At 44.2% G+C, this 71,237-nt stretch overlaps 5 protein-coding genes and 2 pseudogenes across 5 annotated transcripts; all 7 read left to right on the top strand.

Moving 5' to 3' along the window:
• Positions 1 to 396: 396 nt before the first annotated feature.
• LOC120645917 (probable LRR receptor-like serine/threonine-protein kinase At3g47570) lies at positions 397 to 4,270 on the top strand. The gene is made up of 3 exons (XM_039922630.1): positions 397 to 2,114; positions 2,484 to 3,539; positions 3,837 to 4,270. Exons 1-3 carry the CDS (start codon positions 455 to 457, stop codon positions 4,268 to 4,270), a joined length of 3,150 nt encoding a protein of 1,049 aa, XP_039778564.1. The 5' UTR covers positions 397 to 454.
• A 3,429-nt stretch (positions 4,271 to 7,699) lies between these two features.
• LOC120645916 (probable serine/threonine-protein kinase PBL7) lies at positions 7,700 to 11,447 on the top strand. The gene is made up of 6 exons (XM_039922628.1): positions 7,700 to 7,801; positions 7,968 to 8,229; positions 8,345 to 8,573; positions 8,666 to 8,816; positions 9,471 to 9,590; positions 11,007 to 11,447. Exons 1-6 carry the CDS (start codon positions 7,700 to 7,702, stop codon positions 11,445 to 11,447), a joined length of 1,305 nt encoding a protein of 434 aa, XP_039778562.1.
• Positions 11,448 to 12,315: 868 nt separating this feature from the next.
• LOC120645915 (aspartyl protease family protein At5g10770-like) lies at positions 12,316 to 20,043 on the top strand. The gene is made up of 2 exons (XM_039922627.1): positions 12,316 to 12,564; positions 19,351 to 20,043. Exons 1-2 carry the CDS (start codon positions 12,316 to 12,318, stop codon positions 20,041 to 20,043), a joined length of 942 nt encoding a protein of 313 aa, XP_039778561.1.
• Positions 20,044 to 23,838: 3,795 nt separating this feature from the next.
• Positions 23,839 to 36,573, top strand: LOC120645914 (annotated as a pseudogene).
• A 4,284-nt stretch (positions 36,574 to 40,857) lies between these two features.
• Positions 40,858 to 44,596, top strand: LOC120645912 (cysteine-rich receptor-like protein kinase 29). The gene is made up of 7 exons (XM_039922626.1): positions 40,858 to 40,959; positions 41,125 to 41,210; positions 41,284 to 41,289; positions 41,504 to 41,722; positions 41,815 to 41,965; positions 42,620 to 42,739; positions 44,156 to 44,596. Exons 1-7 carry the CDS (start codon positions 40,858 to 40,860, stop codon positions 44,594 to 44,596), a joined length of 1,125 nt encoding a protein of 374 aa, XP_039778560.1.
• An 868-nt stretch (positions 44,597 to 45,464) lies between these two features.
• LOC120645911 (aspartyl protease family protein At5g10770-like) lies at positions 45,465 to 53,106 on the top strand. The gene is made up of 3 exons (XM_039922625.1): positions 45,465 to 45,713; positions 49,633 to 49,662; positions 52,414 to 53,106. The coding sequence occupies exons 1-3, from the start codon at positions 45,465 to 45,467 to the stop codon at positions 53,104 to 53,106; spliced, it is 972 nt and encodes a 323-aa protein (XP_039778559.1).
• Positions 53,107 to 68,200: 15,094 nt separating this feature from the next.
• LOC120645910 overlaps positions 68,201 to 71,237 on the top strand; it is a 12,805-nt pseudogene continuing 9,768 nt past the window's right edge.

The following is a 71,237-nucleotide window of genomic DNA, read 5'->3' as shown; positions in this document are numbered from 1 at the left end:
CTTGTTTCTGTTATGCACAGTAACAAGAGACATGCATGATTACAGAACAGCCGTCCTCATGCCATATCATTTTACCTAAGTAGGTTTCAATCTTATCTTTTGCTTGGATAAAAAATAGTGTTAGATTTAGTCTCACATCGAAAATTGATGGTGGCGAGCACAACATATAAGGTGGGACCGCAGTTCTCACCCATCAGGCTAGTCTTTTGGGTTGAGTTTTAAGCATGAGGTCTTGGTTGGTTGGGCGCCGACTCGTGAGTATAGCGGGCTGAGCCGGTTTCTGTTGCGCACTCTAACAAAAAGGAATTTAAGCACTGTGAATATATTTCCTTCCTTGACTGTCTTATTTCGTTATGTGCGCATACTTGTCAGGCAAGCTCTATATAAAGTGCAAGTAGGTGCAGCAGAAGAATCACCACACACTCAGATCCTTGAAGCATCCACTAGTAGCAAAATGGCTATCTTAGGGGCCCAGAAGAGGTCCTTCTTCCTTCGGCTTGTGGCAACGCTCATCAGTATTCTGATTGCATGGCCCTGCCCACCATATTCCTTAGCCACAGCATCCACACTCCATAATTCATCTGAAACAGATCGACAAGCCCTTTTGTGCCTGAAATCCCAGCTGTCTAGCCCTGCTGGAGCCTTAGACTCATGGAGAGACGACTCACTTTCATTCTGCAATTGGCGAGGGGTCTCATGCAATGGCAGCAAGGCAGCTCGTGTTGTCGCTCTTGACCTTGCAGAGCTAAACATAAAAGGAAAAATTCCTCCTTGCATTGCTGACCTTCATTTCATTGATACGATCGACATGGCTTACAATCAAATAAATGGCCCCATACCCCCAGAGATAGGCAAATTGACCCGGCTGAAGTACCTCAACCTCAGCATGAACTCCATCACTGGGAGGATTCCAGATTCCATATCATTTTGTTCCAAGCTTGAGGTTATCAGACTAATCAACAACTCCATCGAAGGTGAGATCCCTCCAAGTCTTGCCAAGTTACAGTTCCTTCAGCAAATTGTTCTTAGTAATAACAACCTTGGCGGAAGAATCCCTTTGGGGATTGGATTGCTTCCAAAGTTGCAGTATCTGTTTCTCCCAAGTAACAACCTTGTGGGTAGTATTCCTGAATCCTTGGGCAACAGTCCATCGCTCGCCATTGTTGTTCTTCGGAACAATAGCTTAACGGGTGGCCTTCCACTTATGTTGGCAAATTGCTCAACACTGTACTACCTTGACCTCATGCAAAACAAGCTCAGTGGAAACATCCCCTCTACTCTCTTCAATAGCACATCACTTGTTACATTAGATCTCTCAGATAATGAATTCTCTGGGGTCATCCCATCATCCTCCATGATGTCCCCACCAATACAATATATTAGCTTAGCAAAAAACAACTTCTCCGGAGTTATACCTGCCACATTTGGAAACTTCTCTTTTCTTTCCACCTTGCTCCTTTCTGAAAATAACTTGCAAGGAAGCATCCCTGAAAGTTTAGCTAGAATTCAGGTATGGGAAGCATTAGACATGGCTTATAACAATTTATCAGGCACAGTACCACAGAAACTTTACAACAAAACATCACTCAGCTACCTTGGCCTTGGTGTAAACCAACTTGTGGGAAGAATTCCTAGTGACATTGGCAACACTCTTCCGAACATCGAAACACTGGTCATGGAAGGAAACAAATTTGAGGGCCCGCTGCCTGTGACCTTAGTCAATGCCTCCAAACTCCAAGCATTAGAATTCCGTGATAATGCATTCACTGGGGTAGTTCCATCCTACTGGTCACTGCCCAACTTGATTCAGTTGGACCTTGGTGCAAACCAGCTTGAAACAATAGACTGGACTTTCTTGTCTTCGGCATCAAACTCTACTGAACTTCAATTAATATATTTGGACAATAACAAGTTAGAAGGAACATTACCAAATTCCATTGGCAATCTCTCAAGGAGCCTTCAACAGTTATTCCTGACAGAAAATAACTTCACTGGAACTATACCATCTGAGATAGGAAACCTCAAAAACCTCACAATTCTCCAATTAGGGGGGAATAAATTCCTTGGAACCATTCCTGATACACTTGGAAACCTTGACAACTTGTTTATCTTAAGCTTGGCACACAATAATCTTTTTGGTGAGATCCCACAGTCAATTGGGAAATTGGAAAGGTTAGGTCAACTTTATGTCCAGGAGAACAATTTAAGCGGTTCAATACCTCCGAGCATAGGAGGCTGTAAGAGTTTGGTGATACTGAACCTATCGCATAATGTCTTCCAAGGAAGCATCCCGCCTGAGCTCCTCACCATTTCTTCTCTTTCTGGAGGCCTAGACTTGTCCTACAATAAACTCACCGGATCCATATCATCTACCATTGGCGACCTGATTAATCTTGAATCCCTTGATATATCCAACAATCAGTTATCCGGAGATATTCCTCACACACTTGGTGAGTGCCTTCACCTGGAATCCATCCATCTAGAGGTGAACTTTTTTTCTGGAAGCATCCCATCATCAATTACGAGCTTAAGAGGCATGACTGAGATGGACCTTTCCCAAAACAATTTGTCTGGTGAGATCCCAGTTTTTCTGGAGACCTTTACCACCTTGCATCTCCTCAATTTATCATTCAATAACCTTGAGGGAGCAGTCCCTACCGGTGGTGTGTTCGGCAATTCAAGCAAGGTACTCCTGCAAGGAAACAAGAAGCTATGTGCAACTGATCCAGTGCTGCAGTTACCAGTTTGCATGTCGACAGCAACAAGAAGAAACAAGACTTCCTACATCATATCAGTAGCAGTTCCTCTTGCCAGTGCTGTGATGGTTTTGACTGCATGTTCTGCACTCATCATCATCTGCAAGAAGAGAATTCACTTCAAGAACCGGCGTCTTGACCCACCATGCAAGGAACTGACGAAGATCTCGTACTCTGACATTGCCGATGCGACGAATGAATTCTCATCGGACAACCTAGTTGGATCCGGACAGTTTGGAACTGTATACAAAGCTACATTCAAGTTCGAGGCGCACCCAGACCCAGTTGCGGTGAAGGTGTTCAAGCTCGACCAACTTGGAGCACCAAAGACCTTCTTTGCTGAATGTGAGGCGTTAAGAAACACTCGCCACCGGAACCTGATACGCGTGATCAGCCTGTGCTCAAGCCTGGACCAAATGGGAAACGAGTTCAAGGCCCTGATCCTTGAGTACATGGGCAATGGCACCCTGGAAAGCTGGCTCCATTCTTCGAAGGTGGACACACAAGAGAACAAAAGGACAGGCAGGATGTTGAACCTAGGTTCAAGAATCCTGGTAGCCGTGGACATTGTTGCTGCCTTGGACTACCTCCACAACTGGTGCAGACCACCTTTGGTCCACTGCGATCTGAAGCCGAGCAATGTGCTTCTGGACGATGACATGGTTGCTCACGTTAGCGACTTCGGATTGGCCAAGTTTCTGCACGGTTGCGATTCTTCAGTGAGGGTTATGAGTTCAGCAAACATCGCCGGGCCAAGAGGATCCATTGGATACATCGCGCCGGGTGAGAACTTATTCATGCATACTCCCTCCGTTTCGAATTGTAGGTTGTTTTAGCAAATCTAGATGTATAAATTTTATCATGCATCTATATATAGCATTTATCTAGACACACAGCAAAATCTATGTATTAGATTTACCAAAACGACCTACAATTTTAAACAGATGCAGTACGCATGTAATTTAAATACAATATGTTTTGAGGAAATTGATCTTCACTGAGCTACCAATAATGCAAAATCAAATAACTTTTTTCTAAATAATGGGAATGACCACTAAATGTTTGCCTGTATTTCCACAGAGTACGGGATGGGTCTGGAGGTCTCGACAGCGGGCGACGTCTACAGCTACGGCGTCATCCTGCTGGAGATGATCACGGGGAGGCGCCCCACCGACGGCCCGTTCGAGGGCGGGCTGAGCCTCCGCGGGCTCGTCGAGGCCACGCTCCCACGGAACGTCGGCGAGGTCCTGGACAGCAGCCTGCTGCTACTCGCCCCGCACCACGACGGCGCCGGCGAAGTCGAAGCAGCAGGACGACGCGGCTCCGACGGGTGCTACGAGGATTGGGCGGCCCTCGGAGTCCGGAGCTGCGTCGAGCGGCTCGCCGAGCTCGGGCTGAAGTGCGCCGCGGACTCGCCGGGAGACCGGCCGGCGATCGGCCGCGTCTACGCTGAGGTCGTGGCGATCAGAGAAGCGTTTTCCTTGGCGATGGAGGTTTCAGCGGCCCACGGGTAGCAGGCCAGGCCCATCCGGCGGTACGGTACATCGCGGTTGTGGGTGCTGTGGGCTGGTGTGCTGGCCTCGCTGCCCCTGGGCTGCGTGACCCGTTGTTGCAACACGGCCTGAGCTCACACGGGCATGGGCGCTGTGTCTAATCGGGCTGGATTGTACGGCACCACCTTAATCGGGCCACCTGCATGGAAATACGAGCCCAGCCCAAAAGCTATAATCACATTCTTTGTGAGATAATCTCTTAATCATGTGCTTGTATAGTTTTCTTTAAGGGTTAATTAAATGCGTGCCATTGCAAATATGTAAATTAGGCGATATACAATACTATTCACCTATTTAGAGCATGCCATTACAATTCATTACAAGTTCAAACCATGGCATTTTCTATGTTTTTTATTGTCTTAGGCCCACCCATAGCCTGCAGGTCATCGTATTTTCATAAAGCTCAAAATGCCCTTGTTACGTCTGTTTCTCTCCACTCGCTGACACACAGACCCCATATGTCATCCCCTTTCTCTAGTCGTTCTTCCTAATAAATCTTACTCGGGGTGCGGGCGGGGCACCTGAACCACTCGGTGATCTGCTAGCTGCTTCGGTACGTGTTCTTACTCATGGTGTGGGCGGGGCACCTGAACCACTATGTTGATTTTGCTAGCCATTAGAGCAATGGCTCTATGGAGGCGGTCTATATATACGCCTCACCCCAGGTTCTTTGAGGTTGCTGGAGTCCTGAGAAACCACACACACATTGAAGAAACATCTCCAAGTCATCCAAGAGCAAATTGATCACATCCTTATGTTAAGCACATACTTTGTTAGTGAGAGTGCTAGGTTAGCTCAAGACTAAGCGTAAGAGCAAGGTATTGTGCCTTTGTGAGCTAGTTCTTGAGTGAACCAAATTGTCTCTCGGTGTGCCGGAGCCTTGGAGTCATGAAGACTCACCGGCAACGTCCAGCTTGGTGTGGAGAGGCATCGATGATCTTTGTACAAGAGATATGGAGACCTCCATCATTTGTGGAAAAGATCCTTGGTAGAAAACGGGATTAAGGTGGTCGGGAACTTGGCGTGAGCCTTTGTGGCCTACAATCTTCATGGCAAGCCAAACTATCCCCGGAAGAGATTTGGTGGTCGAGAGCGATACTCTTGATGGAGTGTTTCAATAACGTGGAGGTGGTTTAGTGCCTACTGATATCACGAGATACATTCTTGTGTTGGCGAGATAGACAAAAAGAGATGTGGTGGGGGTATTTTTGGTGGGTCCAAGAACATCAAAAATGTAGAAAATGTCATGATTCAAACAAGATAAGAATTATAGTAACATATTTACGAATAGACGAATTGTAGTAGTATATCTCGAAACTTGCATATTTGTAATGGCACCTAATTAACCCTTTTTTAAATATCGTACTATATGAAAAGAGAGGGAGTGAAAGGATTTTTTTTTAAAGTTCCAATGCCCAGGGATCCATTACGAAAAATTTCAAAAATTGGGTCTCAATTCGCAAGTCGCAAGTCTTTTAGAATTTGACATCCTAACCCACCAGACCACAATAATCGAAGTGCCTCAGTTCAACAGCTGCAATGTTGACACGTCGTGGGACCTAGGTAGAATTAGAAAAACAATCTCAATCACCCACGTTAATTGTCCTTTCTCTAGTTGCACTGACACAGAAACGCCCCGCGCCCATCCGTGCCTCGTTCCTCACTGCAGTATTTTATTGCCCTCGAGTCGAATCAAGTTGATTTTTGACCTGAAAACAAAACGTCGGTAGTCACTATGTGCTTTCGTATTTGGGTAGCCCGCAGATTCGGGCTAAGTTTAGTCCCACCCTGTAAACACAAAAACACAAAATTTTGTGAAGGAATCTTGCTAATTTAAAGTACTAAATAAAGCCTATTTATAAAATTTTTTGCATGGATGGGCTGTAAATCACGAGACGAATCTAATGAGCTTACTTAATACATGATTTGCAACAGTGATGCTACAGTAACCATCCACTAATTATTGCTTAATCATGGATTAATTAGCATCATTAGATTCGTCTCGCGATTTACAACCCATCTGTACAAAAAAGTTTTGTAAATAGACTTCATTTAGTACTTCAAATTGGCAAGATTCCGTTGCAAAAAAATTTTATGTTTACATGTAAAAGGAACTAAATAGGGCCTCGATTTTACCGCATCTTGGAGCTGTCCTAAGAGCAAGGGCAATGGTATTCGCCTGGGCTGCAAGGCCGGCTGAGAGTGGTGGCCCCGTTGCCATTCAATGCGTCGCAGGCAGCAACCACCAATGAGAGGAGCCGCGCAGTCTCTCCGCCCGCTTAAGCGGGCGTTTTGCCAGACGCCGACTCCCTTCTCTCTCCTTCCACATAGGATCCAGCCGGTTCTCAGCTCTTTATAATACTTGCTCTAAGTGGTTTTATGAGTAGGAGGGGATCCCAAAGTCAATTTAAATCATGGACCCACGGCCGCATTCACTTCCCGTCCGCTGCTCGCGCCCACCGGTCCACGGACGCGCCGGTGCCACCAGCCTCCAGGGGTGGTAATTAATGAGTCGTGGTTTTAGTGATTTCTTCACCATTTAATAAAATTTTTAAATTTTTTAGTTAAAATTGAATAAAATTAGAGTCTAATTTTTTTATGGTCCGATATTTAAATTTTCTAATTCAAAATATTGAGTCTTTTACCACCCTACCCGCCTCTGTCTCTCCCTCTCTGTGTTTAATTTCTTATACACTAGCAATCTTGTAACAATCTTTGTATTTCGGCTGTTTGGATATTGTTCTGGAAGAGAGAATAATTCGGAACAAGCCGGAATAAGACAAGCCCAAGGGAGAGAGAACATGTTGGATGTTGTATTGTTCCGGCCCACGTTTATTTATTTATTTGGCTTGGGGTTGGTGCGCGGCGGGATCGATGCATGGATGCTGCCGCGCCGCCTGCTCTGCCCTACTCTCTCTAGGATCTCCGCCTGGCCCCTGCCCAATCGATCCTCTGCTTCCCAATCGTGCCCCGCTGCCTGTACTCGCTTGTACACACACGAGCGCCGCCGCGAGCTTGCTCCTGCTACCCGGCTGCTCCGCTCTGCTGCTCACTTGCCGCCGCTAACCAGCTCGGGGGAGCGAGTCGGGAAGAGAGAGGGAGAGGGATAGACAGAGAGGACACCATCATCGCCCTCGCCCCCGGCCGGAGAGGCCAAGGCAGCGGAGGAGATCATCATCATCCCTCGGCTCCATCGCCCACGTACGTACGCGCTGCTCTGATCCGAGCTCGCTGGATCTCCGCCGGCAGTTTAAATGGCAGCTGCTTGTTGGTACATGTTTACAGGAACTTTTTTTTTAACCTGTTTACAGGAACTTTGAATGGTCCCGTCGTAAGCCGACTAGTGGCAGAGGACAACAAGTGCGAAGCAACAAGCAACTGACAGTTGCTATGGTGCCACGTCGTCTAACCTATCAGTTCCTAACAGAAATTACTGATAATTTCTCAAAGGAGAGAGAACTTGGTGAAGGCGCCTTCGGACAGGTCTTCAGGGTAAGATAATCATAGGCATACCTGGTTTTGTAGAAAATATAGTGAAGTATGACAAAGACAAACAAAAAATCGACTCTGCCACTGCATTTTTCTGATTGCCAAATCTGATAGGTGGTAACAACAAAAATGTCAAGTTATTGAGTGCTGATGCATTTTTTTTGGATAGGGAGTGAGGAAAAATGGAGAAGACGATATTGCAGTGAAGTTGTTACATAATAGACTGGGACTTGACAATCGGCAGTTCCAGAATGAGCTCAATAATCATATGATGCTCAACCATCCAAACACAGTACGCTTTGTTGGTTATTGCAATGAAACACATCAGGTGCCTGTAGAGTTTAAAGGAAGAGTAGTTTTGGCTGATAAGACCTATAGAGCACTCTGTTTCGAGTATTTGCGCAATGGGAACCTTAAACAGCATCTTTCTGGTATGACGATGCTTCAATTCAATATATACGTGTATATGATGTTAATGAAGCTTGAGGAAAAATACTAGTGTATATGTGCAGTTGAATGATGCTTTGTTTGTTCATATTTTTGCAGATGAATCAAGTGGACTTGACTGGAACACACGTTACAAAATCATAAAAGGGATTTGCGAGGGTTTAAAATATATTCACAAGGGAATGGGAAAACCTATTTACCACTTGGATCTGAAACCTGAAAACATTTTACTAGATGAGGATATGGTACCTAAACTTGCAGATTTCGGTTTGTCTAAGATCCCCAAAGAAGACAAAACCCGAATCACAGCGAATTCCTATGGCACATGGTTGATTACATGCCTACATATAGTTACATAAGAATAAATTTCTAATGATTAAAATGTGCTTACAAGAAAACGCCGGCTTTGATTCCATGCAGGGGTTACATTCCACCAGAGTACATCGAGAGAAACATAATCTCTAATAAGTTTGACATATTCAGCTTGGGTGTTATCATAATAAAGATAGTAACTGGACCTATGGGCTACACTGAAAGCGCTGGCATGTCAGATGAGAATTTCATTGAACTGGTAATAAATGTTATATCTTTTAGCGGTATCTAGTCAGTTAATTTCTAATAAAGATGTGTGATACAGTTTATATTTATATAATAATATAATCCAAGCATACATAACTACTTACTTATTTCACAGGCTCAAGGAAAATGGAGGAACAGGTTGCAAGCAAAATGGAATGGTTGCTTACTCGAAGCATATTGCCAACAATTAAAGAGGTGTGTTGAGTTAGCACTGAACTGCGTGGAGAGAGAAAGAAACAGCAGACCCGATATAGTGTCTATCATCAACAAATTAAGTGCGACGGAAAATTTGATTAATGCGGTAAAAGTTGACCAACAGGACAAGGTAATTAAGATATTCATTAGCATATTTTATTCTGATCAGCTTCTTGTAAATGCATACAATAGAAAAAAAATGCCAATCCAGAAACCGATCGATAACAAAGGACAAGTCCCATTTGAATAGCGATGATCCCCCTTATGAAAAATTGCCCTGCTTCCTTGCTTTATCCCTTTCGTTGCCCTTTACCCTTCAACCATAAGAAATGCTATAACTTTTGATGGTCGCTAGTCAGTTAGTTTTCAATAGAGATATATGATAGATACGATACAGTTTACATTTATATAATATAATCCCAGCTTACATAACTACTTACTTATTTGACAGGCTCGAGGAAAATGGATGAACTGGCTGCAGTCGAAATGGAATGGTTGCTTGCTAGAACCATATTGCCAACAAGCAAAGAGGTGCATTGAGTTTGCATTGGACTGCGTGGAGAAAGATAAGGTAAGTGAGACGGACATTATGATTAACGAGTTAAAAGTTGGCCAAGAGAACAAGGTAATTATATAATATCTCCACTACAATATGCTTTTAGGATAAAAAATGTTAAAAGAAAACTTTTCGAATGAAAAAATTCGAGCATATAACAAAATATTAACTTTTGTGGAAAAATTTTGAACTTTTCGATGAAAGATTTCGAACGAAATTCTCCCTCACCGCAGGACACATCAGGGACCTCAAACAAGATAAGTATGTCTGAATGTTTAATATGCTTATACGCCTACAAAAGTTTCCTCCTTTTAAAATGGATTTATCAATAACACACACAAAAAACTCTTTGTATTGTTTTTAGGAAAAAGTCCCTTTTGCCTTTCTCAACTTTAGACGAAATCCGTTTTCTCGCCTAAACAATGAAACTGTCCGACCGGACTTCTTGAACTCCTGAAACCGGTCACGTGACCTCCCAGAGCGGTTTGAGGCTAATGTGGCAGCGCTTTTCTCTTTTTCTTTTATGTTTATTTTGATTGAATCTTTGAAAAATCGTGATAAATCACAAAAAATTCATAAAATGGGAAACCTAATTTTGTTGGACTCCACATAGGTGAACATATTATATGATATACTTTAGTACAATTTTTTTGGCTATAGCTTTAGATATTTTTTTATGTAATTAATTTATAGCTACGGTTTCTGTCGTCCAATAATGGTGAAAATTTTATGGTGGGCTAATCATTATATAATTGGGTTGTAGTAAAAAATTATGATTATTGCATCATGTATAACTGAGATATTAATTTATCTATATAAACCTAGATAAATCTAGACGAATCTACAGATAAACATAGATAATTCTATAACTTAGTCATACATGGTCAAATAATCATAAATTTTTACTATTGTTCAATCATATAATGATTAACCCAACATAAAAATTTCACTGTAATTGGACGACGAAAACTGTAGCTATAAATTAATTATAAAAAATTATATATCTAAAGCTACTGTAAAAAATTGTATTAAATTATGCCATATAATATGTTCACTAGATATATCTACTCATGTATAGTCCAACAAAATTGAATTTCCTATTTTATGATTCTTTTATGATTTTTCAAAATTCAATCAAAATAAATATAAAAGAAAAAGAGAAAAACCGCCGCCGCGTCAGCCTGAAACTTCTCAGGGAGGTCATGTGACTGGTTTCATTTGTTCAAGGAGTCTGGTCGGACGAACTTCTCAGGGAGGTCATGTGACTGGTTTCATTTGTTCAAGGAGTCTGGTCGGACGGTTTTGTTGTTCAGGGAAAAAACAAATTTCATCCCAAGTTGAGGGAGGCAGAAGAGACTTTTTTCTTGTTTTTTACCTTTATGCAAAAGCACAGAAAATAAAATCATAATATGGTAATCTCAACCTTAACAGGAGGAGGGTGCTGCTTCGAAAAGAAAAAGAAAGGAGGAGGATGCTGCGCTGAGCAGGGAGGAGGTTGTGGCGATCATGGGAGCGATAGGCTTGGAAGTGAGAGGGCGGCGTGGGGACGGGCTTGCCGCATCGATGGGCTACGGCGAGTTGTCCCGTCTGTTCGAATCGGATGAGCCAAGCTTCGACGAGGTGAAGAGTGCCTTCGCAGTGTTCGACAACGACCATGATGGGTTCATTAGCGCTGTAGACCTGCAGTTCGTGCTAGCGAGGCTCGGTGTCGTCGAGGACGCCGTCACATGCCACGCCATGATCGTTGCAGCAGGCGGCAATTGCTGCGACGGCAGGATGAACCTGGCCCAGTTCCTCCAGCTCCTCGAGAATGGCTTCAGGAGTGACACTGGCGGAGGGCGAGCGAAGCGTTCCTGTCTACACAGGGACTAAATGTGATATAAATATCAGTTCTAAAAAAATAACACTTACATTAATTACATTAGATGATTTGGCCTCGAAGACTAAACGAACTTTATATTCAGGAGAACGATTTAAGCGGTTCTGTTCAATACCTCCGAGCTTAGGAGGATGTAAGAGTTTGGTGATACTGAACCTATCACATAATGTCTTCCTAGGGAGCATCCCACCTGAGCTTCTTACCATTTCTTCTCTTTCTGGAGCTCTGGGCTTTTGAGGAAATTAATTTTCACTGAGCTACCAATGCAAACTCAAATATCTTTTTCTTTCGGAAGAACTAGGCGTATAGCCGCGCATTTGCACGGCTAGTAATGAAAATTCAAAATTTGCATGTCGTTGTATCCTTACTTAAGGGTTATACTATTTTTTAACCATACATCATCCTGTTCATTATCATAAATTATGTCTTATTGTTGATTAAAACAATTCAACTATGATTTACCTATAATAACATTTTGATTTGTTGAGATTTAATAATATTATGCAGATAATTATTCTTATTTTCATTTTATTTTGATTGATTGTTGTTAGCTTTAGTTTTTATTAATAGTATATATTTGTAACTGATACATAGCTAAATTGTATTTTATATTTAATTTTTCATAATGACATTGGTAGGTGATTTTTAATTAGGCACAGGGGTATTTTAGGCTAATTTTTATCGTAATGGAAGTGGTGGGTAATTTTTTATTTTTCTATTTTTCTCCGATTAACATGGAAATTTCTAAACCTTGAGAGCGAATGTGGAGGCTCCGTTTATTGGTCAAATAATAAGATAATAATAGATGAGAATGACCAGCTATACACATATGTTTGCCTGCATTTCGTTGCAGAAAACGGGATGGGTCTAGAGATCTCGACGGCAGGAGACGTCTACAGCTACGGCATCATCCTGCTGGAGATGGTCATGGGGAGGTGCCCGACCGACGGCCCGTTCGTGGGCCGGCTGAACCTCTGCGGGCTCGTCGGAGGCCCTCGGATCGGAGCTTGGAGTTGCGTCGAGCGGCTCACTGAGCTCGGGCTGAGATGCGCCGCGGACTCGCCGGGGGACAGGCGGGCGATCGGACGCGTCAGCATGGTGGTAGGGGTGGTAAAGGGCCCAAGATTTTGAATTAGAGACTGGGCTCTAATCTTATACTCCCTCCGTCCCGAATTAATCGCACGTTTACGATTCAAAATTTTTCCCACAATAAAAGGTCGACTTGCACAAAGTTACATGCACAACAGCAGACGGCAGTACACGGTGCACTACCGAGGCTTCTGGACGAGCATTAAACAAAGAAAAAAATCGACTTAAATAAATTGACGAAAGCCTGGGATGCTCTCGTCCACTCATTCCCTTCTTCCCTTTCACGGCACAGCAACAACGACGCTACTATCCACACGCTCATACTAGTCCGTACTAATGCTTCTCCCATGCGTATGTACAGCGTTTGAACTTTATAGGGGCATTTTCGTAATTTTATCTACATCGTTGGTTTTCGTGCCCCATCCTAAAAATGCAAATATTATAAGACTGCATGGTGCTGGTTCGCTGGGCAAAAACGAGATGGAAATAAAACATGAGCACGTCACAGTTAAAAAGTGAAAATAACAAATATTTGCACAAATGATGGCATAGCTCGGTGGTAAGGTGGTTGATTGTCTTCCCTATGATGTTGGTTCGAGTCTTCCTTTTGGTCATTATTTTTGCTGAATTTATATTGGAGCTGACAGACATGGTGCTAAGTTAGTTTAGTGCATGTATTGAAAAGGTAAATACTAAAGGTAGCCTTAAACAAAGACTTTGTTTAGTGGTAAGGCATCTGAATATAACCCTCGCTGTCTGGGTTCAAATCCCCTATTTTTTTAATAAACCTGGAAGCATAATGCTATTTTTATTTTGAGAAGCCGAATGTGCGCTCATTTTTATCCATATCCAATGTAAAGGAGAAAATTCAAGCTAGCAAGTCACACCTCTGAATAGTGTATTGTATGGAGCCACGTGTTTTACCTTTGCCTTCGCCTTGGCCGCCGCCCTACGATTCAACGATTTCCTAATATGGAGGCTGACGACACTGCCGCAACTCCTACATAGGCAGCTGCTGAACATGCAGATCCTGGGCCCCTTTCCGGACCTAGGTCACATAGAGCCGGGCCTACCGGTGGCAACACCGGCCGGCACACATGCGCTCGCTTGCAGCCTACGCCCGCCCTGGAACCCAGCTATTCCAGGCATCTAGGCACGATCTGTGCCGATTCTAGGCTTGTGGACGCCTATCGGCCTATGCAGGTTTGTTATTCGCCAATTTGAGACGGCGATGTACGAGATATCAGCATTGCTGCAATCCTAGTCCGTCACTCCGTCTGATCCGAATAGAGTTTTGGGATATTAAATGATTTCAAATGGAAATATCATCAATAGCAAAGTTGTACAACTCAACGAGTTCTCCCACTTTTATTTTATTCATTTTTCCATCTAACTTTATCTAAATAATTTAAAATTTATGTTGACATAGTAAAGTCGTGGTTCCTATAAAAAATAAAATACTAAATTTTTTCACAAACATATAGGAGGTCTAGTAGTAGTAGTGATGTTGCTGCCACCGTTGCAGTTTTGTGAGGTATCATAATATGAAATTTTAAAATGGCATTTTGGGATACCAAATGATTTTGAAAGAATTTGTCTTATCAATTTTTCCACACATGCTAAATTTGAATTTCAAATTATGAAAATTTCAAATAGAATTTTGGTATGTTAAAAGACCCACCAAATACAAGTGCCACCAACCACTTTGTACTGCAACGAACAAATTGGTCTATTGCAACATAAAAAATTCATGGCAATAGTAACATGATATTGCATCCAGTAAGGATGGTAGTTGCAACAAGTAACTAAAAATTGCAACGCCACAAAATTTATTACAACCCTAAAAAACCGTGGCAACAAGAACATGCAACTGCAACAATTTCAGAATTCTTGTTGCAATTATCACCTAGCAATTGCAACACTATTTAAGATTATTGCAACCCAGAATAACCATGACAACGGTTAGAAGTAAAAGCTACCAAATCCAATATAGTTGCAATTGCACCAAGTAATTGCAACAAAAATCAATACTAATGCAACTCTAAAGCGTCATGGCAATAACGCCAACTAATTGCAACACAATTCTAAAATGGTTGCAGTAGCGCACTCCTATTGCAACGACAAACCACACATATTGCAACACATTTAGTCCGTTGCCTTATAAACACATGTTGCAACCATTTTACGGAAAGGTTGCAATACGACCCCCCCTATGGCTAACAAATCAGTGGTGTTGCAATCATCTGGCGTGGCATTAGAGGCGAATCCTTATAGTGCCTTAACTGGATGGATGGGGTAGGGCTGGAGGCTGGAGTGACAGCGGAGTCCCGCACACGCTTCTCTGGCGGGGGGCTAGAAATAGCAAAGCAATATCATCAAAGTCCAAGAACCCGATTCTTTAATAACAACGATATAACGGGTACAAAAAAATATACCTGTTATCGTTGTCAGCTGATGGCGCCTTGCGCTTACGCAACTCTGGCGATTCCGCACGAACTTCGCTCGTCGCAATGCTTCCTTGGACCATCGCTGTTTGACTCCTGTCATCCCCATCTCCTCCGGGAAGGTCTATCAACCATACATGATTCTTCTTGGTTAGTTTCAATTATGGATACCCAAATAATTGAAACACAAAATAAAGAAATCGATGCAGATTTGGGTTAGCTTGTGCAGCAGGCACAACTTCAGGAAGTGGAGGCCTACTCCAATAATTTTCTGGATTAATCTGTACAACAAGTCCTGAATTAATGAGACTACGGGAAACAAAGTACTCGCTATTCATCGAGAATCGACTACTTTACAGTACCTCTCAAGGCCGCTTGTTTAATCGGAAGTCTCCCCCGATTTTTGGCACCTCGGTTACTCCCTCGAGTACTCGATTTACCCGACGCATGACATCCGCTTGGGTAATTTTGTCGAGAGTAAAGCGTTATGGATCTTCCTCACCTATATACATGTATCCAAAATTTGCTCATTGTTGGAGTGGCTGGATTCGTCGGCACATCCAGTTTGCGACTATCGACGCTCCAGTCAATTTCTTTTTCCTCTTCAAATGATCTATCTTGCCAAGAAGATCATTGATCTGGGCAAATTATCTCCTTTCGAATTCCAACTGAGTTTGAAATTGGTGGACCAGGTGTTCTGAGGGGGAGAGTTGGTGCTTGGTTTTTCATATAAAACCAAAAATTCTTCCAGTCGATAACTTTGGAAGTCAATTTATATCGGATATATTTCAATCCTACACCCTAACGCAACTACAAACCCGCTCCCCCAACTACATCTATGGTGGTTGCGTTCAGTTGGGGTTTCAGATGGAAAAGATGTTGAAATAGATCGAAATGCGGTTCAATCCCAAGATAAGCTTCGCAAAGATGAACAAAAATTGAAATGTAGAGGATAGAGTTTGGGGTCAAGTGATGCGCTTGAATCTCCCAATGATGCAAAAGGCCTCAGAAGAATAGAAGTGAGGATTCCGAGACCATGCAAGATATAAGATTGAAATATTATGATTTCTTGTGGTCCTTCGCGAGGGGACGCATCTCCTAAAGCTTTACACCAATAAACTACCTCGCGAGGTTGAAGCAATTTCTCTTCAACAAGACCAAGGAGGTGGAAGTCAGAGCACTTACTTGCTCTTCATCCTTCTTTCTCCGCCAGACTTGATGCTCCATGGGTTTTCTCGTTCCCCTTCCCAAGTGCCTTTTCTTGCTCACTCGCTCGGGGGCTAATGGTGACTAGTTTCTCGTTGCAAAGGAGGCGAGAGTAGAGGAGAGTTGGCGATGGTAATGGCGGCGAATTCAACTACGCAAATGGAGAAAACGTACTAAACCTAGTTTTTACCGAATGGTTAAATAACCTAGTCAGTGGCAATTTCGAGAATATCATATAGATGAAGAGTCACGCACCAATTACGATTTATTTTGAGCAATAAATTCTAGGATTTTTTTTCTTATTTGGAATATTTCGAATTAATCAGGGCATTCTGTATGCCATGACTTTAGATCCTTAATTCCAAATTTGCAGGAATTGGCTCTAAGGCTCGGGGGCTGCAGGGTACGTGTCATAAATGGTATGTTTTTTGAAGCGATTTGAGAGGCAAAAGAGGATTTGGAAGATTTTTTGAAGACTAATTTGACCCTCAGCCTGATTATGCGATTCAACCTAAGGCTCGGGGGCTACTCCATATGAAGTGTGAGTTCATCACGCACCATATAAAAGAAGATTCGGGGCTTGAGCACCTCATAGCCTCGATACACTCAAAGAAGTACTCGGAAGACTACTCAAAGCACTCGACGAAGCATTGAAGGATTCCAGAAGTACTCGAAGCACTCAGCAACGTCTTTAGAAGTACTCGACGCATGCAGGATTTGACTACGAAGAGCTCGGGGGCTTGTCAGATCTGGGGCAGCAGAACTGCTCACGGGCGTGGAATATTCTAGAGTAAAGGATAGTGCATGGAATGTACTTTTCCTCGCATGTAGCTACTCGTATAGAAGTCGGACTAGTCAATGTAAAGGAAACTACCCGATCCCATTGGAGTAGGACTCTGCTAGTATTCTTTTAGAACTTTCCATATAACCCTGTCCCCCAGACTATATAAGGACGGGCAGGGACCCTTCCAATATAATACAATCATGTAAGACAATACAAACTACCACACAGGATGTAGAGTATTATGTTCCGGTGGCCCAAACCTGTCTAAATCTTTATGTTTCTTACACCATCGCGTTCTGATCTTGGCGAGTCCCTGCCTACAATCAATCTCCCTCCCTCAGCTTCAGCACTTCCCTCAGCTTCCAACCTCCCTCCCTCTCTCGCCTTCTTCTTGTCAGCACTCAGTAGAAGCATGGTGTAACCTTTCTAGTTCCCTCACCTGTCTGGTTGTTGGTAGCCCTGCCAGGTGTCGCAGGTGGTCAACTCTATGTTGTTAATTATCTATGACATATTATAATATTGTACTGGTATGAAAGTATTTGTGGACGGTTCAATTGTCCATTCCGAAATTATCGAACCAGCGGTTCAATCGGTTCTTTACAGTTGGACCAGTAAACCAGCGAACCGACAGCCTCACTTATTCGATCTTCAGTCCAATTCTAATAACTATAACTAGCAGGCCTCGGCATTTTTTTTAGAGTTGGTTTTGGGTGCCTTGTGGTGAAAGCCTTGCCCGGCATCCGCCGGTGCCAACAACGGCTGCGCTCTTTCGTGTAGTTCACCTCGTTGGGGGTGTTGTTGTTGCCACCAAACCCATTTAGTCTTTGCCAGGTGAAAACTTGATCTACTCCTCCGCAGGTGACGGACGATGGTGCACCACCATCTGGGTCGTTTCTTCCTTGCAGGCATCGTCTCGCAGGACCTTCACGCGCGCTCTCGTTGGATTCACGTTGTTAGGCAGCCCGATGCGGGCGATCATGGTGTTTTCTCTCGCAGGTCCTAGTCTTCCTAGGTCGGGGTGGTGTCGTGATTTCTTTAGTGTGTTTGTGGTTGAGTTCTTGTTTTTCTTTAAGTGGCATGGCGTTCTTGTATCTTTGCGCTTTGGGGTCTTTCCCGAGGTTGCGTTGATGTACTTCTCTTCCTGAATAAAAAACATGCTACGCACGTTCTTATTTTTTTAAAAAAATTAGATATATATTAGCCTACAAATTCGTGCTCCGCACAACCTGATTAGAATTAATATAAGAATGAGTTTTATAGCTAAAAATTAGAAGAGAAAAGTTCAATTTACACCATCAAACAATCATAAAAGTCCGATTTCAACCTTCAACTACAAAACCGGATAACATAGACCATCCAATTGTTGAAACCGGGCAAATTTGGCCCTTATGGTGGTTTCGAAGGCGGTTTCATATTTTTGAAAAAAGTAAAAAATTCTAATTAGATCTAAAAAATCAACTAATTCATTTTAAATCAAAATAATATGAAACTAGTATCAAAATATTTCTAAAAATATAACCTATCTATTATTGCTCTATTTGAATCATAGTTGTTCTAATTAGTTGTGTAAATAACCTTGCATGTCATCAACCTGGAAAAGTTATTTGCATAGAAAGAGACCAGGAGAAAGGATATTGAATGAGAATTTAATGTCCTGCATTGTCAGTTTTGTGTTCGGAAGCAACCAGCTTGCTCGTCTATATGACCGAGGAGACAACTCAAGAAAGTCGTGCTAGCTTAACTTGCATCATACTTCACAATATGATAATTGAAGACAAAAAATTAGAGGATGTTGAAGAAATCTTCATTTGAATGAGCTCCCATGTACATAGATTGATAATGAACAAGAATTCTCTCCTGAAAAATATGGTACATTTGAAAGAGTGATAGAGAAAATTCAAAATTCCTGATATCAAGGAGCGTTCAAAACAGATTTATGAAGGACTTGGTTGATCATACTCCATCCGTTTCAAATTGTAGCTCGTTTGACTTTTTTGACCTTAAATTGTAGAGCGTCGTATATATCCAACGTGATTCCACTGTAGTACCAGCAGAGGGACTCCCCTCACTGATGTATGGGTCCCACCACCTTCAAACCCACATGTCAGTGGGTGAGTCGCCTATATAGTTACCGCAGGGCATTCATGGCTTGAGGTGCCCCTTAGGGTTTCCGTTGCCCCTTTTTAGTTAAATTTTTTACTAGTTTCTCAAAATGAGCTTCCACTTTAAAAAACTAGTACAAACTTTTGAATTAAAGAGGAGAGGTGGATACCCTTAGGGGCACCCATTTGCATCCCTATTCATGGCCGCATGGGTATGTCATGCCTTTTGCTCATGCAGGATTTCCGGTTCGGGTGCAGTCACAATATCTAGGGGTTGTTCGGGCAGTCGGCAGGGGTGTTGGGTCTCGGTCGCGGCAGGACGTCGCTAATGGTGCAAGCGGGGAACAAGTACAGCGGCATGTTCGCGTACTGCCTCCCGGCAGATCCATCCGGGACAGGGTTCCTGGATTTCGGGCCAGGCGCCGCCACCATGGCGGCGGTGGCTGTGAAGGAAGCACGCCAGACGCCGATGCTCACCTACAAGGGGCCGAGGTACTACTACGTGGGCATGACAGGCATCAAGGTGGGCGGCCACTTGCTGCCCATCAGCCGCTCCGTCTTCTCCGCCGCCGGCATGATCGTCGACTCCGGCACGGTGATCACGCGGCTCCCTCCCTTGGCTTACAGGCAGCTGCGGTTGGCGTTCGCCAAGGACATGGCGGCTCTAGGGTATCAAAAGGCTCCCGGCTGGTTCGAGATGTTAGACACATGCTTCAACCTGACCGGGCTCCAGGGGATCGTGCTGCTGCCCACGGTGTCGCTGGTGTTCCAAGGCGGCGCGAGCCTAGACATGGATGCTACGGGAATCCTGTACGTGGCCAATGTCTCGCATGCGTGCCTGGCGTTCGCGGCCAACAACAGGAACAGTGACATGGCTGTCATCGGAAGCACACAGCAGAAGACGTACAGCTTTATGTACGACATTGGTAAGAAGGTCGTCGGCTTCACACCCGGAGCTTGCTGATGATGATCTGACTCGCTGGCCAGTGATCATACCATTCATAAGTCTGTAATTCCCGGTTAACCGGCCAGATCACAAAGGTTGTTAGTGATGAGTGTTAGTGCTAAAATAAAGGTTGAAGATTATAGTGTTATCCCAACTTTGAGATAGAATTTGGTTCCCAAAATAAAGTACTGTATGCATGCACAAGTCGTCCCTATGAATACCTCCGAGCTATATATTGTGTCATCGTGTGAGCATATCTTATGAATAATCATAATCAGCTGAAAATTCAATCAATCGTATCGGATTGAGAACTTAAAGCAAAGGATTGCAACAGATGGTACCAACTTTTGAAAGCATTCTCAAGTTTACTACAATATAATAAAATAGCAGACTGATTTTGTAACAAAACGAAAAAACAAATTCAAAATCTTGCAAGTTCAAAACCTTTCCAAAATTTAAGCATCAATTTGAGCTCCTAAACTCAATCTCGCGCACATGATCTCTTTTAGTCCAGTCCACACTTCATCTTTCCAAAACCAACCCACACCTTTCTTAGATTTTCTTGTTCTTAGCTTGTCCAAATGTGACAATTTTCTTCTTTTCTGGCCCGGTTTGGCTTTCGCTTACATTAGCCCAACTTCATAGTGATGTTTTCCTCCCTCCCTCTTTCTCCCCTGTTCTCCCCGCGTCGTGAAGCAGCAGTGTGCGGACATGCTATACATTCTACGCCGTGGCTTTTAGTTCTCTTGCTCCGTTTGTTTCAGTTTCTGGTCAATTTTGAAGGCTCAATTTTGAGAAATTTAAAAGTAAGATTATTTCCAGAATCGAGAGTCCAGATGATTATGGATTCTTGATTCTGGATTCTATGAGTCTCTGACTTTTGGATTTCTCAAAGTCGACCGTAAGCTGAAACAAACAGGGCCTTTGTTGCCTGAGCAGAAGCTAATTAGCAAGCAGAAAGAAGAATATGTTACTCGTAAGGCCAGGATCAGTCTCGGATAATATGGCATTTTATTTGGCATGCTAAACTACTAGTTAATCATGGTGCTTGTCCTTGCGATCTTGTTAACTCTAGTCATGGAGAGTGAGTAAAGGTCGATCATGGATGACGGCGCAGATGTCGCTGGCCAATCACTGCCGCATATTGCCCCTTTACCATTATATTGGTTCGAAAGGGTTTGTACCGGCTTTTTTTTGAAATGATGTTACACAAGTGAATGAAGAAATATGTCTTGAGTACTGCATGTTCCACAAACGATTGTGCAATTGCATTTGTACCACCATTGGTTGTTGTAACCAACTAACAGCAGGAACAATGGCATTTACATATATAGTTGGTTCTAAGAATTACCGGACGATACATATATTTTTGCACAAGAGGCCTTGGGCATCAGCCTTAGGCCCAAAGGTCATTTGCATCACTGATTCGAAACAAGAACCGATGGGCCAAATTAAATTTGTATCGTCTGCTTTAAATTCATTAAACTCATTCAATTCTCATGAATGTCAAAAATTTTCACCCAAATTCACTGAAATGACATGTTTTGAAAGATCAACCTTAGAATTTCCCAATATCTATCTCCATATACTTGGTTTTGTTTCTTAGTCTTCCTCTTCATTCAACCCTGTTTGTGTGTTGCGCTCGGTAAAACCCAACAACGACAGGTCCGGTAAAACCCAATAACGGCAGAGGCAACGACCCCTCCATGTTGTTCACGGTCCGATCAACATTCTTTTCCTCTGCCTCTTTTGTTTTGATTCGTTGCACGGTGCATGCCCTGTAAGAGGGGATGCCTAACACGGTAGCGAGATTTGTTAATTATATATGTTATCGAAGTGGAGAACTTTATATCACTATGTGTCACGAACTAGATTAACAAAAGGGAAACACATTGAAGTGGAAGATTTAAAATAATGCTCCACATGGACAAGATAATAAAGGTCAGAGCATGCGACTACTTTATGCTAGTCAAGGTCGCTCCAGACCCTGGTCATGCCGAGCTTTTTGGCGCGTGGATCATGGGTTGGTCATTAGTCTTAGCCTATACTATATATAGTAGTTTCATTGTCAATAAATGAGGTTCCATGTAGGCGCATATGATGATACCACTGCAGATCTAGATGTCATGTTTACATGCACTCAACTCTCAGATGACCCCAAGAGACCACAAGCATTAATCAACCCAAAATCTAATGACTCCGTACAGTACGCGGTGTTCTAGTTGGAGAACTCCAAAAGAGTTCAAAAAGAAACTCCAAAAGAGTTCAAAAAGAAAAAAGGTTCTAGTGGGAGAAATGCTCCATTTGGACTAGATACATCACAGCACTTGAATTGTTTTTTTTTTTGAGGGCCACAGCACCTGAATTGTTAGGCATCCCCCATTATTACTGCTGGCATGAACCATTGAAAAGCAGGCCAGAAAATAAGGCAGAAGAATAACATTGATAAGAAGACGAGTCTGCTGTGGAGTCATGGATCGATCATTGCCTTTTTGAGCTTCCATCTGACAATGCACGTTGCACGCCCAAATCGGTCGGTCCCTTTCTGCTAGGCCAACCATGAATACAACTACTACAACACAATGAAGGTTGGAGACTTTATAACAAATTGGACTACCCAAGCATGATGATATCCTGTGGAAGGTAATCACATGAACATCCACAAACTAATGAAGCAGATTATATTCCATCTTGACATTGAACATCAAATTGGACCATTCAAAAAACGTACACTAATGCCTCACCTTGTCTGTCATCATACTCTCGAGCTCGTTCGTTCGTGTATGCTTCAAAGACATTCCAACTTTCTTACATCATTGCGTGGGTGCTCGTTAGTAGGTTTATTGAGTTGAAAGAATGTCTACTGAGCCTTGAAAGTTTGTATGTATTTGTCGCAAATAAACCCTTTACAATAGAATGGTAGTGCCTATTTGAGTCAGAAAAACCATTATGGCATGCATGCCGTCAATAATATGTTTATTTTGACTGTGTTTAGTTCGCGAAAAAGTTTGGGTTTTGGTACTGTAGCATATTTTGTTATTATTTGACAATTAATGTCCAATCATGGACTAATTATGCTTAAAAGATTCATCTCGTATGAATCAGTTATACTGTGTAATTAGTTCTTTTTTCAACTACATTTAATACTCCTTACATGTGTCCAAAGATTCGATGTGACGGATACTGTAGAACTTTTTTGCCAACTAAACAGGGCTTCGATCACTACCTTTTAACATAAGTAAATTTATGAGATGAGATTTCTGCAGCAAGATTTATTTTGAAAATTAATCTCCTTATCTTTCATGTTTTTATACCTACAATTACTATTCAAAATACTTAGTTCAGCAGATGGTCCTACAAAAAATATATTAACTAGCACAGGAATCTCTTATTTCTGTTATGCACAGTAACAAGAGACATGCATGATTACAGAACAGCCGTCCTCATGCCATATCATTTTACCTAAGTAGGTTTCAATCTTATCTTTTGCTTGGATAAAAAATAGTGTTAGATTTAGTCTCACATCGAAAATTGATGGTGGTGAGCACAACATATAAGGTGGGACCGCAGTTCTCACCCATCAGGCTAGTCTTTTGGGTTGAGTTTTAAGCCTGAGGTCTTGATTGGTTGGGCGCCGGCTCGTGAGTATAGCGGGCTGAGCCGGTTTCCATTGCGCACTCTAACAAAAAGGAATTTAAGCACTGTGAATATCTTTCCTTCCTTGACTGTCTTATTTCGTTATGTGCGCATACTTGTCAGGCAAGCTCTATATAAAGTGCAAGTAGGTGCAGCAGAAGAATCACCACACTCAGATCCTTGAAGCATCCACTAGTAGCAAAATGGCTATCTTAGGGGCCCAGAAGAGGTCCTTCTTCCTTCGGCTTGTGGCAACGCTCATCAGTATTCTGATTGCATGGCCCTGCCCACCATATTCCTTAGCCACAGCATCCACACTCCATAATTCATCTGAAACAGATCGACAAGCCCTTTTGTGCCTGAAATCCCTGCTGTCTAGCCCTGCTGGAGCCTTAGACTCATGGAGAGACGACTCACTTTCATTCTGCGATTGGCGAGGGGTCTCATGCAGTGGCAGCAAGGCAGCTCGTGTTGTCGCTCTTGACCTTGCAGAGCTAAACATAACAGGAAAAATTCCTCCTTGCATTGCTGACCTTCATTTCATTGATACGATCGACATGGCTTACAATCAAATAAATGGCCCCATACCCCCAGAGATAGGCAAATTAACCCGGCTGAAGTACCTCAACCTCAGCATGAACTCCATCACTGGGAGGATTCCATATTCCATATCATTTTGTTCCAAGCTTGAGGTTATCAGACTAATCAACAACTCCATCGAAGGTGAGATCCCTCCAAGTCTTGCCAAGTTACAGTTCCTTCAGCAAATTGTTCTTAGTAATAACAACCTTGGCGGAAGAATCCCTTTGGGGATTGGATTGCTTCCAAAGTTGCAGTATCTGTTTCTCCCAAGTAACAACCTTGTGAGTAGTATTCCTGAATCCTTGGGCAACAGTCCATCGCTCGCCATTGTTTTTCTTCGGAACAATAGCTTAACGGGTGGCCTTCCACTTATGTTGGCAAATTGCTCAACACTGTATTACCTTGACCTCATACAAAACAAGCTCAGTGGAAACATCCCCTCTACTCTCTTCAATAGCACATCACTTGTTACATTAGATCTCTCAGATAATGAATTCTCTGGGATCATCCCATCATCCTCCATGATGTCCCCACCAATACAATATATTAGCTTAGCAAAAAACAACTTCTCCGGAGTTATACCTGCCACATTTGGAAACTTCTCTTTTCTTTCCACCTTGCTCCTTTCTGAAAATAACTTGCAAGGAAGCATCCCTGAAAGTTTAGCTAGAATTCAGGTATGGGAAGCATTAGACATGGCTTATAACAATTTATCAGGCACAGTACCACAGAAACTTTACAACAAAACATCACTCAGCTACCTTGGCCTTGGTGTAAACCAACTTGTGGGAAGAATTCCTAGTGACATTGGCAACACTCTTCCGAACATCGAAACACTGGTCATGGAAGGAAACAAATTTGAGGGCCCGCTGCCTGTGACCTTAGTCAATGCCTCCAAACTCCAAGCATTAGAATTCCGTGATAATGCATTCACTGGGGTAGTCACTGCCCAACTTGATTCAGTTGGACCTTGGTGCAAACCAGCTTGAAACAATAGACTGGACTTTCTTGTCTTCGGCATCAAACTCTACTGAACTTCAATTAATATATTTGGACAATAACAAGTTAGAAGGAACATTACCAAATTCCATTGGCAATCTCTCAAGGAGCCTTCAACAGTTGTTCCTGACAGAAAATAACTTCACTGGAACTATACCATCTGAGATAGGAAACCTCAAAAACCTCACAATTCTCCAATTAGGGGGGAATAAATTCCTTGGAACCATTCCTGATACACTTGGAAACCTTGACAACTTGTTTATCTTAAGCTTGGCACACAATAATCTTTTTGGTGAGATCCCACAGTCAATTGGGAAATTGGAAAGGTTAGGTCAACTTTATGTCCAGGAGAACAATTTAAGCGGTTCAATACCTCCGAGCATAGGAGGCTGTAAGAGTTTGGTGATACTGAACCTATCGCATAATGTCTTCCAAGGAAGCATCCCGCCTGAGCTCCTCACCATTTCTTCTCTTTCTGGAGGCCTAGACTTGTCCTACAATAAACTCACCGGATCCATATCATCTACCATTGGTGACCTCTTTAATCTTGAATCCCTTGATATATCCAACAATCAGTTATCCGGAGAGATTCCTCACACACTTGGTGAGTGCCTTCACCTGGAATCCATCCATCTAGAGGTGAACTTTCTTTCTGGAAGTATCCCATCATCACTCATGAGCTTAAGAGGCATGACTGAGATGGACCTTTCTGTAGGACCGGAAAATGCGACCAGAGGGGGGGTGAATGGGAGCAACTCAAAAATAATTTCGCACGGAAGCAAACAGATCAAACTCCCAAATTTCAAGAACTTTAGCAAATTAGATCCAAACGCGAGGAAACTCAAAACATAGGTTTACAAGATCACTAGAAATCTATTCTCAAAATATTATGCAAGGAAATTAAATATAAAATACGGATCAAGAAAACCTAGATTGAAACCGACGATAAACCTGACGAAGAACAAATAGGCACGATGCAATGAAACGAAGAACAATACTTAATGATAAAGTATTAAACCAAGTACTTGTTCTTACAGAATTGCATCTAGCCTCCGCCCGATCGTCCTCCCTCTCTTGATTAGAGAGATCAACAAAAATCCCTCACTAGGAATTAAACCCTAGGCTAGACTGGAGAGAAGAGTGCACGCAAGAAGAGCTTCAGGGAGGCGGCTACTGTTCACAGCGGCTACTGTAGCGCGGAACTGTTCACGGCGGCTACTGTAGCAACGCCCCCCAAAAAAACCCTAAAAACGCATACCCCTCAATCCTAGGTGCCGCATATTTATAACCCATAGGGTGCCACTATCTAAATTACAAATTTGCCATTACGTAAATCAAATTAACGTAATCGGCGCGTATCACGCAATATCATCCTCCACGGCAAACAATCTCGATGTCCGCGATCCTTCCATCTAGCACCATGACGTCCCGTGATCTCGCCGCACGATGATCCGGAATCTTCTCGCGATCGACAATTGTCCCCATCTTCGGCCACGTCCGCCGCAACGAACGTCCGGGATCTTGGTTTTGTGGCTTAACCAAGAAACCGTCCACCAACGTTCTCTCGCTGTGTCGTCAGGTATAGTAGACATACACCGCACGATCTCAAATCCCTCGAACGCAAGTCTTGATCCACCCTTCACCGCTCTCAGTCCATCGGCGTGGCATCATATCTTCATTCTTCACACGTCGCCGCATGTTCAGTCTCCACCTATCACCTGCAACGACACCAACCAAGAGAAACGTCACACGCACACTGTGTTGTTCAATCACTCATCACAAGGTCCTAGCCCCACGGGCATCTCAATCTCCCCCTTGATGAGTGCTAGCAACAAAAGCTAGGCTCGACACAATCAAGACAAATACAAGAGTAACTGAAAAGCTCCAAAGCTGACAAACTCCCCCTGTCAAAATGCTCAAACTCAACCTCCCCCTGAGACTCAGCAACATTTCAAAAGCATAATCTCAGCAAGAAAAATTAACTCCCCCTGCAAAATGAATTTGTGTCACTCATTCTCCCCCTTGTTGACAAAGCACTCCATCAAGTAAAAGATACATGAGGGGACGGCACAGATAGAAGCTTCAGAGACATATATCAAATACTTATACCAGCGAACCAGCAAAACCAGCTGTTCAGAAAAGCAGCAACACAATGCAATGACCATAGAAATTTAAATTAGAGCCTTTTGAAAACCAATTAGTCAGACCATGCAAACAAATTCAAGGCCAGTATCAAGCTGAAGACAAGACATATAGCAAGCTCACACGATGGGTAACAAAGCTTCCAATCAAAGTTCACTGCAAATGCTTGAATCAGGTCTATGCCATGAAAGACAAACCCGTGGCACACACAACACCTGCGACTGGGGCAAGCTGTGAGTAACCAACTTAGGCTGCCATGCCTAAAGCACAAGTCTGTATATACAAACCCAAATCTCAGCATCATATATATATATATATATATATATATATATATATATATATATATATATATATATATATATATATATATATATATTGTTCCCAATGTTATATGCTGAATACTGAACCCATTTTTCTTTTGTTGTCCCTGCTGATCTGGGATCTTTTGACAGCCCCTGGACTATAGAGTGCCCGGTTCATGTGTGTCTTTGCGACACAAAGAACATTTGTTCTTTCATAGGCCCAAAAGAAGCTACATTCACAGTGACGAACCGGTCTTTGACCCATTGAAAGGAGCCAAAACCGAACCGTGAGCAAGATATATGTCGAGTATTCAACCAGATACTAGAACAAGAACATGTAAACAAGCCTGATAAAATCATGAAGTATCTGTGTGCTGTTTTCAAAACAAAATATGGTCACCCAAAGCATCACAACCTCTCCAAAGGCATTTATCACAAATTCGCTGAAACAAGTATAAGGCATATGTAACCGAAGCGACAAAAACATTGATACTAGAAAGGATAACACACACCAAACTCACCACGCAAACGTGCAAACGTGGCTTGATCGAGTGGTTTAGTTAAAATATCAGCCAACTGCTGACTAGTATCAACATGCTTAAGCTCAATATCACCCTTTTCAACATGATCTCTTAGAAAATGATAACGAACATCAATATGTTTCATTTTAGAATGCAGCACAGGATTCTTAGCAACACTGATGGCACTGGTGCTATCACACAATAGAGGAACATGAGAAAACGACAAACCAAAATCGCGAAGGGTAGCTATCATCCATAAAAGCTGAGAACAACAACTAGCAGCAGCAACATACTCGGCCTCTGTAGTAGATTGAGCAACATTGGATTGTTTTCTAGAGGACCAAGAAACAAGAGAAGAACCCAAAAACTGGCAAGTACCTGATGTAGATTTTCTATCCAAACGACACCCAGCAAAATCAGCATCCGAATAACCACACAAACTGAGCGTCGAAGAAACAGAGTACCAAAGACCAAATTCAGGAGTGAAACGAAGGTACCTCATTATGCGCTTCACCGCCTGACGGTGAGAGGTCCTGGGAGACGCCTGAAAACGAGCGCACAGGCACACAACAAAGTGTATATCCGGTCTCGTCGCAGTCAAGTACAAAAGTGACCCAATCATGCTTCTATATTCCTTCTGATCCACGGATTCTCCATCTTCATCAGCATCCAAAGCTGCGCTAGTCGGAATGGGCGTTGAAATTGGCTTAGCATCAGCCATGTCAAACTTCTTCAGGACATCCATTGTATATTTTCCCTGATGCACAAATGTCCCTTCCTGTGTTTGTTTAATTTGCAATCCTAGGAAAAAGGTCAACTCACCCATCATAGACATCTCAAACTCCTTACTCATTGATTCTGCAAACTTTGCAACAAGAAAATGAGACGAACCACCAAAAATGATATCATCCACGTATATCTGAACTATTAGAGAATTATTGCCTTGTCTGAGGAGAAATAAAGTTTTATCAACAGAACCCATTTTGAACCCATTTTCAAGTAGAAAAGTTTTCAGTCTAGCATACCAAGCACGAGGTGCTTGCTTCAACCCATATAAAGCCTTTTGTAACTTGAAAACATGATTAGGAAATTTAGGATGTTCAAAACCAGGGGGTTGTTTAACATAAACTTCCTCTTCTATATACCCATTCAAAAAGGCACCCTTCACGTCCATTTGATAAAGCTTAAAACCACGTGAGGCAGCAAAAGCAAGCAAAATGCGAATAGCTTCTAAACGAGCAACAGGAGCAAAAGTTTCACCATAATCAATACCCTCCTTTTGACAGAAACCCTGAGCCACCAATCTGGCTTTGTTTCTGACAACAAGACCATCTTCCCCTTGTTTGTTCTTAAAAACCCATTTAGTACCAATTGGTTTGCAAGAAAAAGGTGGATCAACCAAAACCCAAACCTGATTCCGTTCAAAATTTTCTAACTCCTCATGCATGGCATTGACCCAATTAGAATCAGACAGCGCATGTCCAACATCACGGGGTTCAAAAGAGGCAACAAATGCAGAATGCGCAAGGACACATTGATTTCTAGATTTATACCTTGTTGTGCGCTCATTCAAGTTACCTATCATTTGTTGAGGTGGATGGCGACGCTGAATATGTCGAGGTGCTGTTCTAACAGAAGTTGCCTCCCCCTCAATTGTAGCTGGTTCATGATCAACAGTAGGTATAGCTGGAGGATCTGCTGTGGATGTGAAAAGCTCTGAAGGCCCTTCGTCTATCGTGCTGCTAGGCGTCTGAATGGGAGTTGCCTTGAGCACAGCTGGATCCTCTGTTGCATCATCATCATCGTCAAGTCCATCAACCTCATCTTCAAAAATGTTTTGTCCAATCTCATCATCACCTGCACACTCAAAAGCAGAAGAGAAACAAGGCATCGTCTCGTCGAAGGTGACCTCACATGTCTCCTCGATGCGATTAGTATCAAGATTAAGAACCCGGTAAGCTCGCCCTTGCAAAGCATACCCCAAGAACAACCCATCAGAAGAACGTGATTCAAATTTGTCCAAATTTCCTTTTTTCAGAATAAAGCATTTACAACCAAATACGCGAAAATGAGAAACTTTTGGACAACGACCATATCTCAACTCATAAGATGTTTTCCCCAGAAAAGCTCTCAGAAAAATACGATTAGCAACATAGCAAGCGGTATTAATCGCCTCAGCCCAAAAACGTCTAGGGGTTTTATGTTCATCAAGCATTGTCTTAGCCATCTCAACAAGCGTTCGATTTTTCCTTTCAACAACACCATTCTGAGGGGGGACATACGGTGAGGAAAACTGATGATCAAGACCCTGTTCTGAACAAAAAGCTTTCATTCGAGCATTCTTGAATTCTGTGCCATTATCACTGCGAATTGCTCTAACGACATTATTGGATAACTCATTTTTCAGCTTTAGAACAAGATCATGAATAAATTGAAAAGCCTCATCCTTGGATTCCAAAAAGAACACCCATGAATAACGAGAAAAATCATCCACAATGACGAGCACATACCACTTCCCACCAGCAGAACGGACACGGGCTGGACCTACAGTATCCATATGTAACAACTCACCCGGTCGTTCTGTCATCACCTGAGTCACAGGTGCATGAGAAGCCGCAATCATTTTGCCATGTTTGCAAGGAGCACAAACCAAATCTTTCTCAAACTTGAGTTTCGGTAAACCATCTATCAAACCCATCGAACTCAAACGGCATAGTAAATCAAAGCTCAAGTGACCCAAACGACGATGCCACTTCCAAATGGGGAGAGAACCATGAGCAACCAAACAACGAGCTTGTCCAAAAGATTTAGAGAAATCAACCATGAAAATTCGTCCAAAGGGGGAGATTTGACAAACAAGGTTACCGATAGAATCTAGAACTCGCGAATTGCCTTTCTTAAAACGCACTTCAAAACCATCATCAAGAAGTTGTGAGACAGAAAGCAAGTTATAATGTAAGTTCCGTACCTTCGCGACGTCCTTTAGCATGAATTTATTGGTTACCTTGATACACCCATGTGCCATCACTTTTCCTTTACTATTGTCCCCGAATGTAATGTATTCTTTACCGCTCGCGGGGGTGAGGCTGGAGAACCATCTATCATCTCCGGTCATGTGACGCGAACAACCAGAGTCCATTATCCATATGTTCTCCTCGCCTCCATCCTGCAATCAATAACGAACACGAGAGTGAGCTAATGACTCAACACTGGGGTTAGGATAATGCAATGAAAACCAGTGCTGGGCCATTTGCTCAAAAGAAGCATTAGCAAAATCAAATCTCTCGAAAGAACGAAGATGCCCACGAGGGGGAAAATGTGGCATGTCATTCCTATATGACGCAGGGGCACTATTACGTGAGCGAAAACTAGAAAAGCGAACAACTGGCGCACGTCTAGAGTCACTACGATCATAGGCACCATGTGCAGGGTACCGATCACGTCGTTCAGCACGCTTCCTACGGAAGCAAAACTCCGCCAAATGACCATCACGATCACAAAAATCGCAATGGTAAATATTTTGAGTAGGAGCAACGACAACCTTAGCCTTAGAAGTGGAACCAGAAAAATCAGGCTTAAGGTTATCCAAATGTTCACAAGTTGGTGGCCATGTGTTATTCAGGCTTTTAAAGTGTTTGGGTTTAACCCTCCAAACCTGCTTTTTAGGAACAGACTTGGGAGGTTCTACCACAAAACCTTCAGGTGAGACCGGTGGACTCTTCTCACTGGGAGTAGGCCCATTGTTCTCACCATCTGCATTCTTTTTACCAAAAGTACGCTTCAAATCATAACCAACACCAAAATGTTCACCCCTTTTAATTTGTGCAATAGTCATACCAATCTGGGGCTCACGCACAGAACACCAACCAAGGATTGTTCTCAAATGAGTGTTTTCTTCTTCTAAAGCAGCATTGTCCTTCTTTAAGATGGAAATTTCAGCAACAAAAGTAGGACAAGTCAAACACTCAGGTAAAACAGGACAAGTGTGTTTCTCCAACTGAACAATATGACATTTAGCAACATTCAACTCAGTTTGCAAAATTGGACAAGTAGCACAAGCACCAAGTAAAACAGAACGAGAGCGAAGTTCTTCCAATTCAATCTTAGCACAATCAAATTTATCAACTAAAACAGCATGCTTAGATTGCAATTCAGAAATAGAAACCATATGAATAGAACATTCCTCACATTCTACAGCAACAGGTGTAGCATCTTTTAGTGTTTTTAATTCAGCAGATATTCTATCATGATCAGCCTTAAGTCTTGCTAGAATTTTATTTTGTTTATCAACAAGTTTAGTCAACTCTTCAATTTCTTCTTCAGCAGAATTTTGTACCTCATTATCAGAAGAGTCGTTGCTACAGTCATATGCATCACCCTCATTTAAAGCCATAGTGCACATGCCTCCCTTGATGTCAGCAAGAAAACAGAGTCCTCCATCATTGGTCTTTTTGGGCTTCTCATCTTCGGACTCTGAATCACTAGAGTTGTAGGAGGCATCTGAATCAAAGCTACCCAGCGAAGAAAAGAGAACATGTGCAGCCTTCTTGATTTGCTTGTCAGTAAACTTCTGTTGTCCCTTCTTTCTCCCACGCCTATCACTCTTGTTCTTCCTGTCCCTTGATTGTTCCTGGCGCCTGTAGCTGTTGCCATGCTCCGGTGCCTTCACCTTGCTTGGACAATCAGCAATGAAGTGTCCACGCTCACCACAGTTGAAGCATCCTTCTGAACGCCTTCTATTTCGCCTGTTTTCATATACCCGCTTGAACTTGTTGGTGAGCAAAACAAGCTGATCATCATCAAATACCTCCAACTCATCATCTGCAATATGGCACAAGGAGGACAAAGCAAAACTAGGAGTAGATGAAAGATTAGCATTAGTGTTAGTACTCCCAGAAACCAAAGCCATTGGAATATTTGAAGAAGAACCAGCTGTGGGATTGTTAAGCTTTTTTCGAAATTGGATGTCGATCTCTTTGGATTTAAGCTTACTGAAAAGCTCATCAGTTGTAAGAGTCTCATAATTAGTAGACTCAACAATCGCTTCCACTTTTGTGCCCCAAACATCCAAGTCGAGTGCATGCAACAATTTGAGAGCCCTTGCATGATCATCATACGGCATAACCGTTATGTTGGCTTTCATTTTGTTGACAAGACTCAAAAATCGAGCGAAAAGATTTTCGATAGACTCACCAGGCGATTGCATAAAATTATCATATTCGCGCCTGTAAGTTTCAAATAACCGGATCTTCACTGCGTTGGTGCCCTCATGAAAATTTTGTAGAGTAGACCAAATCTCATGAGCAACTTGTTTGTCAGAAACACGATCAAATTCAGATTTGCTCAAAGCAGCAAAGAGAAAATCTACAGCTTTGTTATTGTTTTCATATTTTGTAGCGTGAGCTGCATTTGAGGGATCAACTGGAATCACATAAGTCGTATCAATTGTAATATTCCAAATCGCAATCCCTTTCCCCTTGAGAAAGGCACTCATGCGAGCCTTCCAGTACGGGTAATCGGTTCCATCAAAAGCAGGTGGATGTGAAGACGAAGTCATGATCGCCACAAGTGAATTTCACAACAGATTAGGTATGAGAAAACCTTAACCGGCTCTGATACCAATTGTAGGACCGGAAAATGCGACCAGAGGGGGGGTGAATGGGAGCAACTCAAAAATAATTTCGCACGGAAGCAAACAGATCAAACTCCCAAATTTCAAGAACTTTAGCAAATTAGATCCAAACGCGAGGAAACTCAAAACATAGGTTTACAAGATCACTAGAAATCTATTCTCAAAATATTATGCAAGGAAATTAAATATAAAATACGGATCAAGAAAACCTAGATTGAAACCGACGATAAACCTGACGAAGAACAAATAGGCACGATGCAATGAAACGAAGAACAATACTTAATGATAAAGTATTAAACCAAGTACTTGTTCTTACAGAATTGCATCTAGCCTCCGCCCGATCGTCCTCCCTCTCTTGATTAGAGAGATCAACAAAAATCCCTCACTAGGAATTAAACCCTAGGCTAGACTGGAGAGAAGAGTGCACGCAAGAAGAGCTTCAGGGAGGCGGCTACTGTTCACGGCGGCTACTGTAGCAACGCCCCCCCCCCCCAAAAAAACCCTAAAAACGCATACCCCTCAATCCTAGGTGCCGCATATTTATAACCCATAGGGTGCCACTATCTAAATTACAAATTTGCCATTACGTAAATCAAATTAACGTAATCGGCGCGTATCACGCAATATCATCCTCCACGGCAAACAATCTCGATGTCCGCGATCCTTCCATCTAGCACCATGACGTCCCGTGATCTCGCCGCACGATGATCCGGAATCTTCTCGCGATCGACAATTGTCCCCATCTTCGGCCACGTCCGCCGCAACGAACGTCCGGGATCTTGGTTTTGTGGCTTAACCAAGAAACCGTCCACTAACGTTCTCTCGCTGTGTCGTCAGGTATAGTAGACATACACCGCACGATCTCAAATCCCTCGAACGCAAGTCTTGATCCACCCTTCACCGCTCTCAGTCCATCGGCGTGGCATCATATCTTCATTCTTCACACGTCGCCGCATGTTCAGTCTCCACCTATCACCTGCAACGACACCAACCAAGAGAAACGTCACACGCACACTGTGTTGTTCAATCACTCATCACAAGGTCCTAGCCCCACGGGCATCTCACTTTCCCAAAATAATCTGTCTGGTGAAATCCCAGTTTTTCTGGAGACCTTTAACACCTTGCAGCTCCTCAATTTATCATTCAACAACCTTGAGGGAGCTGTCCCTACTGGTGGTGTGTTCGGCAATTCAAGCAAGGTACTCCTACAAGGAAACAAGAAGCTATGTGCAACAGATCCAGTGCTGCAGTTACCAGTTTGCATGTCGGCGACAGCAACAAGAAGAAACAAGACTTCCTACATCATATCAGTAGCAGTTCCTCTTGCCAGTGCTGTGATGGTTTTGACTGCATGTTCTGCACTCATCATCATCTGCAAGAAGAGAATTCACTTCAAGAACCGGCGTCTTGACCCACCATGCAAGGAACTGACGAAGATCTCGTACTCTGACATTGCCGATGCGACGAATGAATTCTCATCGGACAACCTAGTTGGATCCGGACAGTTTGGAACTGTATACAAAGCTACATTCAAGTTCGAGGCGCACCCAGACCCAGTTGCGGTCAAGGTGTTCAAGCTCGACCAACTTGGAGCACCAAAGACCTTTGCTGAATGTGAGGCGTTAAGAAACACTCGCCACCGGAACCTGATACGCGTGATCAGCCTGTGCTCAAGCCTGGACCAAACGGGAAACGAGTTCAAGGCCCTGATCCTTGAGTACATGGGCAATGGCACCCTGGAAAGCTGGCTCCATTCTTCGAAGGTGGACACACAAGAGAACAAAAGGACAGGCAGGATGCTGAACCTAGGTTCAAGAATCCTGGTAGCCGTGGACATTGCTGCTGCCTTGGACTACCTCCACAACATGGTTGCTCACGTTAGCGACTTCGGATTGGCCAAGTTTCTGCACGGTCGTGATTCTTCAGCTAGGGTTATGAGTTCAATAAACATCGCCGGGCCAAGAGGATCCATTGGATACATCGCGCCGGGTGAGAACTTATTCATGCATACTCCCTCCGTTTCGAATTATAGGTTGTTTTAGCAAATCTAGATGTATAAATTTTGCCATGGATCTATATATAGCATTTATCTAGACGCACAGTAAAATCTATGTATTAGATTTACCAAAACGACTTACAATTTTAAACGGATGCAGTACACATGTAATTTAAATACAATATGTTTTGAGGAAATTGATCTTCACTGAGCTACCAATAATGCAAAATCAAATAACTTTTTTCTAAAGAATGGGAATGACCACTAAATGTTTGTCTGTATTTCCACAGAGTACGGGATGGATCTGGAGACTGGAGGTCTCGACTCTCGACAGCAGGCGACGTCTACAGCTACGGCGTCATCCTGCTGGAGATGATCACGGGGAGGCGCCCCACCGACGGCCCGTTCGAGGGCGGGCTGAGCCTCCGCGGGCTCGTCGAGGCCGTGCTCCCACAGAACGTCGGCGAGGTCCTGGACAGCAGCCTGCTGCTACTCGCCCCGCACCACGACGGCGCCGGCGAAGTCGAAGCAGCAGGACGACGCGGCTCCGACGGGTGCTACGAGGATCGGGCGGCCCTCGGAGTCCGGAGCTGCGTCGAGCGGCTCGCCGAGCTCGGGCTGAAGTGCGCCGCGGACTCGCCGGGAGACCGGCCGGCGATCGGCCGCGTCTACGCTGAGGTCGTGGCGGTCAGAGAAGCGTTTTCCTCGGCGATGGAGGTTTCAGCGGCCCACGGGTAGCAGGCCAGGCCCATCAGGCGGTACAGTACAGTGTGGGTGCGGGTGCGGGTGCGGGTGCTGTGTGCCGGTGTGCTGGCCTCGCTGCTCCTGGGCTGCGCGACCCGTTGTTGCAGCACGGCCCGGCCCGGCCCGGCCGCACATGGGCACGGGCACTGCGCCTAGTCGGGCTGGATTGTATGGCACCACCTTAATCGGGCCACCCGCATGGAAATACGAGCCCAGCCCTAAAGCTATAATCACATTCTTTGTGAGATAATCTCTTAATCATGTGCTTGTATAGTTTTCTTTAAGGGTTAATTAGATGCGTGCCCTTGCAAATATGTAAATTAGGAGATATACAATACTATTCACCTATTTAGAGCATGCCATTACAATTCATTACAAGTTCAAACCATGTCATTTTCTATGTTTTTTATTGTCTTAGGCCCACCCGCAGCCTGCAGGTCATCGTATTTTCATAAAGCTCAAAATGCCCTTGCTACGTCTGTTTCTCTCCACTCGCTGACACACATACCCCATATGCCATCCCCTTTCTCTAGTCGTTCTTCCTAATAAATCTTAGGCAATTTTTGATGCTGGACATCACGAGAACGCTTATTTGGCTGGAACACACCGCCAACCGGAATTTTGCTGAGTACCACTACAATTTCGCGTTTGTTTGACAGGGGACACCGCATCGATTAGAATAAGCATTTTCAGAGATCGGGTGACAGAAACTTGCAAAAATGACTACTAATGCCCCTGGACCGCAGTTGGTCGAGCCAGCCCAGCGCCGGCGACTGCTCCCTCCGGCGGCGCCGACCCTGGCGCCCCCCTTCCTGCGCCAGCTCCGGCCCAGGGCGGCGGCGCAAGGGCGAATCGGATCGGGCCGAATCCGCGCGCCCCCTGCTCGAGCGGATCGGGCGTCGGCAGGCCTCCATGGCATCGGCGGGGCGTTGCGGCGGCGGATCAAGCTCCCCGGCATGGATCGAGCTCCCCGAGGCGAGGCATCGTGCGGATCGAGCTCCCCGGGGCGAGGGGGATCGAGCTCCCCGGTGTGGATCGAGCTCCCCATCCACTCCTCTTTCCCCGCGCTGGCTGCCGCAACAACGCCGCCGACAAGCGCGCCTTGAGCTCGAAGTCGACTTTGACAAACAGTGCCACCAGGGTGTGCAGCTCTAGATCCGCTCGGCCATGGGGGACGACGCGTGAAGCTGCCCAGATCTCTGCTCCGACGAGGCCACCGCGTGTTGGAGCGGCGAGCGGAGTGAAGGGGGCTGAGCTTGGGGAGAGCAGAGGGCAGCGGCGTATGGTACACTACCGCCTCCCTACGATACGCACTCGTGCTGGTCGGTCTCCCCCCTTCGCCGGCTCTCATCCCGCTCCCCACACCGCCGTAGCGCCATGGCCCTCGATGGCGCCGTGGAGCGGCTTCTGGGGCGGCCGGGCCGTCCTCACCGGCGGCGACGCCTACCGCGGCGGCACGCCAGTCGTCGTCAAGATGGACAACCCCAACTGGTCCATCTCCGAGATTGACGGCGACGACCACGGCGCCGGCTTCTTCCTCGGCGGGCGGAGGCGCCGGAGGAGGGGCAAGAACGCGAAGCAGGTCACCTGGGTGCTGCTATTCAAGGCGCACCGCACCGCCGGCTGCCTCGCGTGGCTCGCCTTCGCGGCCGTCGCGCTTGGGGGTGCCGCGCGACGCCGAGGCGCCTGCTACCGCGCCCGCGCTGCCGTGGCATTCCCGCCGGTTCTACGCCTTCATCCGGGCGTTCCTCCTGCCAACGGCCGGCGCCTCGCCACTCCTGCCGCCATGTCCTTCGCAACTCTCCACGCGGCGTGGGTGCGCTTCCGCGCCGCCTATGTCGCCCCGCCGCTCCAGCTCCTCGCCGACGCCTGCGTCGTGCTCTTCCTCGTCTAGAGCGCCGACCGCCTTGTCCAGAGCCTCGGCCGTCGCCGCGCCATGGCTCGACCAACTGTGGTCCAGGGGCATCAGCAGTCATTTTTTAAAATTTCTCTCACCCGATCTCTGAAAACGCTTATTCTAATCGATGTGGTGTCCCTGGCAAACAAACGCAAAATTGTAGTGGTACTCAGCAAAATTCCGGTTGGCGGTGTGTTCTAGCCAAATAAGCATTCTCGTGATGTCCAGCATCAAAAATTGCCTAAATCTTACTCGTGGTGCGGGCGGGGCACCTGAACCACTCGGTGATCTGCTAGCTGCTTCGATACGTGTTCTTACTCATGGTGTGGGCGGGGCACCTGAACCACTATGTTGATTTTGCTAGCCATTAGAGCAATGGCTCTATGGAGGCGGCCTATATATACGCCTCACCCCAGGTTCTTTGAGGTTGCTGGAGTCCTGAGAAACCACACACACGTTGAAGAAACATCTCCAAGTCATCCAAGAACAAATTGATCACATCCTTATGTTAAGCACATACTTTGTTAGCGAGAGTGCTAGGCTAGCTCAAGATTGAGCGTAAGAGCAAGGTATTGTGCCTTGTGAGCTAGTTCTTGAGTGAACCAAATTGTCTCTCGGTGTGCCGGAGCCTTGGAGTCATGAAGACTCACCGGCAATGTCCAGCTTGGTGTGGAGAGGCATCGATGATCTTTGTACAAGAGACATGGAGACCTCCATCATTTGTGGAAAAGATCCTTGGTAGAAAGCGGGATTAAGGTGGTCGGGAACTTAGTGTGAGCCTTTGTGGCCTACAATCTTCATGGCAAGCCAAACTATCCCCAGAAGAGATTTGGTGGCCGAGAGCGATACTCTTGATGGAGTGTTTCAATAACGTGGAGGTGGTTTAGTGCCTACCGATATCATGAGATACATTCTTGTGTTGGCGAGATAGACAAAAAGAGATGTGGTGGGGGTATTTTTGGGCAATACGAAAATCCAGTAGCTTGTTGGTGGGTCCAAGAGCATCAAAAATGTAGAAAATGTCATGATTCAAACAAGATAAGAATTATAGTGACATATTTACGAATAGACGAATTGTAGTAGTATATCTCGAAACTAGCATATTTGTAATGTCACCTAATTAACCCTTTTTTAAATATCATACTATATGAAAAGAGAGGGAGCGAAAGGATTTTTTTTTTTTGAAAGTTCGAATGCCCAGGGATCCATTACGAGAAATTTCAGAAATTGGGTCTCAATTCGCAAGTTTTTTAGAATTTGACATCCTAACCCACAATAATCGAAGTGCCTCAGTTCAACAGCTGCAATGTTGACACGTCGTGGGACCTAGGTAGAACTAGAAAAACAATCTCAATCACCCACGTTTATTGTCCTTTCTCTAGTTGCACTGACACAGAAACCGTCCGCAGAAACCGTCCGCTGCTCGCGCGCCCACCGGTCCACGGGCGCGGCGGTGCCACCAGCCTCTAGGGGTGGTAATTAATGAGTGGTCGTTCTAGTGATCTCTTCTCAGTTTAATAAAAATTTTAAATTTTTTAGTTTAAAATTATGTAAAATTAGAGCCCAGTTTTTTATGATCCGATCTTTAAATTTTCTAATTCAAAATGTTGAGTCTTTTACCACCCTACCCGCCTCTGTCTCTCCCTCTCTGTGTTTAATTTCTTATACACTAGTAATCTTGTAACAATCTTTGTATTTCGGCTGTTTGGATATTGTTCTGGAAGAGAGAATAATTCGGAACAAGCCGGAATAAGACAACCGAAGGGTGAGAGAACATGTTGGATGTTGTATTCGTTCCGGCCCACGTTTATTTATTTATTTGGCTTGGGGTTGGTGCGCGGCGGGATCGATGCATGGATGCTGCCGCGCCGCCTGCTCTGCCCTACTCTCCCTAGGATCTCCGCCTGGCCCCTGCCCAATCGATCCTCTGCTTCCCAATCGTGCCCCGCTGCCTGTACTCGCTTGTACACACACGAGCGCCGCCGCGAGCTTGCTCCTGCTACCCGGCTGCTCCGCTCTGCTGCTCACTTGCCGCCGCTAACCAGCTCGGGGGAGCGAGTCGGGACTCGGGAAGAGAGAGGGAGAGGGATAGACAGAGAGGACACCATCATCGCCCTCGCCCCCGGCCGGAGAGGCCAAGCCAGCGGAGGAGATCATCATCATCCCTCGGCTCCATCGCCCACGTACGTACGCGCTGCTCTGATCCGAGCTCGCTGGATCTCCGCCGGAAGTTTAAATGGCAGCTGCTTGTTGGTACATGTTTACAGGAACTTTTTTATTTTTTTTTTGAACCTGTTTACAGGAACTTTGAATGGTCCCGTCGTAAGCCGACTAGTGGCAGAGGACAACAAGTGCGAAGCAACAAGCAACTGACAGTTGCTATGGTGCCACGTCGTCTAACCTATCAGTTCCTAACAGAAATTACTGATAATTTCTCAAAGGAGAGAGAACTAGGTGAAGGCGCCTTCGGACAGGTCTTCAGGGTAAGATAATCATAGGCATACCTGGTTTTGTAGAAAATATAGTGAAGTATGACAAAGACAAACAAAAAATCGACTCTGCCACTGCATTTTTCTGATTGCCAAATCTGATAGGTGGTGACAACAAAAATGTCAAGTTATTGAGTGCTGATGCATTTTTTTGTATAGGGAGTGAGGAAAAATGGAGAAGACGATATTGCAGTGAAGTTGTTACATAATAGACTGGGACTTGACAATCGGCAATTCCAGAATGAGCTCAATATTCATATGATGCTCAACCATCCAAACACAGTACGCTTTGTTGGCTATTGCAATGAAGCACATCAGGTGCCTGTAGAGTTTAAAGGAAGAGTAGTTTTGGTTGATAAGACCTATAGAGCACTTTGTTTTTAGTATTTGCGCAATGGGAACCTTAAACAGCATCTTTCTGGTATGACGATGCTTCAATTCAATATATATGATGTTAATGAAGCTTGAGGAAAAATACTAGTGTATATGTGCAGTTGAATGATGCTTTGTTTGTTCATATTTTCGCAGATGAATCAAGTGGACTTGACTGGAACACACGTTACAAAATCATAAAAGGGATTTGCGAGGGTATAAAATATATTCACAAGGGACTGGGAAAACCTATGTACCACTTGGATCTGAAACCTGAAAACATTTTACTAGATAAGAATATGGTGCCTAAACTTGCAGATTTCGGTTTGTCTAAGATCCCCAAAGAAGACAAAACCCGAATCACAGCAAATTCCTATGGCACATGGTTGATTACATGCCTACATATAGTTACATAAGAATAAATTTCTAATGATTAAAATGTGCTTACAAGAAAACGCCGGCTTTGATTCCATGCAGGGGTTACATTCCACCAGAGTACATCGAGAGAAACATAATCTCAAATAAGTTTGACATATTCAGCCTGGGTGTTATCATAATAAAGATAGTAACTGGACCTATGGGCTACTCTGAAAGCGCTGGCATGTCAGATGAGAATTTCATTGAACTGGTAATAAATGTTATATCTTTTAGCGGTATCTAGTCAGTTAATTTCTAATAAAGATGTGTGATACAGTTTATATTTATATAATAATATAATCCAAGCATACATAACTACTTACTTATTTCACAGGCTCAAGGAAAATGGAGGAACAGGTTGCAAGCAAAATGGAATGGTTGCTTACTCGAAGCATATTGCCAACAATTAAAGAGGTGTGTTGAGTTAGCACTGAACTGCGTGGAGAGAGAAAGAAACAGCAGACCCGATATAGTGTCTATCATCAACAAATTAAGTGCGACGGAAAATTTGATTAATGCGGTAAAAGTTGACCAACAGGACAAGGTAATTAAGATATTCATTAGCATATTTTATTCTGATCAGCTTCTTGTAAATGCATACAATAGAAAAAAAATGCCAATCCAGAAACCGATCGATAACAAAGGACAAGTCCCATTTGAATAGCGATGATCCCCCTTATGAAAAATTGCCCTGCTTCCTTGCTTTATCCCTTTCGTTGCCCTTTACCCTTCAACCATAAGAAATGCTATAACTTTTGATGGTCGCTAGTCAGTTAGTTTTCAATAGAGATATATGATAGATACGATACAGTTTACATTTATATAATATAATCCCAGCTTACATAACTACTTACTTATTTGACAGGCTCGAGGAAAATGGATGAACTGGCTGCAGTCGAAATGGAATGGTTGCTTGCTAGAACCATATTGCCAACAAGCAAAGAGGTGCATTGAGTTTGCATTGGACTGCGTGGAGAAAGATAAGGTAAGTGAGACGGACATTATGATTAACGAGTTAAAAGTTGGCCAAGAGAACAAGGTAATTATATAATATCTCCACTACAATATGCTTTTAGGATAAAAAATGTTAAAAGAAAACTTTTCGAATGAAAAAATTCGAGCATATAACAAAATATTAACTTTTGTGGAAAAATTTTGAACTTTTCGATGAAAGATTTCGAACGAAATTCTCCCTCACCGCAGGACACATCAGGGACCTCAAACAAGATAAGTATGTCTAAATGTTTAATATGCTTATACGCCTACAAAAGTTTCCTCCTTTTAAAATGGATTTATCAATAACACACACAAAAAACTCTTTGTATTGTTTTTAGGAAAAAGTCCCTTTTGCCTTTCTCAACTTTAGACGAAATCCGTTTTCTCGCCTAAACAATGAAACTGTCCGACCGGACTTCTTGAACTCCTGAAACCGGTCACGTGACCTCCCAGAGCGGTTTGAGGCTAATGTGGCAGCGCTTTTCTCTTTTTCTTTTATGTTTATTTTGATTGAATCTTTGAAAAATCGTGATAAATCACAAAAAATTCATAAAATGGGAAACCTAATTTTGTTGGACTCCACATAGGTGAACATATTATATGATATACTTTAGTACAATTTTTTTGGCTATAGCTTTAGATATTTTTTTATGTAATTAATTTATAGCTACGGTTTCTGTCGTCCAATAATGGTGAAAATTTTATGGTGGGCTAATCATTATATAATTGGGTTGTAGTAAAAAATTATGATTATTGCATCATGTATAACTGAGATATTAATTTATCTATATAAACCTAGATAAATCTAGACGAATCTACAGATAAACATAGATAATTCTATAACTTAGTCATACATGGTCAAATAATCATAAATTTTTACTATTGTTCAATCATATAATGATTAACCCAACATAAAAATTTCACTGTAATTGGACGACGAAAACTGTAGCTATAAATTAATTATAAAAAATTATATATCTAAAGCTAATGTAAAAAATTGTATTAAATTATGCCATATAATATGTTCACTAGATATATCTACTCATGTATAGTCCAACAAAATTGAATTTCCTATTTTATGATTCTTTTATGATTTTTCAAAATTCAATCAAAATAAATATAAAAGAAAAAGAGAAAAACCGCCGCCGCGTCAGCCTGAAACTTCTCAGGGAGGTCATGTGACTGGTTTCATTTGTTCAAGGAGTCTGGTCGGACGAACTTCTCAGGGAGGTCATGTGACTGGTTTCATTTGTTCAAGGAGTCTGGTCGGACGGTTTTGTTGTTCAGGGAAAAAACAAATTTCATCCCAAGTTGAGGGAGGCAGAAGAGACTTTTTTCTTGTTTTTTACCTTTATGCAAAAGCACAGAAAATAAAATCATAATATGGTAATCTCAACCTTAACAGGAGGAGGGTGCTGCTTCGAAAAGAAAAAGAAAGGAGGAGGATGCTGCGCTGAGCAGGGAGGAGGTTGTGGCGATCATGGGAGCGATAGGCTTGGAAGTGAGAGGGCGGCGTGGGGACGGGCTTCCCGCATCGATGGGCTACGGCGAGTTGTCCCGTCTGTTCGAATCGGATGAGCCAAGCTTCGACGAGGTGAAGAGTGCCTTCGCAGTGTTCGACAACGACCATGATGGGTTCATTAGCGCTGTAGACCTGCAGTTCGTGCTAGCGAGGCTCGGTGTCGTCGAGGACGCCGTCACATGCCACGCCATGATCGTTGCAGCAGGCGGCAATTGCTGCGACGGCAGGATGAACCTGGCCCAGTTCCTCCAGCTCCTCGAGAATGGCTTCAGGAGTGACACTGGCGGAGGGCGAGCGAAGCGTTCCTGTCTACACAGGGACTAAATGTGATATAAATATCAGTTCTAAAAAAATAACACTTACATTAATTACATTAGATGATTTGGCCTCGAAGACTAAACGAACTTTATATTCAGGAGAACGATTTAAGCGGTTCTGTTCAATACCTCCGAGCTTAGGAGGATGTAAGAGTTTGGTGATACTGAACCTATCACATAATGTCTTCCTAGGGAGCATCCCACCTGAGCTTCTTACCATTTCTTCTCTTTCTGGAGCTCTGGGCTTTTGAGGAAATTAATTTTCACTGAGCTACCAATGCAAACTCAAATATCTTTTTCTTTCGGAAGAACTAGGCGTATAGCCGCGCATTTGCACGGCTAGTAATGAAAATTCAAAATTTGCATGTCGTTGTATCCTTACTTAAGGGTTATACTATTTTTTAACCATACATCATCCTGTTCATTATCATAAATTATGTCTTATTGTTGATTAAAACAATTCAACTATGATTTACCTATAATAACATTTTGATTTGTTGAGATTTAATAATATTATGCAGATAATTATTCTTATTTTCATTTTATTTTGATTGATTGTTGTTAGCTTTAGTTTTTATTAATAGTATATATTTGTAACTGATACATAGCTAAATTGTATTTTATATTTAATTTTTCATAATGACATTGGTAGGTGATTTTTAATTAGGCACAGGGGTATTTTAGGCTAATTTTTATCGTAATGGAAGTGGTGGGTAATTTTTTATTTTTCTATTTTTCTCCGATTAACATGGAAATTTCTAAACCTTGAGAGCGAATGTGGAGGCTCCGTTTATTGGTCAAATAATAAGATAATAATAGATGAGAATGACCAGCTATACACATATGTTTGCCTGCATTTCGTTGCAGAAAACGGGATGGGTCTAGAGATCTCGACGGCAGGAGACGTCTACAGCTACGGCATCATCCTGCTGGAGATGGTCACGGGGAGGTGCCCGACCGACGGCCCGTTCGAGGGCCGGCTGAACCTCTGCGGGCTCGTCGGAGGCCCTCGGATCGGAGCTTGGAGTTGCGTCGAGCGGCTCACCGAGCTCGGGCTGAGATGCGCCGCGGACTCGCCGGGGGACAGGCAGGCGATCGGACGCGTCAGCATGGTGGTAGGGGTGGTAAAGGGCCCAAGATTTTGAATTAGAGACTGGGCTCTAATCTTATACTCCCTCCGTCCCGAATTAATCGCACGTTTACGATTCAAAATTTTTCCCACAATAAAAGGTCGACTTGCACAAAGTTACATGCACAACAGCAGACGGCAGTACACGGTGCACTACCGAGGCTTCTGGACGAGCATTAAACAAAGAAAAAAATCGACTTAAATAAATTGACGAAAGCCTGGGATGCTCTCGTCCACTCATTCCCTTCTTCCCTTTCACGGCACAGCAACAACGACGCTACTATCCACACGCTCATACTAGTCCGTACTAATGCTTCTCCCATGCGTATGTACAGCGTTTGAACTTTATAGGGGCATTTTCGTAATTTTATCTACATCGTTGGTTTTCGTGCCCCATCCTAAAAATGCAAATATTATAAGACTGCATGGTGCTGGTTCGCTGGGCAAAAACGAGATGGAAATAAAACATGAGCACGTCACAGTTAAAAAGTGAAAATAACAAATATTTGCACAAATGATGGCATAGCTCGGTGGTAAGGTGGTTGATTGTCTTCCCTATGATGTTGGTTCGAGTCTTCCTTTTGGTCATTATTTTTGCTGAATTTATATTGGAGCTGACAGACATGGTGCTAAGTTAGTTTAGTGCATGTATTGAAAAGGTAAATACTAAAGGTAGCCTTAAACAAAGACTTTGTTTAGTGGTAAGGCATCTGAATATAACCCTCGCTGTCTGGGTTCAAATCCCCTATTTTTTTAATAAACCTGGAAGCATAATGCTATTTTTATTTTGAGAAGCCGAATGTGCGCTCATTTTTATCCATATCCAATGTAAAGGAGAAAATTCAAGCTAGCAAGTCACACCTCTGAATAGTGTATTGTATGGAGCCACGTGTTTTACCTTTGCCTTCGCCTTGGCCGCCGCCCTACGATTCAACGATTTCCTAATATGGAGGCTGACGACACTCCCGTGGCAACACCGGCCAGCACACATGCGCTCGCTTGCAGCCTACGCCCGCCCTGGAACCCAGCTATTCCAGGCATCTAGGCACGATCCGTGCCGATTCTAGGCTTGTGGACGCCTATCGGCCTATGCAGGTTTGTTATTCGCCAATTTGAGACGGCGATGTACGAGATATCAGCATTGCTGCAATCCTAGTCCGTCACTCCGTCCGATCCGAATAGAGTTTTGGGATATTAAATGATTTCAAATGGAAATATCATCAATAGCAAAGTTGTACAACTCAACGAGTTCTCCCACTTTTATTTTATTCATTTTTCCATCTAAATTTATCTAAATAATTTAAAATTTATGTTGACATAGTAAAGTCGTGGTTCCTATAAAAAATAAAATACTAAATTTTTTCACAAACATATAGGAGGTCTAGTAGTAGTAGTGATGTTGCTGCCACCGTTGCAGTTTTGTGAGGTATCATAATATGAAATTTTAAAATGGCATTTTGGGATACCAAATGATTTTGAAAGAATTTGTCTTATCAATTTTTCCGCACATTCTAAATTTGAATTTCAAATTATGAAAATTTCAAATAGAATTTTGGTATGTTCAAAGACCCACCAAATACAAGTGCCACTAACCACTTTGTACTGCAACGAACAAATTGGTCTATTGCAACATAAAAAATTTGAGGCAATAGTAACATGATACTGCATCCAGTAAGGATGGTAGTTGCAACAAGTAACTAAAAATTGCAACGCCACAAAATTTATTACAACCCTAAAAAACCGTGGCAACAAGAACATGCAACTGCAACAATTTCAGAATTCTTGTTGCAATTACCACCTAGCAATTGCAACACTATTTAAGATTATTGCAACCCAGAATAACCATGACAACGGTTAGAAGTAAAAGCTACCAAATCCAATATAGTTGCAATTGCACCAAGTAATTGCAACAAAAATCAATACTAATGCAACTCTAAAGCGTCATGGCAATAACGCTAACTAATTGCAACACAATTCTAAAATGGTTACAGTAGCGCACTCCTATTGCAACGACAAACCACACATATTGCAACACATTTAGTCCGTTGCCTTATAAACACATGTTGCAACCATTTTACGGAAAGGTTGCAATATGACCCCCCTATGGCTACCAAATCAGTGGTGTTGCAATCGTCTGGCGTGGTATTAGAGGCGAATCCTTATAGTGCCTTAACTGGACGGATGGGGTAGGGCTGGAGGCTGGAGTGACAGCGGAGTCCCGCACACGCTTCTCTGGCAGGGGGCTAGAAATAGCAAAGCAATATCATCAGAGTCCAAGAACCCGATTCTTTAATAACAACGATATAACGGGTACAAAAAATATACCTGTTATCGTTGTCAGCTGATGGTGCCTTGCGCTTACGCAACTCTGGCGATTCCGCACGAACTTCGCTCGTCGCAATGCTTCCTTGGACCATCGCTGTTTGACTCCCGTCATCCCCATCTCCTCCGGGAAGGTCTATCAACCATACATGATTATTCTTGGTTAATTTCAATTATGGATATCCAAACAATTGAAACACAAAATAAAGAAATCGATGCAGATTTGGGTTAGCTTGTGCAGCAGGCACAACTTCAGGAAGTGGAGGCCTACTCCAATAATTTTCTGGATTAATCTGTACAACAAGTCCTGAATTAATGAGACTACGGGAAACAAAGTACTCGCTATTCATCGCGAATCGACTACTTTACAGTACCTCTCAAGGCCGCTTGTTTAATCGGAAGTCTCCCCCGATTTTTGGCACCTCGGTTACTCCCTCGAGTACTCGATTTACCCGACGCATGACATCCGCTTGGGTAATTTTGTCGAGAGTAAAGCGTTATGGATCTTCCTCACCTATATACATGTATCCAAAATTTGCTCATTGTTGGAGTGGCTGGATTCGTCGGCACATCCAGTTTGCGACTATCGACGCTCCAGTCAATTTCTTTTTCCTCTTCAAATGATCTATCTTGCCAAGAAGATCATTGATCTGGGCAAATTATCTCCTTTCGAATTCCAACTGAGTTTGAAATTGGTGGACCAGGTGTTCTGAGGGGGAGAGTTGGTGCTTGGTTTTTCATATAAAACCAAAAATTCTTCCAGTCGATAACTTTGGAAGTCAATTTATATCGGATATATTTCAATCCTACACCCTAACGCAACTACAAACCCGCTCCCCCAACTACATCTATGGTGGTTGCGTTCAGTTGGGGTTTCAGATGGAAAAGATGTTGAAATAGATCGAAATGCGGTTCAATCCCAAGATAAGCTTCGCAAAGATGAACAAAAATTGAAATGTAGAGGATAGAGTTTGGGGTCAAGTGATGCGCTTGAATCTCCCAATGATGCAAAAGGCCTCAGAAGAATAGAAGTGAGGATTCCGAGACCATGCAAGATATAAGATTGAAATATTATGATTTCTTGTGGTCCTTCGCGAGGGGACGCATCTCCTAAAGCTTTACACCAATAAACTACCTCGCGAGGTTGAAGCAATTTCTCTTCAACAAGACCAAGGAGGTGGAAGTCAGAGCACTTACTTGCTCTTCATCCTTCTTTCTCCGCCAGACTTGATGCTCCATGGGTTTTCTCGTTCCCCTTCCCAAGTGCCTTTTCTTGCTCACTCGCTCGGGGGCTAATGGTGACTAGTTTCTCGTTGCAAAGGAGGCGAGAGTAGAGGAGAGTTGGCGATGGTAATGGCGGCGAATTCAACTACGCAAATGGAGAAAACGTACTAAACCTAGTTTTTACCGAATGGTTAAATAACCTAGTCAGTGGCAATTTCGAGAATATCAGATAGATGAAGAGTCACGCACCAATTACGATTTATTTTGAGCAATAAATTCTAGGATTTTTTTTTCTTATTTGGAATATTTCGAATTAATCAGGGCATTCTGTATGCCATGACTTTAGATCCTTAATTCCAAATTTGCAGGAATTGGCTCTAAGGCTCGGGGGCTGCAGGGTACGTGTCATAAATGGTATGTTTTTTGAAGCGATTTGAGAGGCAAAAGAGGATTTGGAAGATTTTTTGAAGACTAATTTGACCCTCAGCCTGATTATGCGATTCAACCTAAGGCTCGGGGGCTACTCCATATGAAGTGTGAGTTCATCACGCACCATATAAAAGAAGATTCGGGGCTTGAGCACCTCATAGCCTCGATACACTCAAAGAAGTACTCAGAAGACTACTCAAAGCACTCGACGAAGCATTGAAGGATTCCAGAAGTACTCGAAGCACTCAGCAACGTCTTTAGAAGTACTCGACGCATGCAGGATTTGACTACGAAGAGCTCGGGGGCTTGTCAGATCTGGGGCAGCAGAACTGCTCACGGGCGTGGAATATTCTAGAGTAAAGGATAGTGCATGGAATGTACTTTTCCTCGCATGTAGCTACTCGTATAGAAGTCGGACTAGTCAATGTAAAGGAAACTACCCGATCCCATTGGAGTAGGCTCTGCTAGTATTCTTTTAGAACTTTCCATATAACCCTGTCCCCCAGACTATATAAGGACGGGCAGGGACCCTTCCAATATAATACAATCATGTAAGACAATACAAACTACCACACAGGATGTAGAGTATTATGTTCCGGTGGCCCAAACCTGTCTAAATCTTTATGTTTCTTACACCATCGTGTTCTGATCTTGGCGAGTCCCTGCCTACAATCAATCTCCCTCCCTCAGCTTCAGCACTTCCCTCAGCTTCCAACCTCCCTCCCTCTCTCGCCTTCTTCTTGTCAGCACTCAGTAGAAGCATGGTGTAACCTTTCTAGTTCCCTCACCTGTCTGGTTGTTGGTAGCCCTGCCAGGTGTCGCAGGTGGTCAACTCTATGTTGTTAATTATCTATGACATATTATAATATTGTACTGGTATGAAAGTATTTGTGGACGGTTCAATTGTCCATTCCGAAATTATCGAACCAGCGGTTCAATCGGTTCTTTACAGTTGGACCAGTAAACCAGCGAACCGACAGCCTCACTGATTCGATCTTCAGTCCAATTCTAATAACTATAACTAGCAGGCCTCGGCATTTTTTTTAGAGTTGGTTTTGGGTGCCTTGTGGTGAAAGCCTTGCCCGGCATCCGCCGGTGCCAACAACGGCTGCGCTCTTTCGTGTAGTTCACCTCGTTGGGGGTGTTGTTGTTGCCACCAAACCCATTTAGTCTTTGCCAGGTGAAAACTTGATCTACTCCTCCGCAGGTGACGGACGATGGTGCACCACCATCTGGGTCGTTTCTTCCTTGCAGGCATCGTCTCGCAGGACCTTCACGCGCGCTCTCGTTGGATTCACGTTGTTAGGCAGCCCGATGCGGGCGATCATGGTGTTTTCTCTCGCAGGTCCTAGTCTTCCTAGGTCGGGGTGGTGTCGTGATTTCTTTAGTGTGTTTGTGGTTGAGTTCTTGTTTTTCTTTAAGTGGCATGGCGTTCTTGTATCTTTGCGCTTTGGGGTCTTTCCCGAGGTTGCGTTGATGTACTTCTCTTCCTGAATAAAAAACATGCTACGCACGTTCTTATTTTTTTAAAAAAATTAGATATATATTAGCCTACAAATTCGTGCTCCGCACAACCTGATTAGAATTAATATAAGAATGAGTTTTATAGCTAAAAATTAGAAGAGAAAAGTTCAATTTACACCATCAAACAATCATAAAAGTCCGATTTCAACCTTCAACTACAAAACCGGATAACATAGACCATCCAATTGTTGAAACCGGGCAAATTTGGCCCTTATGGTGGTTTCGAAGGTGGTTTCATATTTTTGAAAAAAGTAAAAAATTCTAATTAGATCTAAAAAATCAACTAATTCATTTTAAATCAAAATAATATGAAACTAGTATCAAAATATTTCTAAAAATATAACCTATCTATTATTGCTCTATTTGAATCATAGTTGTTCTAATTAGTTGTGTAAATAACCTTGCATGTCATCAACCTGGAAAAGTTATTTGCATAGAAAGAGACCAGGAGAAAGGATATTGAATGAGAATTTAATGTCCTGCATTGTCAGTTTTGTGTTCCGAAGCAACCAGCTTGCTCGTCTATATGACCGAGGAGACAACTCAAGAAAGTCGTGCTAGCTTAACTTGCATCATACTTCACAATATGATAATTGAAGACAAAAAATTAGAGGATGTTGAAGAAATCTTCATTTGAATGAGCTCCCATGTACATAGATTGATAATGAACAAGAATTCTCTCCTGAAAAATATGGTACATTTGAAAGAGTGATAGAGAATTCAAAATTCCTGATATCAAGGAGCGTTCAAAACAGATTTATGAAGGACTTGGTTGATCATACTCCATCCGTTTCAAATTGTAGCTCGTTTGACTTTTTTGACCTTAAATTGTAGCGCGTCGTATATATCCAACGTGATTCCACTGTAGTACCAGCAGAGGGACTCCCCTCACTGATGTATGGGTCCCACCACCTTCAAACCCACATGTCAGTGGGTGAGTCGCCTATATAGTTACCGCAGGGCATTCATGGCTTGAGGTGCCCCTTAGGGTTTCCGTTGCCCCTTTTTAGTTAAATTTTTTACTAGTTTCTCAAAATGAGCTTCCACTTTAAAAAACTAGAACAAACTTTTGAATTAAAGAGGAGAGGTGGATACCCTTAGGGGCACCCATTTGCATCCCTATTCATGGCCGCATGGGTATGTCATGCCTTTTGCTCATGCAGGATTTCCGGTTCGGGTGCAGTCACAATATCTAGGGGTTGTTCGGGCAGTCGGCAGGGGTGTTGGGTCTCGATCGCGGCAGGACGTCGCTAATGGTGCAAGCGGGGAACAAGTACAGCGGCATGTTCGCGTACTGCCTCCCGGCAGATCCATCCGGGACAGGGTTCCTGGATTTCGGGCCAGGCGCCGCCACCATGGCGGCGGTGGCTGTGAAGGAAGCACGCCAGACGCCGATGCTCACCTACAAGGGGCCGAGGTACTACTACGTGGGCATGACAGGCATCAAGGTGGGCGGCCACTTGCTGCCCATCAGCCGCTCCGTCTTCTCCGCCGCCGGCATGATCGTCGACTCCGGCACGGTGATCACGCGGCTCCCTCCCTTGGCTTACAGGCAGCTGCGGTTGGCGTTCGCCAAGGACATGGCGGCTCTAGGGTATCAAAAGGCTCCCGGCTGGTTCGAGATGTTAGACACATGCTTCAACCTGACCGGGCTCCAGGGGATCGTGCTGCTGCCCACGGTGTCGCTGGTGTTCCAAGGCGGCGCGAGCCTAGACATGGATGCTACGGGAATCCTGTACGTGGCCAATGTCTCGCATGCGTGCCTGGCGTTCGCGGCCAACAACAGGAACAGTGACATGGCTGTCATCGGAAGCACACAGCAGAAGACGTACAGCTTTATGTACGACATTGGTAAGAAGGTCGTCGGCTTCACACCCGGAGCTTGCTGATGATGATCTGACTCGCTGGCCAGTGATCATACCATTCATAAGTCTGTAATTCCCGGTTAACCGGCCAGATCACAAAGGTTGTTAGTGATGAGTGTTAGTGCTAAAATAAAGGTTGAAGATTATAGTGTTATCCCAACTTTGAGATAGAATTTGGTTCCCAAAATAAAGTACTGTATGCATGCACAAGTCGTCCCTATGAATACCTCCGAGCTATATATTGTGTCATCGTGTGAGCATATCTTATGAATAATCATAATCAGCTGAAAATTCAATCAATCGTATCGGATTGAGAACTTAAAGCAAAGGATTGCAACAGATGGTACCAACTTTTGAAAGCATTCTCAAGTTTACTACAATATAATAAAATAGCAGACTGATTTTGTAACAAAACGAAAAAACAAATTCAAAATCTTGCAAGTTCAAAACCTTTCCAAAATTTAAGCATCAATTTGAGCTCCTAAACTCAATCTCGCGCACATGATCTCTTTTAGTCCAGTCCACACTTCATCTTTCCAAAACCAACCCACACCTTTCTTAGATTTTCTTGTTCTTAGCTTGTCCAAATGTGACAATTTTCTTCTTTTCTGGCCCGGTTTGGCTTTCGCTTACATTAGCCCAACTTCATAGTGATGTTTTCCTCCCTCCCTCTTTCTCCCCTGTTCTCCCCGCGTCGTGAAGCAGCAGTGTGCGGACATGCTATACATTCTACGCCGTGGCTTTTAGTTCTCTTGCTCCGTTTGTTTCAGTTTCTGGTCAATTTTGAAGGCTCAATTTTGAGAAATTTAAAAGTAAGATTATTTCCAGAATCGAGAGTCCAGATGATTATGGATTCTTGATTCTGGATTCTATGAGTCTCTGACTTTTGGATTTCTCAAAGTCGACCGTAAGCTGAAACAAACAGGGCCTTTGTTGCCTGAGCAGAAGCTAATTAGCAAGCAGAAAGAAGAATATGTTACTCGTAAGGCCAGGATCAGTCTCGGATAATATGGCATTTTATTTGGCATGCTAAACTACTAGTTAATCATGGTGCTTGTCCATGCGATCTTGTTAACTCTAGTCATGGAGAGTGAGTAAAGGTCGATCATGGATGACGGCGCAGATGTCGCTGGCCAATCACTGCCGCATATTGCCCCTTTACCATTATATTGGTTCGAAAGGGTTTGTACCGGCTTTTTTTTGAAATGATGTTACACAAGTGAATGAAGAAATATGTCTTGAGTACTGCCTGTTCCACAAACGATTGTGCAATTGCATTTGTACCACCATTGGTTGTTGTAACCAACTAACAGCAGGAACAATGGCATTTACATATATAGTTGGTTCTAAGAATTACCGGACGATACAGATATTTTTGCACAAGAGGCCTTGGGCATCAGCCTTAGGCCCAAAGGTCATTTGCATCACTGATTCGAAACAAGAACCGATGGGCCAAATTAAATTTGTATCGTCTGCTTTAAATTCATTAAACTCATTCAATTCTCATGAATGTCAAAAATTTTCACCCAAATTCACTGAAATGACATGTTTTGAAAGATCAACCTTAGAATTTCCCAATATCTATCTCCATATACTTGGTTTTGTTTCTTAGTCTTCCTCTTCATTCAACCCTGTTTGTGTGTTGCGCTCGGTAAAACCCAACAACGACAGGTCCGGTAAAACCCAATAACGGCAGAGGCAACGACCCCTCCATGTTGTTCACGGTCCGATCAACATTCTTTTCCTCTGCCTCTTTTGTTTTGATTCGTTGCTCGGTGCATGCCATGTAAGAGGGGATGCCTAACACGGTAGCGAGATTTGTTAATTATATATGTTATCGAAGTGGAGAACTTTATATCACTATGTGTCACGAACTAGATTAACAAAAGGGAAACACATTGAAGTGGAAGATTTAAAATAATGCTCCACATGGACAAGATAATAAAGGTCAGAGCATGCGACTACTTTATGCTAGTCAAGGTCGCTCCAGACCCTGGTCATGCCGAGCTTTTTGGCGCGTGGATCATGGGTTGGTCATTAGTCTTAGCCTATACTATATATAGTAGTTTCATTGTCAATAAATGAGGTTCCATGTAGGCGCATATGATGATACCACTGCAGATCTAGATGTCATGTTTACATGCACTCAACTCTCAGATGACCCCAAGAGACCACAAGCATTAATCAACCCAAAATCTAATGACTCCGTACAGTACGCGGTGTTCTAGTTGGAGAACTCCAAAAGAGTTCAAAAAGAAACTCCAAAAGAGTTCAAAAAGAAAAAAGGTTCTAGTGGGAGAAATGCTCCATTTGGACTAGATACATCACAGCACTTGAATTGTTTTTTTTTTTTGAGGGCCACAGCACCTGAATTGTTAGGCATCCCCCATTATTACTGCTGGCATGAACCATTGAAAAGCAGGCCAGAAAATAAGGCAGAAGAATAACATTGATAAGAAGACGAGTCTGCTGTGGAGTCATGGATCGATCATTGCCTTTTTGAGCTTCCATCTGACAATGCACGTTGCACGCCCAAATCGGTCGGTCCCTTTCTGCTAGGCCAACCATGAATACAACTGTAACACCCGTATTTTCAAATTAGGAACCTAAGTAAATTTAATTAGGTTTGTTATAGGCTCGATAAGGTTTTATTTAATTTTATCTTGAATTTAGAGCATTTGCCGGAAGTTAAATAAAATACCTAGCCATAAAATAAATGTAAGGAAAATAGGTTTGTGCATCTCATGCTGCTTTGCATTTTTATTTGCTTGTTGTTCAACTTAAGTTCAAATCTTTGAGTTTGAATTTAATTTGAAAGTGTTTGAATCATTTTGGAAAAATGGAAAGTCTTTTCTTTTTCTCCCACTCTTTCAGCCCGGCCCACCTTTCTTTTTTTTCTCTTTTCTCCTTTTTCGCGGGCCGTTTTCTTTTGTTTTGGCCCAGCTGGCGCCCCACCTCTTTCCTCCCCGCCGGCCCGTTCGCCTCGCCTTTCGGCCCGTTCCGGCCCAGCGCCCTTTCCCCCTCCCTGACTCACCGCCAGGCGGGCCCCGCCTGTCGGGAGCGTCCCCTTCCCCCGACCGAGCCGGACTCAAGCTTAGAGTCCGACTCGATCCCGCGCGCCCCGCCGCGTTTCCCCTCGGGCCCGCACGCCCAGGCGCCTCGGCCGCCCCTATAAAAGCAACGCCAGGCCCCCCCCTAGAACCCTAAACCGCAGCCGCAGCCGCAGCCGCCGCTTTCGCAAAAAAACCTAGCCCGCGCCGCCGCCATTGTTGAAGCTTCTCGGAGCTTCGCCGCGCCGCCGTTCCGTTTCGATTCCTCATCGACATCACTGCTCCGGAGCTCCGCCGTGGTGAGAGGAACCTCGCTGATCTTTTATCTCCCTCCCTCTCGCTCTATTTCGGCCGCAGTCGCTCGCCGGAGATTTCGCTCCGCCATGCACCGCCGCTAGCCCGCTCCGCTGTCCTAGCGCCCTTCCAAACCCCCTAATTGAGCTCGCGAACTCGCGAGCTCGCTAACCGTGCAACCCGCGCTCGAGAAGAGCCCCGGATGGCCGTTTTGGCCTACTCCGGCCATCCCGCCGCCGCCGTCTTAACTCACCGCCGGCCGCTTCCGCCGCCGCCAGCCCGCCCCAAAGCACCCTAACCGTTAGATCTAAATCGGACGGTCCAATTTAGATCGGATCCAAGTCAAATATTCAGATACCGGTCAACCGTGTCGGTTTTGCACTAAAGCCCCTCTGTTTTTCCAAAATTAACCCGCCGTCCTCTTCTGTTGAAAAATATTTACAAAACAGCCCCTGTTTTTATGATCTAGCCCCTGCGTATAAGGTTTAATTACGAATTAGCCCTTAGATCTTGTTTTAGCCTTAACTTTCTCGTTTTAGATCCGTTTTCGATGATCTTTGCGCTCACGCGATCGTTGCAACGAGTAGAATAGTTTAGTAACCTCTTTTTGTACTGTTTTTGTTGATTGGTGTACTGTTTCTTATTGTTTGTACTTGTTTGCTTGCATGTGCGTGTGTGTGCGATAGACGATCCGCAGTTCGAGGAGCAGCAGCAAGATCAAGGCTTCGGAGGACCGGACCAGCAGCAGTTTGAGGAAGGCAAGTGACCCTAACCACCTTTCTGTCTATGCTTATTTACAAGAGTATTATGATGATTTAATTGGAACATGGAGAACCACCCAAGAAAACAGTACAACCACAATACTATATGGCTCTGGTCTTGGCTAAGTAACTAGATGATCTATATGTCGTGCTGGGGCGGTGATTGGTGGATTTTTCGGGTTATCGTGCTTTGAGGAGCGGGTGAAGGAAGCTTCGTCTTCTGAGGCACCGCAGAAAAAGGGACCAGTGCATACATATAGTGATTCTTTGGAAAGGCCTCGTAGCGTCCCTATGCAATCACACCTCGGAAGTGTGGTATTGTGCCTAGCTAGCACATTGCGTGGTTGGGTTCAAAGTTCTTCGGAACTTTTACGCGAATTGTGGTGAAAGTGTACAACCTCTGCAGAGTTAAAACTAACCGGTTAGCCGTGCTCACGGTCAAGAGCGGCTTGGACCCTCACATGATAATTGAACTTGAAGTTGATCTAAATCGATGATCTAATTTATGGTTAATTGTTGTTTATCTTTGTATATGCTTATCTTGTGGGTTTAATGGTATATACTTTTATCTAGCTAATGCTTGCTAATAAAACATGATCAACTAAAATTGCTGAGTGCAGTTAAACCGTGTCAGCTATCCCTTGAATTAGCCATGCATATATATTATAGTTGTTTTCTTGCCACTTGTTGAGTACCAACCATAAGTGTACTCACCCTTGCATACTTGCTGCTCAGACCGTAATAACAACTGTCCGGAGTTTCCAGAAGACTTCGAGGATTTCTAGGCGTATGTCTCCCAGTCATCTGCCTGTGCTGAAGAAGTTTCCGCTGCTACTCTATAGTCGTTTATTTATTCGCTTTAGATCTTCGGTTTTGTAATAAAGTCTTTAATACTCTCTTTACGTTTGCACTAGTTGTGATATTCACTTTATGTTTAATCATATGTGTGTAAACTGATCCTGGCGCACATATGAGATGCATTCGGTTTGCCTTCATAAACCGGGTGTGACAGAAGTGGTATCAGAGCAGTGTTGACTGTAGGACGTTAGCCTAGATAGAAATGGTCGAGAAATTAAGGTCTATCTTGCTTAGTGGCCATGCTCTTTCATGTTTTTTTTGCTTAATCTTTATTGCTAGCTTTTAATCTCATCCTTGATCACATACTTGTCTTTTCTTTCAAGTATGTTCTAAAACTTTTCAATCCTGTTCTTCAGATGGCCAGAACTAGGCAGACTGCTCGCAAGCGCACTGGAGGTCGTGCCTTCGCCCGTCGTACCGTACCTGCACCCGCTGAGCCAGTACCACCCCCAGCCCCAGCTCCAGTTCCAGCTCAGCCGGAGGAAGAGGTTGAGGAAGTGCCCGGGAGGGATTACTTCTTCGACGAAGACCAAGAAGGCAACATCCGGGAAGTTGATGCGGACGGGAACATACAGCCATCTCCACCGTCGCCGACGCCAGCACACGATCTAGGCCCGCCACTGGCCTATTTCGACGCTCAGGTTCCAGCGACCGCCGTCGCTGAGGGAGAAGAAGAGGAGGAGCCCCAGGAGATGTCAGAAGATGAAGCCCCAGCACCGCCGCCAGCACCTCCTGCTCCAGCAGCTTCAGCGCCTGCACCAGCTGGAGGAGACCCAGAAGGCCCAGAGGACCCGGACGATGAGGATGATGATGAAGACCCGCCAGAAGAAAGGGGACTGTACTGCGTCTACACCTCAACCCACGAGGAGGGTCACTTCCCCCTGCTGCTTCGGGACACGCTGGAAGAGCTTCACAACCCCGTGGCTCCCCTGTACAAGACAAGGCATTATGAAGACCCAGCGCTCGGCGACTACTTCGTCACTCGGGTCCACATAAGGGTGGATACTGGATCCCGAGGCATGATGACCGTCTCCGCACATGATTCCTCGACACCCATGGCGACCTACCGTGCCTCAGTAAGCCATGCTGCCATGAGGGCTCTCTGGTCTCTCAATCACACTAACCGCCGAGACTTGGAGAGCACAGACTATCAGCACCTTCCTCGCCGTGTCCGTGGGACCGAGCATACGGAGTTGACACTTGGAGAGGACGAGGAGAACCGCGTCAATGTCACAGTGCGAGCTCTCGCTGGAGTTGACACAGACTTAAGGAATGTCGTCAACCAGCTGGACGACACCCAAGACCGACTGAGAGAAGCTCACCACAGGATTCGCCAGCTAGAGGCCCAGCTCGCAGGAGAGGCGCCTCCACCTGTTCCAGAGGGGGAGCCTCCGCATCCCGCCTTGTCACCCCCGCGCAAGAGGCTTCGTTTCGGCGACCGTGGCTACCAGAACCGTTTCTATTAGATGATAGGCTTAAGAGTTTAGGTTGAGTCTTGTAAAGAGTCTTTTTGTAATCGCTAGCTAGTGAACGTTTGCTTAAGTGTGTTAGTTAATCAGTGTGTTTCAATGCTTGGTTTTGTGAACAATTGTGAGTTGGCTTTTTGAAATGATTGTGGTGTAATTATGGAGTGATGACCATAATTGCATCAAGTTTTTAATAAAGTTAGCTAGTTAGTAAAGCTTGGGGTTATCCATTTTAATTTATTTTGTCTCTATCTCGTCCTTGCACCTATATTTTACCATGATTATTTCATGAGTCTTACTTGTCTAACCGGTCAGATGGTGAACACCAGGTCCGGATCAGGAGTTGATCAGCCACCAGTGCAGCGTCAGAGAAGAGGCAACAACCAGCAACCCAACAACATGAGTGGAGGCAACAACCAGAACAACGGGCCACCGCCACCACCACCAGCAGGGATGGAGCAGTTCCTTGCTGCGCAGACACAGCTGCTGACTCAAATGGCCAACGCCATGGCCAATCTACAAGCTCAAGCGAACCAAGCTCCAGTACCACAGCCGCCACAGAGGGATCGCCACCGTGACTTCATGAGTCACAGACCTCCTACTTTCTCCCACTCACCAGATCCTCTTCACGCCGATGACTGGCTCAAGACCATTGATAAGATGCTGAACATAGTTCAGTGTACAGACAGGGAGAAGGTACTGTATGCTTCAGGTAGATTGGAAGGAACTGCAGCAGACTGGTGGGATGCATATACCGCCGCTCATGCTGATCAAAACAATATCACCTGGGATGAGTTCAGGACTCAATTCAGGGAGCATCATATACCTGAGGGTTTGATGAAGCTGAAGAGGCAGGAATTTCTAGCTCTGAAGCAAGGTGGAATGACCGTAAGTGAGTATCGGGACAAGTTCATCCAGTTGTCCCGTTATGCCTCCGCAGACGTGGCCACAGATGGGCAGAAGCAGGACTACTTCAGGCTAGGGTTGCTTGCACCTATCAGATATCAGTTGTTGGTGCACAGGTTTGAAAGCTTCCAGAAACTGGTGGACAATGCCATCGCCGTGGAGAATGCTCGCAAGGAGATGGGCGAGCAGAAGCGGAAGTTCGAGTCACAAAGCCAGTCTGGCAACTCGCGCCCGCGCTTTGGACCCCCACAAGGAAACCAGATTCGCCCAGGAGGACAGAATGCCAACTTTGGGCAGAACCAGTATCAGTACCCGCGCCAAGTTCAGCAGAATCAACAGAATCAGCAGTCGGCGCAACGTTTCAACCCCCAGCAGAACCGTCAGAACACTCCTGTCGGCAACCCCGTGAGGAACAACAACACAGCCCCTACTGGGTCCACCGTGTGTTTCAAGTGTGGTGGACATGGTCATTATGCGAACCGTTGTCCCAATCCTCCTCAAAACACTCCTGCTCAGAACAATGCTAGTGGACAGAGGCAGACTCCGCAGCAGCAGCCCAGGAACAACAATCAGACCCCGCAGAGCAACAGAGGACAGCAGAACTACGTCCATGGCAGGGTCAACCATGTGGCTGCAGACACCGCTCAGGAGGCTCAGGACGCTGTATTCGGTATGTTCTTAGTCAACTCAGCCCCTGCATCAGTTTTATTCGATTCTGGAGCATCGCATACTTTTATATCTACTCAATACATGGCCAAGCACTCCATACCGCTTTGCACCATGCCTAGAGCTATGCTAGTAAACTCACCCGGGGGAACTATGAGAGCTATGTACCAGTGCCACGGAATTAAAATTCAGATTATGGGTAGAGAGTTTGATGCAAGACCTATAGTTCTGGATTCGGATGGAATTGATGTTATCCTTGGGATGGACTGGTTAACCAAGCACGATGCTGTCATTCAATGTGCCAAGAGATCAGTGCTCCTTACCAGCCCAGCAGGTGAAAGGTTTGAGTTCTTTGCAACCACTCCAACACCAGCAGATTGTACGGTGAACCAGATGAAGGCTGCTCTGATAGAGGACATCAGGATAGCATGCGAGTACTCAGATGTGTTCCCCGATGACTTGCCAGGTATGCCACCTGAACGTGACATTGAGTTCATTATAGATCTTTTACCTGGTACTGCACCTATTGCTAAGAGACCATATAGGATGTCCGCTGGTGAACTAGAAGAACTTAAGAAACAATTAAAGGAATTGTTAGATAAGAAATTTATTCGTGCTAGTTCATCACCATGGGGAGCCCCAGTGATCTTTGTGGACAAGAAGGATGGTACACAGAGGATGTGTGTGGACTACAGGTCATTAAATGAAGTTACCATCAAGAACAAGTATCCGTTGCCTCGTATAGAAGATTTGTTTGACCAGCTGAGAGGAGCCAAGGTATTCTCTAAGATTGATCTGAGGTCAGGGTATCACCAGTTGAGGATACGACCCTCGGATATTCCCAAGACCGCTTTCACTACCAGATATGGGTTGTATGAATATACGGTTATGTCATTCGGGTTGACCAATGCACCAGCTTACTTCATGTACCTGATGAATAAGGTGTTTATGGAGTACCTCGACAAGTTCGTAGTGGTGTTCATTGATGATATATTGGTGTACTCCAAGAATGAGGAAGAACATGAGGAACACTTGAGGCTTGTTTTGCAGAAGCTCAGGGAGCATCAGTTGTACGCCAAGCTCAGCAAATGTGAATTTTGGTTGAACGAGGTTTCATTTCTTGGTCATGTCATCACAGATGGAGGAATTGCAGTTGATCCCAGCAAGGTCAGAGATGTGTTGAAGTGGGAACCACCTCAGACAGTGTCAGAAATCCGGAGTTTCTTAGGACTCGCAGGCTACTACAGAAGATTTATAGAAGGCTTCTCCAAGATAGTGAAACCCCTTACCTCGCTACTGGAGAAAGGAAAAGAGTTTGTATGGTCAGAGGAGTGCCAAGCCAGTTTTGAAGAATTAAAGAAGCGACTGACTACAGCTCCCGTGTTGGCTATGCCAGACATTCACAAGAGTTTTGATATATATTGTGATGCATCTCGTCAGGGACTTGGTTGTGTGCTAATGCAAGAGGGACATGTGATTGCTTATGCGTCTCGACAGTTAAGGAAGCATGAGCAGAACTACCCCACTCATGATTTGGAGTTAGCAGCCGTGGTGCATGCCTTGAAGATATGGAGGCACTATTTGCTGGGACATAGGTGTCAGATCTACACAGATCACAAGAGTCTGAAGTACATATTCACTCAGAATGATCTCAACCTGAGACAGAGAAGATGGTTAGAGCTCATAAAGGATTATGACCTGGAGATACACTACCATCCAGGGAAAGCTAATGTGGTTGCAGATGCTTTGAGCCGCAAGAGCCATGTAAATGCAATGAGAGTTAGGCAGATGCCCCAGGAATTGTGTTGGGAGTTTGAGAAACTCAACCTTGGTTTTGTTGGTCACACCGAGGGAATCACCATAGAAGTCGAGCCGACTCTTGAGCAAGAGATACGGAAGGGTCAGCTTGAGGATGATAAGATCAAAGAGATCAAGGAGCTGATGGAAAAAGGCAAGGCACCTGATTTTACTGAGGATGAACATGGAACTGTGTGGTTCAGAAAGAGGATATGTGTGCCAGAGGTGGATCATCTGCGAGAAAAGATTCTAAAAGAAGCCCATGATTCCGCCTATTCGATTCATCCAGGCAGTACCAAAATGTACCAGGACTTGAAAGAAAGATATTGGTGGTATGGTATGAAGCGTGATGTTGCAGCTCACGTGGCCATATGTGATGTGTGTCAGAGAGTCAAGGCAGAACATCAGAGACCAGCCGGTTTGTTGCAACCATTGAAAATACCAGAATGGAAATGGGAAGAAATTGGTATGGATTTCATTGTGGGGTTACCACGTACAAAGGATGGCTATGATTCCATATGGGTTATTGTGGATAGGTTGACAAAGGTAGCTCACTTCATCCCAGTGAAGACTACTTACTCAGGAGCTAAACTGGCAGAGCTATACATATCCAGGATTGTCTGCTTACATGGGGTACCTAAGAAGATTGTGTCCGATAGAGGTACTCAGTTCACGTCACGGTTTTGGCAGAAGTTGCATGAGTCAATGGATACGAAGCTAAACTTCAGTTCAGCGTACCACCCGCAGACGGATGGGCAGACAGAAAGGACCAATCAGGTGTTAGAGGACATGCTTAGGGCTTGTGCTCTAAAGCACGGAGGCAGTTGGGATAAGAGCTTGCCGTACGCAGAGTTTTCATACAACAACAGTTACCAGGCCAGCTTGAAGATGGCACCGTTTGAGGCACTATATGGAAGGAAGTGCAGAACTCCATTATATTGGAGTGAGACGGGAGAAAGCCAGTTGTTCGGTCCAGAGATCATCAAAGAGGCCGAACGACAAGTACAGATTGTTAGAGATAATCTGAAAGTGGCACAGTCGAGGCAGAAGAGCTATGCAGACAAGGGACGTAGAGAGTTGATCTTTGAAGAAGGAGATTTTGTGTATCTCAAAGTATCACCTATCAGAGGTTTGCGCAGATTCAAAGTTAAAGGGAAGTTGTCACCTCGTTACATCGGACCATTCAAGATCTTGGCCCGGAGGGGTGAAGTAGCTTATGAGCTAGAACTACCGGCCCGATTATCCGATGTGCACAATGTGTTCCATATATCTCAGTTGAGAAAGTGTTTGAGGGTGCCAGATGAGAAATTGCCCCTGGAGGAACTGAATGTGCAAGATGATCTGACTTATACCGAGTATCCAGTCAAAATTCTGGACACGTTAGAGAGGATTACTCGGAGTAAGAGGATACGGATGTGTAAAGTTCAGTGGAGTCATCATGCAGAGAATGAGGCTACTTGGGAAAGAGAAGATGAGTTACAGGCAGAATTCCCCCAGCTCTTTGCTAGCCCAGCCGAATCTCGAGGACGAGATTCCTTTTAAGGGGGGTAGGTTTGTAACACCCGTATTTTCAAATTAGGAACCTAAGTAAATTTAATTAGGTTTGTTATAGGCTCGATAAGGTTTTATTTAATTTTATCTTGAATTTAGAGCATTTGCCGGAAGTTAAATAAAATACCTAGCCATAAAATAAATGTAAGGAAAATAGGTTTGTGCATCTCATGCTGCTTTGCATTTTTATTTGCTTGTTGTTCAACTTAAGTTCAAATCTTTGAGTTTGAATTTAATTTGAAAGTGTTTGAATCATTTTGGAAAAATGGAAAGTCTTTTCTTTTTCTCCCACTCTTTCAGCCCGGCCCACCTTTCTTTGTTTTCTCTTTTCTCCTTTTTCGCGGGCCGTTTTCTTTTGTTTTGGCCCAGCTGGCGCCCCACCTCTTTCCTCCCCGCCGGCCCGTTCGCCTCGCCTTTCGGCCCGTTCCGGCCCAGCGCCCTTTCCCCCTCCCTGACTCACCGCCAGGCGGGCCCCGCCTGTCGGGAGCGTCCCCTTCCCCCGACCGAGCCGGACTCAAGCTTAGAGTCCGACTCGATCCCGCGCGCCCCGCCGCGTTTCCCCTCGGGCCCTCACGCCCAGGCGCCTCGGCCGCCCCTATAAAAGCAACGCCAGGCCCCCCCCCCTAGAACCCTAAACCGCAGCCGCAGCCGCAGCCGCCGCTTTCGCAAAAAAACCTAGCCCGCGCCGCCGCCATTGTTGAAGCTTCTCGGAGCTTCGCCGCGCCGCCGTTCCGTTTCGATTCCTCGTCGACATCACTGCTCCGGAGCTCCGCCGTGGTGAGAGGAACCTCGCCGATCTTTTATCTCCCTCCCTCTCGCTCTGTTTCGGCCGCAGTCGCTCGCCGGAGATTTCGCTCCGCCATGCACCGCCGCTAGCCCGCTCCGCTGTCCTAGCGCCCTTCCAAACCCCCTAATTGAGCTCGCGAACTCGCGAGCTCGCTAACCGTGCAACCCGCGCTCGAGAAGAGCCCCGGATGGCCGTTTTGGCCTACTCCGGCCATCCCGCCGCCGCGCGCCGCCGTCTTAACTCACCGCCGGCCGCTTCCGCCGCCGCCAGCCCGCCCCAAAGCACCCTAACCGTTAGATCTAAATCGGACGGTCCAATTTAGATCGGATCCAAGTCAAATATTCAGATACCGGTCAACCGTGTCGGTTTTGCACTAAAGCCCCTCTGTTTTTCCAAAATTAACCCGCCGTCCTCTTCTGTTGAAAAATATTTACAAAACAGCCCCTGTTTTTATGATCTAGCCCCTGCGTATAAGGTTTAATTACGAATTAGCCCTTAGATCTTGTTTTAGCCTTAACTTTCTCGTTTTAGATCCGTTTTCGATGATCTTTGCGCTCACGCGATCGTTGCAACGAGTAGAATAGTTTAGTAACCTCTTTTTGTACTGTTTTTGTTGATTGGTGTACTGTTTCTTATTGTTTGTACTTGTTTGCTTGCATGTGCGTGTGTGTGCGATAGACGATCCGCAGTTCGAGGAGCAGCAGCAAGATCAAGGCTTCGGAGGACCGGACCAGCAGCAGTTTGAGGAAGGCAAGTGACCCTAACCACCTTTCTGTCTATGCTTATTTACAAGAGTATTATGATGATTTAATTGGAACATGGAGAACCACCCAAGAAAACAGTACAACCACAATACTATATGGCTCTGGTCTTGGCTAAGTAACTAGATGATCTATATGTCGTGCTGGGGCGGTGATTGGTGGATTTTTCGGGTTATCGTGCTTTGAGGAGCGGGTGAAGGAAGCTTCGTCTTCTGAGGCACCGCAGAAAAAGGGACCAGTGCGTACATATAGTGATTCTTTGGAAAGGCCTCGTAGCGTCCCTATGCAATCACACCTCGAAAGTGTGGTATTGTGCCTAGCTAGCACATTGCGTGGTTGGGTTCAAAGTTCTTCGGAACTTTTACGCGAATTGTGGTGAAAGTGTACAACCTCTGCAGAGTTAAAACTAACCGGTTAGCCGTGCTCACGGTCAAGAGCGGCTTGGACCCTCACATGATAATTGAACTTGAAGTTGATCTAAATCGATGATCTAATTTATGGTTAATTGTTGTTTATCTTTGTATATGCTTATCTTGTGGGTTTAATGGTATATACTTTTATCTAGCTAATGCTTGCTAATAAAACATGATCAACTAAAATTGCTGAGTGCAGTTAAACCGTGTCAGCTATCCCTTGAATTAGCCATGCATATATATTATAGTTGTTTTCTTGCCACTTGTTGAGTACCAACCATAAGTGTACTCACCCTTTCATACTTGCTGCTCAGACCGTAATAACAACTGTCCGGAGTTTCCAGAAGACTTCGAGGATTTCTAGGCGTATGTCTCCCAGTCATCTGCCTGTGCTGAAGAAGTTTCCGCTGCTACTCTATAGTCGTTTATTTATTCGCTTTAGATCTTCGGTTTTGTAATAAAGTCTTTAATACTCTCTTTACGTTTGCACTAGTTGTGATATTCACTTTATGTTTAATCATATGTGTGTAAACTGATCCTGGCGCACATATGAGATGCATTCGGTTTGCCTTCATAAACCGGGTGTGACAACAACTACTACAACACAATGAAGGTTGGAGACTTTATAACAAATTGGACTACCCAAGCATGATGATATCCTGTGGAAGGTAATCACATGAACATCCACAAACTAATGAAGCAGATTATATTCCATCTTGACATTGAACATCAAATTGGACCATTCAAAAAACGTACACTAATGCCTCACCTTGTCTGTCATCATACTCTCGAGCTCGTTCGTTCGTGTATGCTTCAAAGACATTCCAACTTTCTTACATCATTGCGTGGGTGCTCGTTAGTAGGTTTATTGAGTTGAAAGAATGTCTACTGAGCCTTGAAAGTTTGTATGTATTTGTCGCAAATAAACCCTTTACAATAGAATGGTAGTGCCTATTTGAGTCAGAAAAACCATTATGGCATGCATGCCGTCAATAATATGTTTATTTTGACTGTGTTTAGTTCGCGAAAAAGTTTGGGTTTTGGTACTGTAGCATATTTTGTTATTATTTGACAATTAATGTCCAATCATGGACTAATTATGCTTAAAAGATTCATCTCGTATGAATCAGTTATACTGTGTAATTAGTTCTTTTTTCAACTACATTTAATACTCCTTACATGTGTCCAAAGATTCGATGTGACGGATACTGTAGAACTTTTTTGCCAACTAAACAGGGCTTCGATCACTACCTTTTAACATAAGTAAATTTATGAGATGAGATTTCTGCAGCAAGATTTATTTTGAAAATTAATCTCCTTATCTTTCATGTTTTTATACCTACAATTACTATTCAAAATACTTAGTTCAGCAGATGGTCCTACAAAAAATATATTAACTAGCACAGGAATCTCTTATTTCTGTTATGCACAGTAACAAGAGACATGCATGATTACAGAACAGCCGTCCTCATGCCATATCATTTTACCTAAGTAGGTTTCAATCTTATCTTTTGCTTGGATAAAAAATAGTGTTAGATTTAGTCTCACATCGAAAATTGATGGTGGTGAGCACAACATATAAGGTGGGACCGCAGTTCTCACCCATCAGGCTAGTCTTTTGGGTTGAGTTTTAAGCCTGAGGTCTTGATTGGTTGGGCGCCGGCTCGTGAGTATAGCGGGCTGAGCCGGTTTCCATTGCGCACTCTAACAAAAAGGAATTTAAGCACTGTGAATATCTTTCCTTCCTTGACTGTCTTATTTCGTTATGTGCGCATACTTGTCAGGCAAGCTCTATATAAAGTGCAAGTAGGTGCAGCAGAAGAATCACCACACACTCAGATCCTTGAAGCATCCACTAGTAGCAAAATGGCTATCTTAGGGGCCCAGAAGAGGTCCTTCTTCCTTCGGCTTGTGGCAACGCTCATCAGTATTCTGATTGCATGGCCCTGCCCACCATATTCCTTAGCCACAGCATCCACACTCCATAATTCATCTGAAACAGATCGACAAGCCCTTTTGTGCCTGAAATCCCTGCTGTCTAGCCCTGCTGGAGCCTTAGACTCATGGAGAGACGACTCACTTTCATTCTGCGATTGGCGAGGGGTCTCATGCAGTGGCAGCAAGGCAGCTCGTGTTGTCGCTCTTGACCTTGCAGAGCTAAACATAACAGGAAAAATTCCTCCTTGCATTGCTGACCTTCATTTCATTGATACGATCGACATGGCTTACAATCAAATAAATGGCCCCATACCCCCAGAGATAGGCAAATTAACCCGGCTGAAGTACCTCAACCTCAGCATGAACTCCATCACTGGGAGGATTCCATATTCCATATCATTTTGTTCCAAGCTTGAGGTTATCAGACTAATCAACAACTCCATCGAAGGTGAGATCCCTCCAAGTCTTGCCAAGTTACAGTTCCTTCAGCAAATTGTTCTTAGTAATAACAACCTTGGCGGAAGAATCCCTTTGGGGATTGGATTGCTTCCAAAGTTGCAGTATCTGTTTCTCCCAAGTAACAACCTTGTGGGTAGTATTCCTGAATCCTTGGGCAACAGTCCATCGCTCGCCATTGTTTTTCTTCGGAACAATAGCTTAACGGGTGGCCTTCCACTTATGTTGGCAAATTGCTCAACACTGTACTACCTTGACCTCATACAAAACAAGCTCAGTGGAAACATCCCCTCTACTCTCTTCAATAGCACATCACTTGTTACATTAGATCTCTCAGATAATGAATTCTCTGGGATCATCCCGTCATCCTCCATGATGTCCCCACCAATACAATATATTAGCTTAGCAAAAAACAACTTCTCCGGAGTTATACCTGCCACATTTGGAAACTTCTCTTTTCTTTCCACCTTGCTCCTTTCTGAAAATAACTTGCAAGGAAGCATCCCTGAAAGTTTAGCTAGAATTCAGGTATGGGAAGCATTAGACATGGCTTATAACAATTTATCAGGCACAGTACCACAGAAACTTTACAACAAAACATCACTCAGCTACCTTGGCCTTGGTGTAAACCAACTTGTGGGAAGAATTCCTAGTGACATTGGCAACACTCTTCCGAACATCGAAACACTGGTCATGGAAGGAAACAAATTTGAGGGCCCGCTGCCTGTGACCTTAGTCAATGCCTCCAAACTCCAAGCATTAGAATTCCGTGATAATGCATTCACTGGGGTAGTCACTGCCCAACTTGATTCAGTTGGACCTTGGTGCAAACCAGCTTGAAACAATAGACTGGACTTTCTTGTCTTCGGCATCAAACTCTACTGAACTTCAATTAATATATTTGGACAATAACAAGTTAGAAGGAACATTACCAAATTCCATTGGCAATCTCTCAAGGAGCCTTCAACAGTTGTTCCTGACAGAAAATAACTTCACTGGAACTATACCATCTGAGATAGGAAACCTCAAAAACCTCACAATTCTCCAATTAGGGGGGAATAAATTCCTTGGAACCATTCCTGATACACTTGGAAACCTTGACAACTTGTTTATCTTAAGCTTGGCACACAATAATCTTTTTGGTGAGATCCCACAGTCAATTGGGAAATTGGAAAGGTTAGGTCAACTTTATGTCCAGGAGAACAATTTAAGCGGTTCAATACCTCCGAGCATAGGAGGCTGTAAGAGTTTGGTGATACTGAACCTATCGCATAATGTCTTCCAAGGAAGCATCCCGCCTGAGCTCCTCACCATTTCTTCTCTTTCTGGAGGCCTAGACTTGTCCTACAATAAACTCACCGGATCCATATCATCTACCATTGGTGACCTCTTTAATCTTGAATCCCTTGATATATCCAACAATCAGTTATCCGGAGAGATTCCTCACACACTTGGTGAGTGCCTTCACCTGGAATCCATCCATCTAGAGGTGAACTTTCTTTCTGGAAGTATCCCATCATCACTCATGAGCTTAAGAGGCATGACTGAGATGGACCTTTCTGTAGGACCGGAAAATGCGACCAGAGGGGGGGTGAATGGGAGCAACTCAAAAATAATTTCGCACGGAAGCAAACAGATCAAACTCCCAAATTTCAAGAACTTTAGCAAATTAGATCCAAACGCGAGGAAACTCAAAACATAGGTTTACAAGATCACTAGAAATCTATTCTCAAAATATTATGCAAGGAAATTAAATATAAAATACGGATCAAGAAAACCTAGATTGAAACCGACGATAAACCTGACGAAGAACAAATAGGCACGATGCAATGAAACGAAGAACAATACTTAATGATAAAGTATTAAACCAAGTACTTGTTCTTACAGAATTGCATCTAGCCTCCGCCCGATCGTCCTCCCTCTCTTGATTAGAGAGATCAACAAAAATCCCTCACTAGGAATTAAACCCTAGGCTAGACTGGAGAGAAGAGTGCACGCAAGAAGAGCTTCAGGGAGGCGGCTACTGTTCACGGCGGCTACTGTAGCGCGGAACTGTTCACGGCGGCTACTGTAGCAACGCCCCCCCCCCCCCCCAAAACCCTAAAAACGCATACCCCTCAATCCTAGGTGCCGCATATTTATAACCCATAGGGTGCCACTACCTAAATTACAAATTTGCCATTACGTAAATCAAATTAACGTAATCGGCGCGTATCACGCAATATCATCCTCCACGGCAAACAATCTCGATGTCCGCGATCCTTCCATCTAGCACCATGACGTCCCGTGATCTCGCCGCACGATGATCCGGAATCTTCTCGCGATCGACAATTGTCCCCATCTTCGGCCACGTCCGCCGCAACGAACGTCCGGGATCTTGGTTTTGTGGCTTAACCAAGAAACCGTCCACCAACGTTCTCTCGCTGTGTCGTCAGGTACAGTAGACATACA

This window comes from Panicum virgatum, chromosome 8K (genome assembly GCF_016808335.1).
Source record: "Panicum virgatum strain AP13 chromosome 8K, P.virgatum_v5, whole genome shotgun sequence".
In the NCBI taxonomy this organism is placed as follows: Eukaryota; Viridiplantae; Streptophyta; class Magnoliopsida; order Poales; family Poaceae; genus Panicum; species Panicum virgatum.
This window is presented reverse-complemented; position numbering and strand designations above follow the sequence as displayed.

Bases quoted from the DNA above. Each gene is read 5' to 3' on its own strand.
- LOC120645917 (XM_039922630.1), top strand. From the start codon at position 455: ATGGCTATCTTAGGGGCCCAGAAGAGGTCCTTCTTCCTTCGGCTTGTG. The intron at 2,115-2,483 runs GCTTGGCACACA...CCATCCATCTAG, and splicing joins TGACAACTTGTTTATCTTAA to AGGTGAACTTTTTTTCTGGA. The intron at 3,540-3,836 runs GTGAGAACTTAT...GTATTTCCACAG, and splicing joins CATTGGATACATCGCGCCGG to AGTACGGGATGGGTCTGGAG.
- LOC120645916 (XM_039922628.1), top strand. From the start codon at position 7,700: ATGGTGCCACGTCGTCTAACCTATCAGTTCCTAACAGAAATTACTGAT. The intron at 8,574-8,665 runs GTTGATTACATG...GATTCCATGCAG, and splicing joins GCGAATTCCTATGGCACATG to GGGTTACATTCCACCAGAGT. The intron at 9,591-11,006 runs GTAAGTGAGACG...CAACCTTAACAG, and splicing joins ACTGCGTGGAGAAAGATAAG to GAGGAGGGTGCTGCTTCGAA.
- LOC120645915 (XM_039922627.1), top strand. From the start codon at position 12,316: ATGGGTCTAGAGATCTCGACGGCAGGAGACGTCTACAGCTACGGCATC. The intron at 12,565-19,350 runs GTAAAGGGCCCA...CACAATATCTAG, and splicing joins TCAGCATGGTGGTAGGGGTG to GGGTTGTTCGGGCAGTCGGC.
- LOC120645912 (XM_039922626.1), top strand. From the start codon at position 40,858: ATGGTGCCACGTCGTCTAACCTATCAGTTCCTAACAGAAATTACTGAT. The intron at 41,966-42,619 runs GTAATAAATGTT...CTTATTTGACAG, and splicing joins ATGAGAATTTCATTGAACTG to GCTCGAGGAAAATGGATGAA. The intron at 42,740-44,155 runs GTAAGTGAGACG...CAACCTTAACAG, and splicing joins ACTGCGTGGAGAAAGATAAG to GAGGAGGGTGCTGCTTCGAA.
- LOC120645911 (XM_039922625.1), top strand. From the start codon at position 45,465: ATGGGTCTAGAGATCTCGACGGCAGGAGACGTCTACAGCTACGGCATC. The intron at 45,714-49,632 runs GTAAAGGGCCCA...CCAAATTTGCAG, and splicing joins TCAGCATGGTGGTAGGGGTG to GAATTGGCTCTAAGGCTCGG. The intron at 49,663-52,413 runs GTACGTGTCATA...CACAATATCTAG, and splicing joins TAAGGCTCGGGGGCTGCAGG to GGGTTGTTCGGGCAGTCGGC.